Source organism: Oncorhynchus masou, unplaced genomic scaffold, assembly GCF_036934945.1.
Source record: "Oncorhynchus masou masou isolate Uvic2021 unplaced genomic scaffold, UVic_Omas_1.1 unplaced_scaffold_2195, whole genome shotgun sequence".
NCBI lineage: Eukaryota > Metazoa > Chordata > Actinopteri > Salmoniformes > Salmonidae > Oncorhynchus > Oncorhynchus masou.
Genome location: NW_027008671.1, coordinates 10437 through 72465, shown reverse-complemented (window position 1 = coordinate 72465; position 62029 = coordinate 10437). Strand labels below are relative to the sequence as shown.

Here is a 62029-nt window from a genome sequence, read left to right as displayed (position 1 = left end):
AGATGGACAAAACATATGCAATATGCGCAAGTAAAAAAATTAAAAAATTATGATAATAAAATTGGACAAAAGTATTTTCATACAGTTCTTATACATGTGTAATTGTCAAAAAAAGCGAAAGAATTTCGAAAAACGGTCCAGAAAGCACTTTTTTAAGGGGTGATACGTTTTTTTCAAAAAATTCATTTTTTCAAAATTTGGCTTTTGGATGTTGACTTGGAGTCCAATATCAATATGAAAAACCATGGTGGAGTGCAATCGCCACCTGTTGGATTTTTGAAGTGTTACAACTGGCAATACCCATATGGCAATAGAAGTAAACTTTGCATGAATCAACGCCGCTTTGGGTGGTATTGGCCAATGTGTACATGGTTTGTCCTATGCCAATAATTTGCCATTCATTTTTGTCCACTACGGGGGTGAATTCCCTTACTGCCTCATAGGTCTAAAGACCAGGGTGATCTCCTACTGTAAAATAGGTACATAGACCAGGGTGAACTCCTACTGTATCATAGGCCTATAGACCAGAGTGATCTCCTACTGTATCATAGGTCTATAGACCAGGGTGATCTCCTACTGTATCATAGGTCTATAGACCAGGTTGATCTCCTACTGTATCATAGGTCTATGGACCAGGGTGATCTCCTACTGCATCATAGGTCTTTGGAGCAGGGTGATCTCCTACTGTATCATAGGTCTATAGACCAGGGTGATCTCCAACTGTATCATAGGTCTACAGATCAGGGTGATCTCCTACTGTATCATAGGTCTATGGACCAGGGTGATCTCCTACTGTATCATAGGTCTATAGACAAGGGTGATCTCCTACTGTATCATAGGTCTATTGACCAGGGTGATCTCCTACTGTATCATAGGTCTATAGACCAGGGTGATCTCCTACTTTATCATAGGTCTATAGACCAGGTTGATCTCCTACTGTATCATAGGTCTATGGACCAGGGTGATCTCCTACTGGATCATAGGTCTTTGGAGCAGGGTGATCTCCTACTGTATCATATTTCTATAGACCAGGGTGATCTCCAACTGTATCATAGGTCTACAGATCAGAGTGATCTCCTACTGTATCAAAGGTCTATGGACCAGGGTGATCTCCTACTGTATCATAGGTCTATAGACCAGGGTGATCTCCTACTGTATCATAGGTCTATTGACCAGGGTGATCTCCTACTGTATCATAGGTCTATAGACCAGGGTGATCTCCTACTGTATCATAGGTCTATAGACCAGGGTGATCTCCTACTGTATCATAGGTCTAGGTCTATAGACCAGGGTGATCTCCTACTGTATCATAGGTCTATAGACCAGGGTGATCTCCTACTGTATCATAGGTCTATAGACCAGGGTGATCTCCTACTGTATCATAGGTCTATAGAACAGGGTGATCTGCTAGTGTAGCATATGTCTATAGACCAGGGTGATCTCCTACTGTATCACAGGTCTATAGACCAGGGTGATCTCCTACAGTATCATAGGTCTATAGAACAGGGTGATCTCCTACTGTATCACAGGTCTATAGACCAGGGTGATCTCCTACTGTATCACAGGTCTATAGAACAGGGTGATCTCCTACTGTATCATAGGTCTATAGACCAGGGTGATCTCCTACTGCATCATAGGTCTATAGACCAGGGTGATCTCCTACTATATCATAGGCCTATAGACCAGTGTGATCTTCTATTGTATCATAGGTCTATAGACCAGGGTGATCGCCTACTGTATCATAGGCCTATAGACCAGAGTGATCTCCTACTGTATCATATGTCTATAGACCAGGGTGATCTCCTACTGTATCATAGGTCTATGGACCAGGGTGATCTCCTACTGTATCATGGGTTTATGGACCAGGCTGATCTGCTAGTGTAGCATATGTCTATAGCCCAGGGTGATCTCCTACTGTATCGCAAGTCTATAGACCAGGGTGATCTCCTACAGTATCATAGGTCTATAGACCAGGGTGATCTCCTACTGTATCATATGTCTATAGACCAGGGTGATCTCCTACTGTATCACAGGTCTATAGACCAGGGTGATCTCCTACTGTATCATAGGTCTATGGACCAGGGTGATCTCCTACTGTATCATAGGTCTATGGACCAGGGTGATCTCCTACTGTATCATAGGTCTATGGACCAGGGTGATCTCCTCATGCATCATAGGTCTATGGACCAGGGTGATCTCCTACTGTATCATAGGTCTATAGACCAGGGTGATCTCCTACTGTATCATAGGCCTATGGACAAGGGTGATCTCCTACTGTATCATAGGTCTATGGACCAGGGTGATCTCCTACTGTATCATAGGTTTATGGACCAGGGTGATCTCCTACTGTATCTAGGTCTATAGACCAGGGTGATCTCTACTGTATCTAGGTCTATGTATCACTGTATCATAGGTCTATGACCAGGGTGATCTCCTACTGTATCATAGGTCTATGGACCAGGGTGATCTCCTACTGTATCATAGGTCTATGGACAAGGGTGATCTCCTACTGTATCATAGGTCTATGGACCAGGGTGATCTCCTACTGTATCATAGGTCTATAGACCAGGGTGATCTCCTACTGTATCATAGGTCTATAGACCAGAGTTATCTCCTACTGTATCATAGGTCTATGGACCAGGGTGATCTCCTCATGCATCATAAGTCTTTGGAGCAGGGTGATCTCTTACATACCTTATGACCCTCCTCCTCTCCCCTACCTTCCCTATGCCCCCATCCTCTCCCCTACCTTCCCTATGCCCCCCTCCTCTCCCCTACCTTCCCTATGCCCCCCTCCTCTCCCCTACCTTCCCTATGACCCGCCCTCCTCTCTCCTACCTTCCCTATTCCCCCCTCCTCTCCCCTACCTTCCCTATGCCCCTCCTCTCCCCTACCTTCCCTATGCCCCCCTCCTCTCCCCTACCTTCCCTATGTCCCCCTCCTCTCCCCTACCTTCGCTATGCCCCCCCTTCCTCTCCCCTACCTTCCCTATGCCCCCTCCTCTCCCCTTACATTCCCTATGACCCCCTCCTCTACCCTACCTTCCCTTTGCCCCCTCCTCTCCATTACATACCCTATGTAAAGGGTCAGAACCAGTAAACGAAATATTAAGTATACCTTCCTAATAGTGAGTGATGCCTGGTCAGTTTGTCATGGAAAGAAATGTGTCCTTAATGTTTTGTGGAAATTATACAATAACCGGATGTTTGGGGACTGAGGGTTATGAGGCTGCAGGGTAGCCTAGTGGTTAGAGCGTTGGACTAGTAACCGAAAGGTTGCAAGTTCAAATCCCTGAGCTGACAAGGTACAAATCTGTCATTCTGCCCCTGAACAGGCAGTTAACCCACTGTTCCTAGGTCATCATTGAAAATAAGAATTTGTTCTTTACTGACTTGCCTAGTAAAATAAAGGGGGAAAAAATGAGTGAACCCCCACATCACTTGCTTCTCTTCATTCAACCTGCCACCTACCCACCTGGTGACTGAGGGTTATGAGGGAACCCTCACAACACTAGCTTCTCTTTTTCAACCTGCCATCTACCCACCTGGGGACTGAGGGTTATGAGAGAACCCCCACATCACTAGCTTCTCTTTATTCAACCTGCCATCTACCCACCTGGGGACTGAAGGTTATGTGAGAAACCCCACATCACTAACTTGTATGTTCTACAGCCTTGTAAAGATAAGGAGGGGATGACTGGGAGGCAGGTTGGCATTTACTGTCATGAATCTTGCCCTGGAGGCAGTTCAGCAAAGTGTTCACTAGCTGACACAGGCACAAAGTAATACAATCTGATTTTAATCCTACAGCCAATGTTTACTTTGCAGCTGGGGCTCGGGGGCACAAGGAGTTCCCTAAAGGGAACACCCCTCCCATTCAGCTGAAAAAATATTCTTTAGAAATATATAACTTTCACACAATAGCAATCCAATACAGCAAATGAAAGATAAACATCTTGTTAATCTACCCATCGTGTCCGATTTTTACAGCGAAAACACAACATATATGTATGTCAGATGACCACCAAATTCAAAAACACACACAGCGATTTGTCACAGTCACAAAAGCATACGTATAGATAAAATGAATCACTAACCTTTGATTATCTCCATCAGATGATACTCATAGGACATCATGTTATACATGTATTGTGTGTTTTATTTGATAACGTGCATGTATATCTATATAAAAATTGCAGCATACATTGGCGCGTTACGTGCAGTAATGTTTTGATTCCAAAACATCCGGTGATTTTGCAGAAATACTCACAATAAACATTGATAAAAGATGCAAGTGTTATTCACAGAATTAAATATAAATGTATCCTCTATGCAACAGCTGTGTCAGATTTAAAACAAACTGTATGGAAAAATAATAATCTGAGAACGGCGCTCAGAACCCAAAGAAATAGCCGCCATTTTGGCGTCAACAGAAGCTACAAAAAACACTATAAATATTCACTTACCTTTGAATATCTTCATCAGAAGGCAGTCCCAGGAATCCCAGTTCGACAATAAATTACTGATTTGTTCCATAAAGTTCCAAAAAGCCCATAATTTAGCCACTTGTTGCTAGCTTGTTCAGCCCAGCATTCAATCTTCAAAAAGCACGAGTAATTCCTCCAGACAAAAACTCAAAAAGTTACGATACAGGTTGTAGAAACAAGTCAAATGATGTATGCAATCCATATTTAGGATGTTTTAAACATTAATCAGCAATAAGGTTCCAACCGGAGAATGTCATTGTCTGAAGAAAAGCATAGGAACGGGAGGACACTCTCTCGTGACCGCGCGCAATGAGACCGAGGCTTTCTGCCAGACCACCCACTCAAAGAGCTATTATGAGCCCCACCTTTATAGTAGAATCATACAACCAGAATCTAAAGACGGTGACATCTTGTGGAAGCCCTAGGAAGTGCATGCTCATCCATATCTAAGGTGGACATCCAATGGCACTGTTTTCTAAATTGAGTTCTCACTTCCTGTTTGGATTTCTTCTCAGGTTTTTGTCTGCCATATGAGTTATGTTATACTCACAGACATAATTCAAACAGTTTTAGAAACTTCAGAGTGTTTTCTATCCACCAGTAATAATATTATGCATATATTCTCATCTGGGACTGAGTAGGAGGCAGTTCACTCTGGGCACGCCTTTCATCCAAAAGTGAAAATGCTGCCCCCTAGCATCAACAGGTTCTTAATATCTTGTGGAAATCACGCAGTTCTGCCTCCAGGTCAAGATTCATGACAAACATCAACCTGCGACTGTTTGTTTTCACAATTAACATGCCTTTTCTTGTTTCAATTATGTTTTATTATGAAAAATACAATATCTTTTTGTATACTTGTACAACTAAATGAACTAAAATCACATTTTATTTGTCACATACACATGGTTAGCAGATGTTAATGCGAGTTTAGTGAAATGCTTGTGCTTCTAGTTCCGACAATGCAGTAATAACCAACGAGTAATCTAACCTAACAATTTCACAATTACCTTATATACACAAGTGTAAAGGGATAAAGAATATGTACATAAACATACATGAATGAGTGATGGTACAGAGCGGCATAGGCAAGATGCAGTAGATGGTATAGATTACAGTATATACATATGAGATGAGTAATGTACGGTATGTAAACATTATATTAATTGGCATTGTAAAGTGGCTAGTGATGCATTTTTTTCCATAATTTTCCATCAATTCCCATTATTAAAGTGGCTGGAGTTGAGTCAGTGTGTTGGCAGCAGCCACTCAATGTTAGTGGTGGCTGATAAACAGTCTGATGGCCTTGAGATAGAAGCTGTTTTTCAGTCTCTCGGTCCCAGCTTTGATGCACCTGTACTGACCTCTCCTTCTGGATGATAGCGGGGTGAACAGGCAGTGGATCGGGTGGTGATGATGCACCTGTACTGACTTCGCCTTCTGGATGATAGCGGGGTGAACAGGCAGTGTCTCGGGTGGTGATGATGCACCTGTACTGACCTCTCCTTCTGGATGATAGCAGGGTGAACAGGCAGTGGATCAGGTGGATGTTGTCCTTGATGATCTTTATGGCCTTTCTGCGACATCAGCAGTGTATGTGGAGCGTAGGTCCATATATAATTGTACTATTTGTTATTCAACATAAAAGACGTACAACAAATGATCACATTGGTATTTTAACGGTGTTATTATTTAAATTGTTTACATTTAAGAGTTTAATTGTTTAAACAGAGGATACATCTAAAACAGTATAAAACAAGTGCAGTATGTTCTGAGAATGTTACTTTAACGTCAACTCATAACGTCACACTATAACTTCATGGGAGTCTTGTGGAAAGACTGCATGTTGTTTTGGGGGGATTGAGTGACGTCTTCATCAACATTTGCAGAATATTCCTGTAATATTTTCACCTCTTGTCAGACGCCAACAGTCTAGTCGGCTGCAGACATTCATAAGGAGTTCTAGTAGTTTATTTGCCATTTGCAGGTATTAAAAGTAATACATACATTGTAATTCCTTGTTGGATCTCTCTCACATATAAGACAGTACATACCAGAGGAGGCTGGTGAGGGGAGGATGGCTCATAATAATGTCTGGAACAGAGTGAATGTAATGGAACGCATGGAAACCACGTGTTTGATACCATTCCACTTATTCCCCTCCAGCCATTACAAGCCTGTCCTCCCCAATTAAGGTCCCACCAACCTCCTTTGGTACAAACACAAACAGTAAAATATATCATAAAAAATGCAAAGTGGTGAAAGATCAGAAAAGGAACCAAAAGGTTCAGTCATGTTCTAATAGTCTGATGAAAACAGTTTAGGTTGATGATTTAACAGGCAGATAGAACTGGGATAGAAGCTGTTCTAGAACCTGTGATCCAGAAACTGCTCGGCAACCACTGGTCCTCACGAGACTGGTGCCCTGCATGGCTATTTCTCCATTGGATTTTTTCAGGTGAAGTGATATCTGTGTTTGTAGGACCGCTTAGTGATGGAATAATGTGTCTGTTTGTCCAGAAATGATGGTCCTCATTTGAAGGTCCTGTGTCAAGGTCCTCACAATTATAGGAAGACGTGTGTGTGTGTGTGTCCAGTGTGTGTGTGTGTGTCCAGTGTGTGTGTGTGTGTGTGTGTCCAGTGTGTGTGTGTGTGTCCAGTGTGTGTGTGTGTGTGTGTCCAGTGTGTTTGTGTCCAGTGCTTGTATCCAGTGTGTTTGTGTGTCCAGTGTGTGTGTGTTTGTGTGTACAGTATGTGTGTGTGTGTGTATGAGTCCAGTGTGTGTTTGTGTGTGTGTGTCCAGTGTGTGTGTGTGTGTGTCTGTGTCCAGTGTGTGTTTGTGTGTGTGTGTCCAGTGTGTGTGTGCCTGTGCGTGCGTGTGTGTGTGTGTGTGTGTCTGTGTCCAGTGTGTGTGTGTGTGTGTGTGTCTCGTGTGTCTCTGTGTGTGTGTGTCCAATGTGTGTGTGTGTCCAGTGTGTGTGTGTGTGTGTGTGTGTGTGTGTGTGTCCAGTGTGTGGGTGTGTGTCCAGTGTGTGTGTGTGTGTGTGTGTTTCCTGTGTGTGTGTCAGTATGTGTGTGTGTGTTTGTGTCATGTTATTATTTACAGGGACACTGAGGAGTCATAATCAAACCCAAACCCTGGATAAAGGGGCTCAGTGAATGTGGAGGTGAATGTGATCAGGTGGGTCAGTGTGTCAGAGGAGGCTCTATAGAAGGACAGAGTGCCGGCTGGCCAGTCCAGATACACTCCTACTCTGTGGGAGCTGGAGGAGGGGACGTCTATGAGAGTCCGATTATTATTGTGCCAGGCAGAGTAACTGTTGTCAGAGCAAGTCAGACACCAGGACTTGTCATTGTATCCAAGCCAACAGTCGATACCCCTTCCTCTCCTGTTGATTCCTTTATATGTTACTCCTATATCTGCCCTCCCACTCCACTCTACCTCCCAATAACAGCTCCCAGTCAGACCCTCTCTACACAGCACCTGTCTACAGTCCTCAAATCTCTCTGGGTGATCAGGAAATGGCTGCTCCTCTCTCCTACATGTCACCTTTCTGTTCTCCTCAGACAGAGAGAGGAGTCTGTTTACTGTGTTTAGGTCCAGTGTGAGATCACAGACATCTGATGGATGAAACCAGACACAATATTAGAAATCATCATCATTCACATTAAAATGTTAACTCACTTTTCACCAATTCATTTAATGTAGATGTTTCTAGGTATCAAAAGGAGAAGTTAAGGTAACTTTAGACTTGTTGAATGATCATATGTTATACTGTATGGTAATATAAAACACACTTCTTCCCATTAATTGCACACACACTCACACACAAACACACACACACACACACACACACACACACACACACACACACACACACACACACACACACACACACACACACACACACACATTGTCATATCAACTCTTTGTAAACTTTGGTGTCCCTGATTTCTGCTTCTGTATAACTACAGCTGATATTTAATATGACCAAGTCAGTAATGATGTTGGTCTTTGACTTTGACTTAACTTGAATTAAGACTTATTCTTAGTCATATTCTTCACAGCAGTCAACACTCACATTTTCTAAGTCCAGGTTTCATTGTGTACTCTCCACCATGTTCCACACTGTAGCAGTAAGCAGAAGAACAGACAGTCATTGAGGGATACACCTGAATGCACACACACACACACACACACACACACACACACACACACACACACACACACACACACACACACACACACACACACACACACACACACACACACACACACACACGCACACACACTCGGATATATAGCTTGTAACTTCAAGAAAATGTTTGTCTGTGTGTGAGTGTGTGTCCAGTGTGTGTGTGTGTGTGGAGACTCACACACTGGAGACACACACACACATACTGGAGACACACACACACACACACACACAAACACACTGGAGACAAGTTAGTTAGCTGTATAGTAGTAGGCTAGTCTAGTTTAGGGGTGTTTTTGGTTAGTTAGTTAGCTGTATAGTAGTAGACTAGTCTAGTTTAGTGGTGTTGTGGGATATTTGTTTCTTTCCCAGCTCAGCCCCTTTACCGTGTGTTTAAAATAAACCCTGAGTGTTTGACGGTAATTTAGTTGTCTGTGGTTTTTTGTTCTCATTGTTACTTTTTCACTATTACGATATGCATACGTTATGTTACACACTAACAGGACACACACACAGGACACTGGCCACACACACACAGTCAGCATATAACTTTGTCCAAGTGGTGGTAAGAATGTTTGTCTTAACTAGCCTAATAACTCCAACATGTCTGATATGAACATTGACATAAACCCTCTACATACTTGAGTTTCTCCAGTCTGCAGTGTGGATCCTCCAGTCCAGCAGAGAGCAGTCTGACTCCTGAGTCTCCTGGGTGATTGTAGCTCAGGTCCAGCTCTCTCAGGTGTGAGGGGTTTGACCTCAGAGCTGAGACCAGAGAAGCACAGCCTTCCTTTGTGACTAGACAGCGTGACAGCCTGCAAAGAGTCAAATCATATTAAAAGCACACTGCTAGGAAAGGAATAGAAAGACCAGAGAGAGATGGTACTCCATTTCCGGTCACAACTTGCAGACTTGTTTACGTGTTGCTGTGCGTTTTGTTGCCAACCTACTTTGCTACCTAACAACTTTACGGTTTTTACTGTTTAATTACGTTTATATTTTAGTTTTTTTTCCCCCAACTTTTTGATTCCGGATGCTTTATCTGGACATGGTTCGTCAGGACCTCCAACAACCGGAGCTAAGTAGTTACATGATGCCTTCTAATTGCAGTCACTGTACTCATAATATACAGGAGAACGATCGCCTTACGGCGAGGATAGCTGTGCTATAAGCCCAGCTTCAGATGCAATCGTTAGGCAGGGTAATTTCAGTGTAGGAAAGGATGAAACAATGTCTGTGCCACCAGTAAGTATAGATAGTAGTATGAATCCCCTGGCACAGTCCCTGCAGCCGGACAACTTTCTCACGGTTTCTGGAAGGAAATGCTGTAGGAACGCTCAACCGGTGTCGCTCATTCAGCCGACAGAAACTTTCAACCGGTTTTCCCCATTAAGCAGCGAGTCGGAGTCAGAGACCGACTTCTCTGGTCTCTACTACTCCCGTTACGGGGTCTGAGACGCCGAAGCTTCCCACCATTAGCTCTGACAAATTGAAAACTATAGTTTTTGGCGACTTCTTTACCCGTGGTTTTAGACTGAAAACGAATCATCCAGCGATCATACACTGTTTACCAGGGGGCAGGGCTACCGACAGGTTAAGGCTCATCTGGAGATGGTGCTGGCTAAAGCTAAAACTGCCGAGTGTAGAGAGTATAGAGATATTGTTATCCACGTCGGCACCAACGATGTTAGGATGAAACAGTCAGAGATCACCAAGCGCAACATATCTTCTGCATGTAAATCAGCTAGAAAGATGTGTCGGCATCGAGTAATTGTCTCTGGCCCCCTCCCAGTTAGGGGAGTGATGAGCTCTACAGCAGTCTCACAACTCAATCGCTGGTTGAAAACTGTTTTCTGCCCCTCCCAAAAGATAGAATTTGTAGATAATTGGTCCTCTTTCTGGGACTCACCCAGAAACAGGACCAAGCCTGACCTGCTGAGGAGTGACAGACTCCATCCTAGCTGGAGGGGTGCTCTCATCTTATCTACCAACATAGACATGGCTCTAACTCCTCTAGCTCCACAATGGGTGCAGGCCAGGCAGCAGCCTGTAAGCCAGCCTGCCAGCATAGTGGAGTCTGCCACTAGCACAGTCAGTGTAGTCTCCTCAGCTATCACCATTGAGACCGTGTCTGTGCCTCGACCTAGGTTGGGCAAAACTAAACATGGCGGTGTTTGCCTTAGCAATCTCAGTGAAATAAAGACCTCCTCCATTCCTGTCATTATTGAAAGAGATCATGATACCTCACATCTCAAAATAGGGCTACTTAATGTTAGATCCCTTACATCAAAGGCAATTATAGTCAATGAACTAATCACTGATCATAATCTTGATGTGATTGGCCTGACTGAAACATGGCTTAAGCCTGATGAATTTACTGTGTTAAATGAGGCCTCACCTCCTGGCTACACTAGTGACCATATCCCCCGTGCATCCCGCAAAGGCGGAGGTGTTGCTAACATTTACGATAGCAAATTTCAATTTACAAAACAAAAAACGCCATTTTCGTCTTTTGAGATTCTAGTCATGAAATATATGCAGCCTACTCAATCACTTTTTATAGCTACTGTTTACAGGCCTCCTGGGCCATATACAGCGTTCCTTATTGAGTTCCCTGAATTCCTATTGGACCTTGTAGTCATAGCAGATAATATTCTAATCTTTGGTGACTTTAACAACACTGTCATCTCAGATTTTCAAAATATGCTTTTGAACCATAGAAATTGACTAATTTGTGTAAGAGTATGCAAAGCTAGCATAGCATTTTGAGTAGCATTTAGCACGCAACATTTTCACAAAAACCAGATAACCAAATAAATAAAATCATTTACCTTTGAATAGCTTCTGATGTTTTTAATGAGGAGACTCTCAGTTACATACCAAATGCGCAGTTTTTCCTGAAAGCGTCTGTGTGTAGGAGAAATCGTTCCGTTTTCTACATTGCGTCTGGCTACCGAAACGAACCGAAAATTCAGTCACCTACAACGTAAAACTTTTTCCGGATTAACTACATAATATCGACCGAAACATGGCAAACGTTGTTTGGAATCAATCCTCAAGGTGTTTTTTCACATATCTCTTCATTGATATGCAGTTCGTGGAAGCTTGCTTTCCTCTCTGTATCCCATGGAAAAATACTGGCAGCTGTCTTTTGCGCACCAATTTCGGCGCAGGACACCGGGCGGACACCTGGTAAATGTGGTCTCTTATGGTCAATCTTCCAATGATCTGCCTACAAATACGTCACAATGCTGCAGACACCTTGGGGAAACGACAGAAAGGGCAGGCTCATTCCTCTCGCATTCACAGCCATATAAGGAGACAATGGAAAACAGAGCCTCAAAAATCCTGCTCATTTCCTGGATGCCGTCTCATCTTGGTTTTGCCTGAAGCTCACGTTCTAGGGCACGCACAGAAAATATCTTGGTATTTCTGGACACGTCAGAGTGTTTTCTTTCGAATGCTATCAATTATATGCATAGTCGAGCATCTTTTTGTGACAAAATATCTTGTTTAAAACGGGAACGTTTTTCATCCAAAAATGAAATAGCGCCCCCAGAGCATCAACAGGTTAATATTCACATGGAAACGTCCACAGACCCACTCCAAAAGGCTTTCGGAGCCATCATCGGGGTTTTGTCCATCATGTCTCTGGACCCACTCACTGTCACAGTCATACTCTGGACCTAGTTTTGTCCCATGGAATAAATGGATCTTAATGTTTTTCCTCCTAATCCTGGACTATCAGACCACCATTTTATTACATTTGCAATTGCAACAAATAATCTGCTCAGACCCCAACCAAGGAACATCAAAAGTCGTGCTATAAATTCACAGACAACACAAAGATCCCTTGATGTCCTTCCAGATTCCCTCTGTCTACCCAAGGATGCCAGAGAACAAAAATCAGTTAACCACCTAACTGAGGAACTCAATTTAACCTTGCGCAATACCCTAGATGCAGTTGCACCCCTAAAATCTAAAAACATTTCTCATAAGAAACTAGCTCCCTGGTACACAGAAAATACCCGAGCTATGAAGCAAGCTTCCAGAAAATTGGAACGCAAATGGCGCCACACCAAACTGGAAGTCTTCCGACTAGCTTGGAAGGACAGTACCGTGCAGTACCGAAGAGCCCTTACTGCTGCTCGATCATCCTATTTTTCTAACTTAATTGAGGAAAATAAGAACAACCCGAAATTCCTTTTTGATACTGTCGCAAAGCTAACTAAAAAGCAGCATTCCCCAAGAGAGGATGGCTTTCTCTTCAGCAATGATAAATTCATGAACTTCATTGAGGAAAATATCATGATTATTAGAAAGCAAATTATGGACTCCTCTTTAAATCTGCATATTCCTTCAAAGCTCAGTTGTCCTGAGTCTGCACAACTCTGCCAGGACCGAGGATCAAGAGAGATGCTCAAGTGTTTTAGGACTACATCACTTGACACAATGATGAAAATAATCATGGCCTCTAAACCATCAAGCTGCATACTGGACCCTATTTCAACAAAACTACTGAAAGAGCTGCTTCCTGTGCTTGGCCCTCCTATGTTGAACATAATAAATGGCTCTCTATCCACCGGATGTGTACCAAACTCACTAAAAGTTGCAGTAATAAAGCCTCTCTTAAAAAAGCCAAACCTTGGCCCAGAAATATAAAAAAAAATCGGCCTATATCGAATCTTCCATTCCTCTCAAAAATGTTAGAAAAGACTGTTGCTCAGCAACTCACTGCCTTCCTGAAGACAAACAATGTATACGAAATGCTTCAGTCGGGTTTTAGACCCCATCATAGCACTGAGACTGCACTTGTGAAGGTGGTAAATGACCTTTTAATGGCATCAGACCGAGGCTCTGCATCTGTCCTTGTGCTCCTAGACCTTAGTGCTGCTTTTGATACCATCGATCACCACATTCTTTTGGAGAGATTGGAAACCCAAATTGGTCTACATGGACAAGTTCTGGCCTGGTTTAGATCTTATATGTCGGAAAGATATCAATTTGTCTCTGTGAATGGTTTGTCCTCTGACAAATCAACTGTAAATTTCGGTGTTCCTCAAGGTTCTGTTTTAGGACCACTATTGTTTTCACTATATATTTTACTTCTTGGAGATGTCGTTCGAAAACATAATGTTAACTTTCACTGCTATGCAGATGACACACAGCTGTACATTTAAATGAAACATTGGGGAGGCAGTGTAGCCTAGTGGTAAGAGCATTGGACTAGTAACCGAAAGGTCCCCAAGCTGAAAAGGTACAAAATCTGTCATTCTGCCCCTGAACAGGCAGTTAACCCACTGATCCTAGGCTGTCATTGAAAATAAGAATTTGTTCTTAACTGACTTGCCTAGTAAAATGAAGGTAAAAAGCAACAACAAAAAACATGGTGAAGCCCCAAAATTGCCCACGCTAGAAGCATGTGTTTCAGACATAAGGAACTGGATGGCTGCAAACTTTTTACTTTTAAACTCGGACAAAACAGAGATGCTTGTTCTCGGTCCCAAGAAACAAAGAGATCTTCTGTTGAATCTGAAAATTAATCTTAATGGTTGTACAGTCGTCTCAAATAAAACTGTGAAGGACCTTTGCGTTACTCTGGACCCTGATCTCTCTTTTGAAGAACATATCAAGACAATTTTCAAGGGCAGCTTTTTTCCATCTTCGTAACATTGCAAAAATCTGAAACTTTCTGTCCAAAAATTATGCAGAAAAATTCATCCATGCTTTTGTCACTTCTAGGTTAGACTACTGCAATTCTCTACTTTCCGGCTACCCGGATAAAGCACTAAATAAACTTCAGTTAGTGCTAAATACGGATGCTAGAATCCTGACTAGAACCAAAATATTTGATCATATTACTCCAGTGCTAGCCTTCCTACACTGGCTTCCTGTCAAGGCAAGGGCTGATTTCAAGGTTTTACTGCTAACCTACAAAGCATTACATGGGCTTGCTCCTACCTATCTCTCTGATTTGGTCCTGCCGTACATACCTGCACGTACGCTACGGTCACAAGACGCAGGCCTCCTAATTGTCCCTAGAATTTCTAAGCAAACAGCTGGAGGCAGGGATTTCTTCTATAGATCTCAATTTTTACGGGATGGTCAGCCTACCCATGTAAGAGACGCAAACTCGGTCTCAACCTTTAAGTCTTTACTGAAGACTCATCTCTTCAGTGGGTCATATGATTGAGTGTAGTCTGGCCCAGGAGTGGGAAGGTGAACGGAAAGGCTTTGGAGCAACGAACCGCCCTTGCTGTCTCTGCCTGGCCGGTTCCCCTCTTTCCACTGGGAGTCTCTGCCTCTAACCCTATTACAGGGGCTGAGTCACTAGCTTACTGGGACTCTTTCATAACGTCCCAGGGAGGGGTGCGTCACTTGAGTGGGTTGAGTCACTGATGCGATCTTCCTGCCTGGGTTGCCCCCCCCCCCCCCCGACCCCTCCTGTCTCAGCCTCCATTATTTATGCTGCAGTAGTTTGTGTCGGGGGGCTAGGGTTAGTTCGTTATATCGGGAGTACTTCTCCTGTCCTATTCGGTGTCCTGTGTGAATTTAAGTGTGCTCTCTAATTATCTCTTTCTCTCTTTCTTTCTTTCTCTCTCTCGGAGGACCTGAGCCCTAGGACCATGTCTCAGGACAACCTGACTCTTTGCTGTCCCCAGTCCACCTGGCCGTGCTGCTGCTCCAGTTTCAACTGTTCTGCCTTATTATTATTGGACCATGCTGGTCATTTATGAACATTTGAAAATCTTGGCCATGTTCTGTTATAATCTCCACCCGGCACAGCCAGAAGAGGACTGGCCACCCCACATAGCCTGGTTCCTCTCTAGGTTTCTTCCTAGGTTTTGGCCTTTCTAGGGAGTTTTTCCTAGCCACCGTGCTTCTACATCTGCATTGCTTGCTGTTTGGGGTTTTAGGCTGGATTTCTGTACAGCACTTTGAGATATCAGCTGATGTACGAAGGGCTATATAAATACATTTTATTTGATTTGAAAATACATTTGATTTGATTTGGTATTCTTTGGTGGTGAAAATATCGGCAGTGTATTTTTTAAGCATTTTCAGATACATCAGTGTCCTGAAACCTGCCATATCTATTCATAACTTAATGTATCATTATTAGAAATGACAAATGGTCAAAGTATTGCCTGCAGATAGAAACATGTATAGTACAAATATTTGAGTAGACTGAACAGACCCGTTTAGAAAGCAGAATCAGGCAAAAGACAGACAGTGAGGTATCAGATTTAGATTGTATTGAGTATACATCAGATTTAGATTGTATTGAGTTTACAGTCCACAGCATATATATTTTGAAAGTGAAGTTAACATTTTAAATGTGACTCTACACTCCAACATTTTGGATTTGAGATCAAATGTTTCATATGAGGTGACAGTATATAATAACACCTTTTATTTGAGGGTATTTTCAAACATATCTGTTTCATGTTTTGACATTTTTGAAAACATATATATTTTACTTTTATTTTACTAGGCAAGTCAGTTAAGAACAAATTCTTACTTTCAATGATGGCCTACGAACAGTGGGTTAACTGCCTGTTCAGTGGCAGAACAACATGAAAAGTACTTTATGTATCTAATTGAAGACGTTCTAAGTATTCTGACCAGTTAATTTATATTATTAAAGTAGTCAAAAGATTAATAAAGAAGTTAACTTGTTGTATTTGCAGTTTTTTTTGTTTATGTTGTGTTTTGCCCAATAATAAAATAGGTGGATGTTGACTGGAGTCATTTTCTGTCTAAGTGAGAAGATAACATGTTTCTAAACACTACAAAAGCAATCCTGATGATCTCTTGATTAAGAAAAATCATGGATGAATCATGAAAAGGTGCAAGGTGACCGGAAACATGACCGAATACAAACAGTGTAACTATTCCCTCCGCAAGGCAAACAAACAAGCTAAGCGTCAGTATAGAGACAAAGTATAATCTCAATTCAACGGCTCAGACACAAGAGGTATGTGGCAGGGTCTACAGTCAATCACGGATTACAAAAAGAAAACCAGCCCAGTCATGGACCAGGATGTCTTGCTCCCAGGCAGACTAAATAACTGTTTTGCCCGCTTTGAGGATAGTACAGTGCCACTGACATGGCCCGCAACTAAAACATGCGGACTCTCCTTCACTGCAGCCGACGTGAGGAAAAGATTTAAACGCGTTAACCCTCGCAAGGCTGCAATCCCCAACCGCGCCCTCAGAGCATGCGCAGACCAGCTGGCTGGTGTGTTTACGGACATATTCAATCAATCCCTATCCCAGTCTGTTGTTCCCACATGCTTCAAGAGGGCCACCATTGTTCCTGTTCTCAAGAAAGCTAAGGTGACTGAGCTAAACAACTACCGCCCCATAGCACTCACTTCCGTCATCATGAAGTGCTTTGAGAGACTAGTCAAGGACCATATCACCTCCACCCTACCTGACACCCTAGACCCACTCCAATTTGCTTACCGCCCAAATAGGTCCACAGACGATGCAATCTCAACCACACTGCACACTGCCCTAACCCATCTGGACAAGAGGAATACCTATGTGAGAATGCTGTTCATCGACTACAGCTCGGCATTTAACACCATAGTGCCCTCTAAGCTCGTCATCAAGCTCGAGACCCTGGGTCGCGACCCCGCCTTGTGCAACTGCGTACTGGACTTCCTGACAGGCTGCCCCCAGGTGTTGAGGGTAGGCAACAACATCTCCACCCCGCTGAGCCTCAACACTGGGGTCCCACAAGGATGCGTTCTGAGCCCTCTCCTGTACTCCCTGTTCAACCACGACTGCGTGGCCATGCACGTCTCCAACTCAATCATCAAGTTTGCGGACGACACAACAGTGGTAGGCTTGATTACCAACAACGACGAGACGGCCTACAGGGAGGAGGTGAGGGCCCTCGGAGTGTGGTGTCAGGAAAATAACCTCACACTCAACGTCAACAAAACTAAGGAGACGATTGTGGACTTCAGGAAACAGCAGAGGGAACACCCCCCTATCCACATCGGTGGAACAGTAGTGGAGAGGGTAGTACGTTTTAAGTTCCTCGGCGTACACATCACAGACAAACTAAATTGGTCCACCCACACAGACAGCATAGTGAAGAAGGCGCAGCAGCGCCTATTCAACCTCAGGAGGCTGAAGAAATTTGGCCTGTCACCAAAAGCACTCACAAACTTCTACAGATGCACAATCAAGAGCATCCTGTTGGGCTGTATCACCGCCTGGTACGGCAACTGTTCCGCCCACAACCGTAAGGCTCTCCAGAGGGTAGTGAGGTCTGCACAACGCATCACCGTGGGCAAACTACCTGCCATCCAGGACACCTACACCACCCGATGTCACAGGAAGGCCATAAAGATCATCAAGGACAACAACCACCCAAGCCACTGCCTGTTCACCCCGCTATCATCCAAAAGGCGAGGTCAGTACAGGTGCATCAAAGCTGGGACCGAGAGACTGAAAAACAGCTTCTATCTCAAGGCCATCAGACTGTTAAACAGCCACCACTAACATTGAGTGGCTGCTGCCAACACACTGACTCAACTCCAGCCACTTTAATAATGGGAATTGATGGGAAATGATGTAAAATATATCACTAGCCACTTTAAACAATGCTACCTAATATAATGTTTACATACCCTACATTATTCATCTCATATGTATACATATATACTGTACTCTATATCATCTACTGCATCTTTATGTAATACATGTAACACTAGCCACTTTAACTATGCCACTTTGTTTGTATATACTTTGTATATACTGCACTCAATACCATCTACTGTATCTTGCCTATGCTGCTCTGTACCATCACTCATTCATATATCTGTATGTACATATTCTTTATCCCCTTACGCTTGTGTCTATAAGGTAGTAGTTTTGGAATTGTTAGCTAGATTACTTGTTGGTTATTACTGCATTGTCGGAACTAGAAGCACAAGCATTTCGCTACACTCGCATTAACATCTGCTAACCATGTGTATGTGACAAATACAATTTGATTTGATTTGATTTGAAAATTGATTAGTGAGAAAGTTACAGAGGCCACATCAAAACATGCTAACCTCTCACCATTAACAATAACAGAGGCTACATCAAAACATGCTAACCTCTCACATTTACATTACATTTAAGTCATTTAGCAGACGCTCTTATCCAGAGCGACTCACCATTAACAATAACAGAGGCTACATCAAAACATGCTAACCTCTCACCATTAACAATAACAGAGGCTACATCAAAACATGCTAACCTCTCACCATTAACAATAACAGAGGCAACATCAAAACATGCTAACCTCTCACCATTACCAATAACAGAGACTACAACAAAACATGCTAACCTCTCCCCATTACCAATAACAGAGGCTACAACAAAACATGCTAACCTCTCACCATCACCAATACCAGATGCTAAAAAAAACATGCTAACCTCTCACCATTACCAATAACAGAGGCTACATCAAAACATGCTAACCTCTCACCATTACCAATTACAGAAACTACAACAAAACATGCTAACCTCTCACCATTACTAATAGCAGAGGCTACAACAAAACATGCTAACCACTCACCATTACCAATAACAGATGCTGCAACAAAACATGCTAACCTCTCACCATTACCAATAACAGAGGCTACAACAAAACATGCTAACCTCTCACCATTACCAATAACAGAGGCTAAATCAAAACAAACTAACCTCTCACCATTAACAATAACAGAAGCTACAACAAAACATGCTAAACTCTCACCATCACCAATAACAGAGACTACAACAAAACATGCTAACCTCTCACCATTACCAATAACAGGGGAGGTTAGCATTTATTCTGATCTTTGTGCCTCTCAAGACTCATTCCTGATTATTCATAACCATGGTAGCATCCACATGAATGTTGAAGTGTTCAGAAACATATTCTATTCTTACTGACAATACAAGTGAAGTGACTCCAAAATGACAGGACATTATTCAGCTTTCAATTTCTATTAGGAAAAACAACATCCAAATCACAACCAAGAAAAACTGCAAATTCATTCAACAAGATGTAGAATCACAAGATTGATGTAATCACTGCAGGCATATAATATGGGACCCAATACTAAACTTATGACTACTTTAATGCACTATAAGTGAATATGTTTTCAAGTGGGAGAACTAGATACATAAAGTGCTTTCCTTTCTTAACAGTAACACAGCTATGTATGAAAATAGCCTAAAAAAAAAAAGTTGACATTCTGTACTGTTGCCTAATACGAAACATTATATCTCAAATCCAAAATGCTAGAGCATAGCACCAAATGTAAAACTGTAAGATTCACTGTCCAAACACATATGGTGTGGACTATGTGTGTCTGGTAAACACATGTGGATCTGGTGAACAGTTATCACTTGTTGACCAACTACAGGAATACTGACCTCAGAGTCTCCAGTTTACAGTGGGGATTCCCCAGTCCAGCAGAGAGCAGCTTAAGTCCTGAATCCTTCAGGTCATTGTTACTCAGGACCAGCTCTCTCAAGTGTGAGGGGTTTGACTCCAGAGCTGATACCAGAGAAGCACAGCCTTCCTCTGTGACTCCACAGCCTGACAGCCTGCAAAGAGTCAAATCATATTAAAATAACACTGCTATTCTTTGGAGGTGAAAATAGTGGCAGTATATTTAATCAACGTATTCAGATATACCGTGGGGCAAAAAAGTATTTAGTCAGCCACCAATTGTGCAATTTCTCCCACTTAAAAAGATGAGAGAGGCCTGTAATTTTCACCATAGGTACACTTCAACTATGACAGACAAAATGAGAAAAAAATCCAGAAAATCACATTTTAGGATTTTTAATGAATTTATTTGCAAATTATGGTGGAAAATAAGTATTTGGTCAATAACAAAAGTTTATCTCAATACTTTGTTCTGTACCCTTTGTTGGCAGTGACAGAGGTCAAACGTTTTCTGTAAGTCTTCACAAGGTTTTCACACACTGTTGCTGGTATTTTGGCCCATTCCTCCATGCAGATCTCCTCTAGAGTAGTGATGTTTTTGGGCTGTTGCTGGGCAACACGGACTTTCAACTCCCTCCAAAGATTTTCTATGGGGTTGAGATCTGGAGACTGGCTAGGCCACTCCAGGACCTTGAAATGCTTCTTACGAAGCCACTCCTTCGTTGCCCGGGCGGTGTGTGTCATTGTCATGCTGAAAGACCCAGCCACGTTTCATCTTCAATGCCCTTGCTGATGGAAGGAGGTTTTCACTCAAAATCTCACGATACATGGCCCCATTCATTCTTTCCTTTACACGGATCAGTCGTCCTGGTCCCTTTGCAGAAAAACAGCCCCAAAGCATGATGTTTCCACCCCCATGCTTCACAGTAGGTATGGTGTTCTTTGGATGCAACTCAGCATTCTTTGTCCTCCAAACATGATGAGTTGAGTTTTTACCAAAAATGTATATTTTGGTTTCATCTGACCATATGACATTCTCCCAATCTTCTTCTGGATCATCCTCATGCTCTCTAGCAAATTTCAGACGGGCCTGGACATGTACTGGCTTAAGCAGGGGGACACGTCTGGCACTGCAGGATTTGAGTCCCTGGCGGCGTAGTGTGTTACTGATGGTAGGCTTTGTTACTTTGGTCCAGCTCTCTGCAGGTCATTTACTAGGTCCCCCTGTGTGGTTCTGGGATTTTTGCTCAATGTCCTTGTGATCATTTTGACCCCGCGGGGTGAGATCTTGCGTGGAGCCCCAGATCAAGGGAGATTATCAGTGGTCTTGTATGTCTTCCATTTCCTATTAATTGCTCTCACAGTTGATTTCTTCAAACCAAGCTGCTTACCTATTGCAGATTCAGTCTTCCCAGCCTGGTGCAGGTCTACAATTTTGTTTCTGGTGTCCTTTGACAGCTCTTTGGTCTTGGCCATAGTGGAGTTTGGAGTGTGACTGTTTGAGGTTGTGGACAGGTGTCTTTTATACTGATAACAAGTTCGAACAGGTGCCATTAATACGGGTAATGAGTGGAGGACAGAGGAGCCTCTTAAAGAAGATTTTACAGGTCTGTGAGAGCAAGAAATCTTGCTTGTTTGTAGGTGACCAAATACTTATTTTCCACCATAATTTGCAAATAAATTCATAAAAAATCCTACAATGTGATTTTCTGGATTTTTTTCTCATTTGTTTCTGTCATAGTTGAAGTGTACCTATGAGGAAACTTACAGGCCTCTCTCATATTTCTAAGTGGGAGAACTTGCACAATTGGTGGCTGACTAAATACTTTTTTGCCCCACTGTATCAGTGTATCACTGAAACCTTCCATATCTATTCGTAAATTAATGTATCATCATTAAAAATGACAAATTATCAAAGTATTGCCTGCAGATAGAAACATGTACAGTACAAATATTTGAGTAGACTGACCAGACCAGTTTAAAAAGCATCATCAGTCAGAAGACAGACAGTGAGGTATCAGATTTAGATTGCATTGAGTATACAGTCCACACCATATTTTATTTTGACAGTGAAGCTAACATTTTAAATGTGGCTCTATATGCCAACATTTTGGATTTGAAATCAAATGTTTCATATGAGGTGACAGTATCTAATGTCACCTTTTATTTGAGGATATTTTAATATATATCTGTTTCACCATTTAGAAAAATAAAAGCAATTTATGTATCTAGTCCCCCCATTTGAAGAAGTCATAAGTATTCTGACCACTTCACTTATAGTGCATTAAAGTAGTCAAAACTTTAGTATTTGGTTGTAAACTCATTGGTTGCATTTGTAGTTTGTTTTGGTTGTGTTTTGGGTTGTGTTTTGCCCAGAGAGTAGATAACATGTTTCTGAACAATAATAAATGAATCCCGACGATGCAATTATTAAGAAAAATCATGAACGAGTCATGCATAATAATTAGTGAGAAAGTTACAGAAGCTACAACAAAATATGCTAACCTCTCACCATTACCAATAACAGAGGCTACAACAAAACATGCTAACCTCTCACCATTACCAAGAACAGAGGCTACAACAAAACATGCTAACCTCTCACCATTACCAATAACAGAGACTACAACAAAACATGCTAACCTCTCACCATTACCAATAACAGAGGCTACAACAAAACATGTTAACATCTCACCATTACCAATAACAGAGACTACAACACAAAATGCTAACCTCTCCCTATTACCAATAACAGAGGGGGTATGATCTTTGTACCTCTGTAACTTTCTCATTCATCATTATTCACGATTCATCATGATTATTCATAATCGTGGTAGCATCCACATGAATGTAGAAGTGTTCAGAAACATATTCTATTCTTACAGACAATACAAGTGAAGTGACTCCAAAATGACAGGACATAATTCACAATTCAGTTTCTATTAGGAAAAACATGATCCAAAACACAACTAAAACTAACTGCAAATTCATTCAACAAGTTTGTAGAATCACAAGATTGATGTAATCACTGCAGGCATAGAATATGGGACCCAATACTAATCTTATGACTACTTTAGTGCACTATAGGTGAATATGTTTTCAAGTGGGAGAACTAGATACATAAAGTGCTTTCCTTTCTTAACAGTAACACAGCTATGTATGAAAATAGCCTCAAATTAAATTAAAGGTGACTTTACTAATATGAAACATTATATCTCAAATCCAAAATGCTGGAGCAGCAAATGTAAAACTGTAAGCTTCACTGTCCAAACACATATGATGTGGACTATGTGTGCTGGTAAACACATGTGGATCTGGTGAACAGTTGTCACTTGTTGACCAACTACAGGAATACTGACCTCAGAGTCTCCAGTTTACAGTGGGGATTCCCCAGTCCAGCAGAGAGCAGCTTCAGTCCTGAATCCTTCAGGTCATTGTTACTCAGGACCAGCTCTCTCAAGTGTGAGGGGTTTGACTCCAGAGCTGATACCAGAGAAGCACAGCCTTCCTCTGTGAATCCACAGCCTGACAGCCTGCAAAGAGTCAAATCATATTAAAATCACACTGATATTCTTTGGTGGTGAAAATAGTGGCAGTATATTTTTTCAACATATTTAGATATATCAGTGTCCTGAAACCTTCATATCTATTTGTAAATTAATGTATCATCCTTAAAAATGACAAATTATCAAAGTTTTGATTGGAGATAGAAACATGTATAGTACAAATATTTGAGTAGACTGTCCAGACCAGTAAAAAGCAATATCAGTCAGAAGACAGACAAAGAGGAATCAGATTTAGATTGTATTGAGTATACAGTCCACACTATATCTATTTTGACAGTGAAGTATCAGATTTAGATTGTATTGAGTATACAGTCCACACTATATCTATTTTGACAGTGAATTATCAGATTTAGATTGTATTGAGTATACAGTCCACACCATATCTATTCTGACAGTGAAGCTAACATTTTAAAAAGGCTTCAGAATAATAGTAGAGAGAATGATTTATTTCAGCACATTTCCAGAGTGTCAAAAGTTTACATACACTCAATTAGTGTTTGATAGCATTGCCTTTAAATTGTTTAACTTGGGTCAAATGTTTTGGGTAGCCTTACACAAGCTTCCCACAATAAGACGGGTGAATTTTGGCCCATTCCTCCTGACAGAGCTGGAGTAACTGAGTCAGGTTAGTAGGCCACCTTGCTCACACACACTTTTTCAGTTCTGTCCACAAATGTTCTATAGGATTGTGGTCAGGGCTTTGTGATGGCCACTCCAAAACCTTGACTTTGTTGTCCTTAAGCCATTTTACCACAACTTTGGAAGTAATATTCAGGTCATTATCCATTTGGACGACCCATTTGTGACCAATCTTTAACTTCCTGACTGATGTCTTGAGATGTTGCTTGAATATATCCACATAATTTTCCCTCCTCATGATGCCAACTATTTTGTGAAGTGCACCAGTCCCTCCTGCAGCAAAGCACCCCCACAACATGATGCTGCCACCCCAGGGCTTCACGGTTGGGATGGTGTTATTCGGCTTGCAAGCCTCACCCTCTCACCATTACCAATAACAGAGGCCAGAACAAAACATACTAACCACTCACCATTACCAATAACAGAGGCCAGAACAAAACATACTAACCTCTCACCATTACCAATAACAGAGGCTACAACAAAACATGCTAACCTCTCACCATTACCAATAACAGAGACTACAACAAAACATGCTAACCTCTCACCATTACCAATAACAGAGGCTACAACAAAAAATGCTAACCTCTCACCATTACCAATAACAGAGACTACAACAAAACATGCTAACCTCTCACCATCACCAATAACAGAGGCGACAACATAACATGCTAACCTCTCACCATTACCAATAACAGAGGCTACAACAAAAAATGCTAACCTCTCACCATTACCAATAACAGAGACTACAACAAAACATGCTAACCTCTCACCATCACCAATAACAGAGGCTACAACAAAACATACTAACCTCTCACCATTACCAATAACAGAGGCTACAACAAAACATGCTAACCTCTCACCATTACCAATAACAGAGACTACAACAAAACATGATAACCTCTCACCATTACCAATAACAGAGGCTACAACAAAACATGCTAACCTCTCACCATTACCAATAACAGAGACTACAACAAAACATGATAACCTCTCACCATTACCAATAACAGAGACTACAACAAAACATGCTAACCTCTCAACCTTTACCAATAACAGAGGCTACAACAAAACATGCTAACCTCTCACCATTACCAATAACAGAGACTACAACAAAACATGATAACCTCTCACCATTACCAATAACAGAGGCTACAACAAAACATGCTAACCTCTCACCATTACCAATAACAGAGACTACAACAAAACATGCTAACCTCTCACCATTACCAATAACAGAGACTACAACAAAACATGATAACCTCTCACCATTACCAATAACAGAGGCTACAACAAAACATACTAACCTCTCACCATTACCAATAACAGAGGCTACAACAAAACATGCTAACCTCTCACCATTACCAATAACAGAGACTACAACAAAACATGATAACCTCTCACCATTACCAATAACAGAGGGGGTCTGATCTTTTTGCCTCTGCAACTTTCTCATTTGTCATAATTTACGATTCATTCATGATTATTCATGATAATGGTAACATCTACATGGATGTAGAAGTGTTCAGAAACATCTTCTATTCTTACTGACAATACAAGTGAAGTGACTCCAAAATGACAGGACACTATTCACCATTCAGTTTCTATTTGGAAAAACATCATCTAAAATACAACCAAGACAAACTGCAAATGCATTCAACAAGTTAGTAGAATTACAAGCTTGATGTAATCACTGCAGGCAAGGAATATAGGACCAAATACAAAACTTATGAATACGTTAATACAATATGAGTGAATATGTCAGAGTAATTATGACTTTTCAAATGGGAGAACTACATACATAAAGTGCTTTCATATCTGATAATACTGACCTCAGAGTCTCCAGTTTACAGTGGGGATTCTCCAGTCCAGCATAGAGCAGTTTCACTCCTGAATCCTTCAGGTCATTGTTACTCAGGTCCAGCTCTCTCAGGTGTGAGGGGTTTGACTCCAGAGCTGAGACCAGAGAAGCACAGCCTTCCTCTGTGACTCCACAGCCTGACAGCCTGACAAAGAGATCATCATGACTTCACAAACACACTGTTAATTTAACACCAGTAGTGTAGAAGGACAATGACATATGCATTTGGTTTATTGTCCCAAACAGCATATCGTTTAATCTTTCATCTCCTAGAATTGTATGGTCATATTACTAAACTAACCTGAAAATCAATGCATTTATTCAATATGTTTTTCAATGTAATATTATACACATATTATAATACATATTTTCTCTTAACTGACTATTTCTTCCTGATGATTAGTTCTTATATGTCATTTTATTTACTCACAGAACAGCTCTGGAGGCTTTGACCACTGGCAGCAGCCTCAGAAGACCTTCCTCTGATCTGGAGTATTTCTTCAGGTCAAACACATCCAGCTCCTTTTCTGAAGTCAGCAACACAAAGACCAGAGCTGACCACTGTGCAGGTGACAGGTTGTCTCTAGAGAGACTTCCTGATCTCAGGTAGCTTTGGATCTCCTCCACTAGAGAATGGTCATTCAGTTCATTCAGACAGTGGAACAGATTGATGCTCCTCTCTGGAGAGGGATTCTCCCTGATCTTCTCCTTGATGTACTTGACTGTTTCTTCATGGGTCTTTGAGCTGCTTCTTGTCTTTGTCAATAGACCTCGTAAGTGCTTCTGATTGGACTCCAGTGAGAGGCCCAGTAGGAAGCGGAGGAAAAGGTCCAGGTTTCCCGTCTCACTTTGGAAGGCTTTATTCACAGCACTCTTGTAGAAATTAATTGAAGACTCATCTTTTGTTTGCAGTTTGTCCATTAGATTCTCATTGTTGTTGATGAATGAGAGGAACACATATACAGCAGCCAGAAACTCCTGAATGCTCAGATGAACAAAGCAGTACACCTTGTCCTGGTACAGCCCACATTCCTCTTTAAAGAGCTGTGTGCACAATCCTGAGTACACTGAGGATTCATTGACATCAATGCCAGCCTCTTTCAGGTCTTCTTCATAGAAAATCAAATTGCATTTCACAAGCTGCTGAAAAGCCAGTTTTCCCAGTGACAGAATGCTCTCTTTATTCCAGTGTGGATCTGTCTCTTCTTCCCCAAGATACTTTTCATTCTTCTGTTTGGTATGAAACACCACAAGGTGTGTGTACATCTCAGTCAGAGTCTTGGGCATCTCTTCTCTCTTATGTTTCAGCATGTGTTCAAGGACTGTTGCAGAAATCCAACAGAAGACTGGAATGTGGCACATGATGTGGAGGCTCCTTGATGTCTTTATGTGTGAGATGATTCTGCTGGCCAGGTCCTCATCAATGAATCTCTTCCTGAAGTACTCCTCCTTCTGTGGGTCATTGAACCCTCGTACCTCTGTCACCTGGTCAACACACCCTGAAGGGATCTTATGGGCTGCCGAAGGTTGGGTAGTTATCCAGAGGAGAGCAGAGGGAAGCAGATTTCCCTTGATGAGATTTGTCAGCAGAACATCCACTGAGGTTGACTCTGTGACATTACAACAGATCTTGTTCTTCTGGAAGTCTAGGGGCAGTCGGCACTCATCCAGACCATCAAAGATGAACAGAACTTTGTACTTGTTGTAGTTGGAGATTCTTGATTCTTTGGTTTCCATTGAGAAGTGTTTGAGAAGTTCAATGAACGTGTGTTTATCATCTTTCATCAAATTCAGCTCCCGAAAAGGGAATGAAAATACAAATTGGACATCCTGATTTGCTTTTCCTTCAGCCCAGTCCAGAATGAACTTCTGCACAGAGACTGTTTTTCCAATGCCAGCGACTCCCTTTGTCAGCACAGTTCTGATACGTTTGTCTTGTCCAGTTAAGGGTTTGAAGATGTCGTTACATTTGATTGCAGTCTCTGGTCTTGCTTGTTTCCTGGTTGTTGTCTCAATCTGTCTCAGCTCATGTTCATTATTGACCTCTCCTGTTCCACCCTCTGTGATGTAGGGCTCTGTGTAGATCTTATTGAGAAGTGTTGGGTTTCCTTGTTTAGCGATCCCCTCAAATACACATTGAAACTTCTTCTTTAGATTAGATTTGAGTTCACGTTGGCAAATCACAGCAGGATCATCTGAATCTAGAAATAACACAGAGGATATTAATATTACGTCTGTTTTAATGTCTACAGTATTGTAGGACTGTTATAAAGTTTAAATTATAATCATTTATTATCTTAATTGACTGTATACATCTGTACATGTTTTCATAATGCATGACAGACTGGTTTGACTGATTATATTATTATTGGTATCATTGATGGTATTATTAATGTTCTCTCTCTCTCTCTAAATGAATCAACACAACACATCCCTGCTTCTTGATGAGGTAAAAAGCTGTTGTGTTGTTGGACTTTAAGAATTTGAAATATACTTATTCATGTCACTGAGGGAATTTAGAGGGTCTACAACAGAAGGTAATGGGTATCTATAGTAGGAAGGTATATAGTGGTTGGTCTACACCAGAAGGTAATGGGTATGTGTACGAGGAAGGTATATAGTAGAGGGTCTACACCAGAAGTTAACGTTATAGGAGGAAGGTATATAGTGGAGGGTCTACACCAGAAGGTAATGGTTAACTATACTAGGAAGGTATATAGTAGAGGGTCTACACCAGAAGGTAATGGGTATCTGTAGGAGGAATGTATATTGTTGAGGGTCTACACCACAAGGTAATGGTTTTAGGAGGAAGGTATATAGTGGAGGGTCTACACCAGATGGTAATGGGTATAGGAGGAGGGTATATAGTGGAGGGTCTACACCAGCAGGTAATGGGTATAGTAGGAGGGTATGTAGTGGAGGGTCTACACCAGAAGGTAATAGGTATCTGTATGAGGAAGGTATATAGTGGAGGGTCTACACCAGAAGGTAATGGTTATAGGAGGAAGGTATATAGTGGAGGGTCTACACCAGAAGGTAATGGTTATAGGAGGAAGGTATATAGTGGAGGGTCTACACCAGAAGGTAATGTGTATCTGTAGGAGGAAGGTATATAGTGGAGGGTCTACACCAGAAAGTAATGGTTATCTGTAGGAGGAAGGTAGATAGTGGAGGGTCTACACCAGAAGTTAATGGTTATAGGAGGAAGGTATATAGTGGAGGGTCTACACCAGAAGGTAATGGTTATCTGTAGGAGGAAGGTATATAGTAGAGGGTCTACACCAGAAGGTAATGGGTATCTGTAGGAGGAAGGTATATAGTGGAAGGTCTACACCATGAGTTAATGGTTATAGGAGGAAGGTATATAGTGGAGGGTCTATACTAGAAGGTAATGGTTGTAGGAGGAAGGTATATAGTAGAGGGTCTACACTAGAAGGTAATGGTTGTAGGAGGAAGGTATATAGTAGAGGGTCTACACCAGAAGGTAATGAGTATCTGTAGGAGGAAGGTATATAGTAGAGGGTCTACACCAGAAGTTAATGGGTATCTGTAGGAGGAAGGTATATAGTGGAGGGTCTACACCAGAAGGTAATGGGTATCTGTAGGAGGAAGGTATATAGTGGAGGGTCTACACCAGAAGGTAATGGTTATAGGAGGAAGGTATATAGTGGAGGGTCTACACCAGAAGGTAATGGGTATCTGTATGACGAAGGTATATAGTGGAGGGTCTACACCAGAAGGTAATGGGTATCTGTAGGAGGAAGGTATATAGTAGAGGGTCCACACCAGAAGTTAATGGGTATCTGTAGGAGGAAGGTATATAGTGGAGGGTCTACATTAGAAGTTAATGGGTATCTGTAGGAGGAAGGTATATAGTAGAGGGATGTTTTCATAATGCATTATAGACTGGTGTGACTGACTATATTATTATTGATGATATTATTAATGTTCTCTCTCTCTCTCTCTCTCTCTCTCTCTCTCTCTAAATTAATCAGCACAACACATCACTGCTGCTACTTGATGAGGTCACTAGGGTGTTGTGTTCAGGCTGCTACAATATCATTGAGTTACACAGCTACTTTAGCTGTACTTTAGCTACAGCTTTTAAATGTTATAAAACAGCATTCAACATGAGGCAGACAGATCTTACATTTCTCCAGTATGTCAGCAAGCTCCTTCTGGTTCATTTTCCTCAGGATGTGAAGTGTGATCTTCAGAGCCCCCTCTCTGGCACTGCTCTCCTGCTTCTCATCTTCAGCATCCACCACTTCCTTATCCTGCTTCTGACTCTCAAAGCCTTCTGGGAGTTCTGGACTAAGAATCCTCTTGAACATCTTCAGCTCGTTCTTCACAAATGTCATAATATTCTCTTCAAGCAACTGAAATAAATAAAGTAAATAAGTTAAGCAAGAGAATAAATGCTTTCTCATCAACACATTAATGAATGTTTGACAGATCAACTTTACTTGAGATAAACGAAAACAAATGTACAGAACAGGACCACATACACTCAATATGGAGGCCAGGTCTGTTTGATGACTCTGGGAAGACTGATCGCTGAGAATATCTGACTCTGATCTCTCCTGTTGGTTTCTGTGGACAAAACATGAGATTACATCTCCTCATCCAGGAGTACACACACATCCAGGGAGTACACACACACACACACACACACACACACACACACACACACACACACACACACACACACACACACACACACACACACACACACACACACACACACACACACACATGGAGGGAATGTTGTGTTTGTTTAATATTGTTTTAGGACTATGAAAATGGACAAAAGGATGAGCCTATGGATTATGAAAACAACAACAATAAATGGGAAAATGGGAGAGGAGAAATGACTAGAGACAGTGTTGTTTAACTCACTGACCAGGACCCATGAGTTCTTCTTACCTTTGTTCAGTAGAAAAGTCTCCCTCTCTAAACAGTATAGGTTGTTCCATAGACCAGTCACTCTTCATGGACACACAGCTGGGAACAGGGGAGGCTGGTCTCTCCTGCTTGATTGGGCTTCAACACAACAGAGACAAACATTACATCTCTCATCTACTCTGAGCTCAGATTCCAAAACACTTTTCAGAAATGTTTGTAAATAAGCTTTTATTGTTTATAGAAATTATGAACGAGATGTTTTTTTTCACTATCTAATCATGGCATGGGGTCGTTCAATGACAGACATGTATTTGTTCAATGTCTTTCACTTGATTTTTCATTTCAGAGAAAAAAAAATCATGTTTATTTTGCTAAATGCTATATATCTGCCTCACTCTCAGAGAAATCAGTAGTACTGCTAAGTTTTACACAGTAATAATATATATATCTGCCTCACTCTCAGAGAAATCAGTAGTACTGCTAGGTTTTATACAGTAATAATATATATCTGTCTCACTCTCAGAGAAATCAGAAGTACTGCTAGGTTTTATACAGTAATAATATATATCTGTCTCACTCAGAGGAATCAGTAGTACTGCTAGGTTTTATACAGTCAAATGTTACCGACCGGCTCAATTCATGTAAGTAACATTTGAAATTATGTTTTTACATTGGATAAAATTAGAGACTCCGAGCTAGAAAATTTTATTTTATTTTTTTATTTTATAATTTCACCTTTATTCAACCAGGTTTGCCAGTTGAGAACAAGTTCTCATTTACAACTGCGACCTGGCCAAGATAAAGCAAAGCAGTGCGACACAAACAACAACACAGACTTACACATGGATAAAACAGACGTACAGTCAATAACACAATAGAAAAGTCTATATACGGTGTGGAAATGGCATGAGGAGGTAAGTTAATAAATTGGCCATAGTAGCAAAGTTATTACAATTTAGCAAATTAAAACTGGAGTGATAGATGTGCAGATGATGATGTGCAAGTAGAAAGACTGGTGTGCTAAAGAGCAGAAAAGTAAATAAAAACAATATGGGGATGAGGTAGGTTGATTGGGTGGGCTATTTACAGATGGGCTGTGTACAGCTGCAGCGATCGGTAAGCTGCTCAGATAGCTGAAGCTTAAAGTTAGTGAGGGAGATATAAGACTCCAACTTCAGTGATTTTTACAATTTGTTCCAGTCATTGGCAGCAGGGAACTGGAAGGAAAAGTAGCCAAAGGAGATGTTGGCTTTGGGGATGACCAGTGAAATATACCTGCTGGAGCGCGTGTTGTTATGGTGACCAGTGAGCTGAGATAAGGCAGAGCTTTACATAGCAAAGCCTTATAGATGACCTGGAGTCAGTGGGTCTGGCGACGAATATGTAGCGAGCCGTTTAGAGCATACAGTTCGCAGTGGTATAAGGGGCTGTGGTGACAAAAAGGATTGCACTGTGATAGACTGCATCCACATTGCTGAGTAGAGTGTTGGAGGCTATTTTGTAAATGACATGGCAGAAGTCAAGGATTGGTAGGATAGTCAGTTTTACGAGGTTATGTTTGGAAGCGTGAGTGAAGGAGGCTTTGTTGCGAAATAGGATGCCGAATCTAGATGTAATGTTTGATTGGAGATGCTTAATATGAGTCTAGAAGGAGAGTTTACAGTCTAGTCAGACACCTATTTGTAGTTGTCCACATATTCTAAGTCAAAAACCATCCAGAGTAGTGATGCTAGGCGTGCGGGTCCAGAGTAGTGATGCTAGGCGGGCGGGCGGGTGCAGGCAGCAATCGGTTGTAAAGCATTTAGTTTTACTGGCGTTTAAGAGCATCCGGTGGCCACAGAAGGAGGTTGTATTGAAGCTCCTCTGGAGGTTAATTAACAGTGTGCAGAGAAGGGCCAGATGGATACAGAATGGTCTCGTCTTCGTAGAGGTGAATCATGGAATTGCCCGCAGCAAGAGCGACATCGTTGATATATACAGAGAAAAGAGTCAGCCCAAGAATTGAACTCTGTGGTACCCCCATAGAGACAGCCAGAAGGTCCGGACAACAGGCTCTCAGATTTGATGGACTGTATTCTGGTGGTGGATGAAGACGGCTGCACAGTACTGTGTTTAATCGATGGTGGTTATGATATCGTTTAGTACCATGAGCATGGCTGAGGTGCACCTCTGAAACCGGATTGCGCAGGTACGGTGGTGTATATCATACACTACTGTTGAGGAGCAATGGGAAAGTAATTCTGCTCTGAACGTTGATTAACTTGTAACCTCACGTTTGAGAAAATGGCCATTGATTGTTTTGGTACCTACTGGAGAGCTCTTCTTTGTCTACAGGGCAGATACTGTTTAAGTCAGATTCATGGTTTGTTTTGCTATAAATTGTTATTTTATGGTTGTAAGTATGAAATGAACTAGAAAATGTTAGATTTTGCAATTCTAAGTAATTAGTACTTTAGTAAGGAATTACACATTATTCAGTACTACTGCAGTTGCTACATAATTCCAATAGATGGCAGCATAAGACCACTAATGACATTTCAGAAGATTAGTTTAGTTTCCTCCCTGGATACACCACCACTCCCCCTCACAGGAAAACTCCTGTGTGCTTCTTCCTGTCCCTTTCCACACTGCTAACACAAGAGGAAGCACTGAAAAAGCATTTAACAGATTACTGTGAAGTAATATAATGATGATTCATGTTTATTATTACCTGGTTTTATGCTCATGTTTTGAAATTATACTTCATTAATATAACGGTTATCAATAAGCCTGAACATTAACTCAGACATCTCTGGTTGAGAAAATCATACTTTCATAGTACATTCACTGTAAAATTCATGAACCAGCATCGAGCCACTCTGCCTTCTCTCGCTAGTAGTCAACTCAGCCCCGCAAAAAAGCTGGTGTCGTCACTCTGCCTTCTCTCTCTAGTAGTCAACTCAGCCCCGCTAAAAAGCTGGTGTCGTCACTCTGCCTTCTCTCGCTAGTAGTCAACTCAGTCCCGCTAAAAAGCTGGTGTGGTCACTCTGCCTTCTCTCGCTAGTAGTCAACTCAGTCCCGCTAAAATGCTGGTGTCGTCACTCTGCCTTCTCTCGCTAGTAGACAACTCAGTCCCGCTAAAAAGCTGGTGTGGTCACTCTGCCTTCTCTCGCTATTAGACAACTCAGTCCCGCTAAAAAGCTGGTGTCGTCACTCTGCCTTCTCTCGCTAGTAGTCAACTCAGTCCCGCTAAAAAGCTGGTGTCGTCACTCTGCCTTCTCTCGCAAATAGTCAACTCAGCCCCGCTAAAAAGCTGGTGTCGTTACTCTGCCTTCTCTCGCTAGTAGTCAACTCAGCCCCGCTAAAAAGCTGGTGTCGTCACTCTGCCTTCTCTCGCTAGTAGTCAACTCAGTCCCGCTAAAAAGCTGGTGTCGTCACTCTGCCTTCTCCAGGGGAAGGTTGAGGTTAATTTACTAACCGGGAGGGTTGAATGATGTAATTTATTGGTGGGCTGGAAGACGCACTGTTGTCTTTTCTATTCAGAGGTTGTTTACTCACAATATCAGATATTAAGATTATATTTTACAATGAATGAATACTAAGGTTGAGGCTCTGACTAGTGATTATTTACCTGGTATTCAATACCTGCTATAATCACTACTATCAGCTCTAATATGAGATAAATAGCTAACTAGTAATGATTGACCGTTGTAGAAAATCATGGTACATATAGTCTGTGATTGCTGCTATTTTATGTTCATCATATTGCTTCTTGTAGCCTAAAGCTGATGCTTCATGGTCCATCATATTGCTGCTTGTTGACTATAACTGATGCTTCATGGTCCATCATATTGCTGCTTGTAGCCTATAACTGATGCTTCATGGTCCATCATATTGCTGCTTGTAGACTATAACTGATGCTTCATGGTCCATCACATTGCTGCTTGTAGACTATAACTGATGCTTCATGGTCCATCATATTGCTGCTTGTAGCCTATAACTGATGCTTCATGGTCCATCATATTGCTGCTTGAAGCCTATAACTGATGCTTCATGGTCTTATACTGCTGTCTATTGGAAATATTTAGCAATTAAAAGGTAATAATTTCATGAACAGACATTGGTGAGGCAGCTGCGAAATAAAGTGTATTTTTCTTGTTAATTCCTTAGATCAGTCTCAAACCTGTCTCACCCCACCCATCTCACGGCAATTGCTAGACTTTCACATTGAAGTTACTAGGTCACACAGTTCAAACCGCATTTGAAAAATAAAACTAATGTGTCTTGTTTATCAAGTGTTGTATTTACATAATACATAATATTATTACTCAAATAGTTTCTAAAAGTGTCCTCCTACCTGTGGCCTGTGTGGGTACTACATATCTCTTTCACGACACCTAGGCTCATAATCTGAAGCAGCACCTGCGTCAGATCTACAAATCAGTGAGCTAGACCTTTCCATTTGGTTTGCAACTCAGTGAACCTGCACAGCATTCACTCAATTTGATGCCTTCAAATGAAGATTTCGATACATATCAAATTACCCAGCAGCCATTTAGAAAAAACGACAAGAAGTCAAAAAAGTATTATGTTATTTCGTAATAAAAAATGTCTTCTGGCTTTTTAAATCGGCCGCATCTTGAAAAAGAGGACAGGGATATGTATATTGTTTAGGTTGTATACCTTTTCTGAAAATAAATATGGTTAACCATGACCAAAAAAATCTTAAAGTTTAGCACTGTGGGTCACCACAACGTGTACTTCAGCATACAGGGTTGGCGCTCATAAAATAGCAGTAATCAGCTTAGTAATAAACCCAAGGTAAACGTAGGTGTGATTGACACAATAGTGAAGCTGCCATTGTGAAACAGAACAATGAGCTGGGAATAGAACGTTCAGAAGGTGAGATGATTCCACGCTGCTCAATAGAACTAATAGGAGCTGGCAGGGTGAAAAATGACCTAAAATAAGGCCTGTTTTTTCACGATGACTTCATGACTAGGGGAATAAGGTCATGTTATGAAACTTGACTCTATGGTAGATTCAATGAACTAGTTTCTATCAGAAAGAAATGTTAAAAATGGAATTTGTCCAGCCTACTTGAGGCCCTCCCGAAAATAATATAAAAAAGTTTGGTCCATGGACACAGAGGGGTTAAACACGGAAGTTACAGTCCATCTAGTGAAGAGAGGAGAACCGGACAGAGGTTGCCAGCATCAATCAACGAGAGAGGGAGGATAGGATAACTAGTATGCTGCTTATAACATTATTGGCACGGGACTTGATGCCAACGAAGCCAAAGATATTTAGAGTTGTTAAACAGGTGTGAAGAGTGTGTTGATATAACGGTAATAATGTCCAAATTATGTTTGTATCATCAATCACAATTGGTTAAAAAAATATGCATTACATTATATTCGGCAAAAATTAAGAGTAGGCAAAGTGGTATTGTCATGTTAAAATTCTATCAAATGTCTTACATTGCATCGAGTACAGTCAGGGTGCCGCGGAACCCCTGCAGTACCTCCACAGACCCCGGATTGAGAACCCCTGCAGTACCTCCACAGACCCCGGATTGAGAACCCCTGCAGTACCTCCACAGACCCCGGATTGAGAACCCCTGCAGTACCTCCGCAGACCCCGGATTGAGAACCCCTGATTTAGCAGATGCTCTTATCCAAGCTCATAATACAGTCAAATATACAAGATAGGAGCATTATATTCCAGCTAAACAATGGATTTATAGCGTTTTGCAAAAAATAAATATATATATATATATATATATACATATAAAATCTAAAATCTATTAATAAAAAATCTGAGAACAGTAATATTGAAGCAACCATTTCTGATTTAAAAAAAACAAATGTGAACATTTTGGAAACTCACAATAATGATATCAAAAATTGTCATCTCACCTCTTAGCTTTGGTGTCATGTTCCCCAGAGAGACTCATTTTAGAGGCAGGGCCCCCCTCCCCTCTCTCCCCAGAGAGACTCATTTTAGAGGCAGGGTCCCCCTCCTCTCTCTCCCCAGAGAGACTCATTTTTGAGCACTGGCCCCTAAACAGAGATCCAACATGTTTGTTGTGGTTAACACAGTAATTATTGAATGTCAATTGTTTTCATTTATTAATTATCTCTTATAAAACATTTACTAACAGACATAGAAACAGTCAGGTGATTTAATGCATCACATGAACATGTAGTTGTGACATTTCATCTCCATGGTAACAGTCTGTAATAATAATAAGTCACTGTTTGTTAAGGTAGTTATAGACAGTACAGTAACAACAATAATAACAATAATAATAAGTCACTGTTTGTTAAGGTAGATATAGACAGTACAGTAACAATAATAATAAGTCACTGTTTGTTAAGGTAGTTATAGACAGTACAGCAACAATAATAACAATAATAATAAGTCACTGTTTGTTAAGGTAGTTATAGACAGTACAGCAACAACAATAATAATAATAATAATAATAATAATAAGTCACTGTTTGTTAAGGTAGTTCTAGACAGTACAGCAACAATAATAATAATAATAATAATAATAATAATAAGTCACTGTTTGTTAAGGTAGTTATAGACAGTACAGCAACAACAATAATAATAATAATAAGTCACTGTTTGTTAAGGTAGTTCTAGACAGTACAGCAACAATAATAATAATAATAAGTCACTGTTTGTTAAGGTAGTTCTAGACAGTACAGCAACAATAATAATAATAATAAGTCACTGTTTGTTAAGGTAGTTATAGACAGTACAGCAACAATAATAATAATAATAAGTCACTGTTTGTTAAGGTAGTTATAGACAGTACAACAACAACAACAACAACAACAACAATAATAATAATAGTAATAATAATAACAATAATAAGTCACTGTTTGTTAAGGTAATTATAGAGAGTACAGCAACAATAATAACAATAATAATAATAATAATAATAAGTCACTGTTTGTTAAGGTAATTATAGACATTACAGCAACAATAACAATAATAATAATAAGTCACTGTTTATTAAGGTAGTTATAGACAGTACAGCAACACAAGGCCATGTCTCACAATTATTTTAATTCATTAAAAGTAGGCTATTTATTGTCTTTCAATCTGTTATTTTCTAAATGTATCTGAGAATATAGACAGAAGGGCTAAAACTGGAGTGATTGATCTGAGGGAAAATTATTGATCCATTCAGAAATGTTTCATATGTAAAGTAGACTAGGTTATAATGTATAGTAGTGGGTTGTTATTGATATGTAGATGTTATATTATGTAAAGTAGACTAGGTTATAATGTATAGTAGTGGTTTGTCAGTGACATGTTATATTGTGTAAAGTAGACTAGGTTATAATGTATAGTAGTGGGTTGTTAGTGATATGTATATGTTATATTATGTAAAGTAGGCTAGGTTATAATGTATAGTAGTGGGTTGTTAGTGATATGTAGATGTTATATTATGTAAAGTAGACTAGGTTATAATGTATAGTAGTGTGTTGTTAGTGATATGTAGTTGTTATATTATGTAAAGTAGACTAGGTTATAATGTATGGTAGTGGGTTGTTAGTGATATGTTATATTATGTAAAGTAGACTAGGTTATAATGTATACTAGTGGGTTGTTAGTTATATGTAGATGTTATATTATGTAAAGTAGACTAGGATATAATGTATAGTAGTGGCTTGTTAGTGATATGTTATATTATGTAAAGTAGACTAGGTTATAATGTATACTAGTGGGTTGTTAGTTATATGTAGATGTTATATTATGTAAAGTAGACTAGGTTATAATGTATAGTAGTGGGTTGTTAGTGATACGTAGATGTTATATTATGTAATGTAGACTAGGTTATAATGTATAATAGCAGTTTTTTAGTGATATGCAGATCAAGGTCTATACCTCGGCTACAGCCTACATATCATAGATGACCAGTCTAAACCTGTTCAGATCAGTTCACATAATGTTATAGTCCTACCAGTAGCAGGACAGAGAATGTACTGTATATAACCTACATATCATAGATGACCAGCCTAAACCTGTTCAGATCAGTTCACATAATGTTATAGTCCTACCAGTAGCAGGACAGAGAATATACTGTATATAACCTACATATTATAGATGACCAGCCTAAACCTGTTCAGATCAGTTCACATAATGTTATAGTCCTACCAGTAGCAGGACAGAGAATGTACTGTATATAACCTACATATCATAGATGACCAGTCTAAACCTGTTCAAATCAGTTCACAGAGACCATCAGGTTTGTCAGCATGATAAGTGATCATAACTCCAACCTACTCTGACTATTGAATGTCTGACATCGACTAACCTTATAATAGTGTGTAGAAAGCCAAGACCAACGAGAGTTTGCTCATCTTTCCTACGTCTCAACGTGACAGGTTAAAGGAAATATTCATAGCCTGTTATACATTAAAAAGTATTAGTAAGTTCATAGTATGTGAGGATCGTAAAACATCTCAGGTTAAAAAGATGCATTCAGTATTAGTTGATAGAGATTGATAACATTCATATAATTGTGTTAAAGTTCAAATCTGTCAAAGGGTACAAATTGTGAGAGTAATGTGTAAACGTTATATTGATTACTTTATTTTGTAGTGCCTAACAGTGTTAACCTGTGATCTACGAAATGCTCTTAATCTATGAGCCGGAGATCGATTGCTCTGGTCTCCCCCCATATTCCTGGGGAAATCGCGGTCTTTTCTCATTACACTAAACGTTGAATTGAGAATACAACACCGTATCACTCTCGTGATTATTTCTCCCCTGTTTTCAGGTACTTTATTGATGATAAAAATAGGAATTTAAATGTTATAACTCACTAACATGTCAAGAGAGTTTAAGGTGTGTTTTAGTCACGTCTTGAGGAAGTTAGAGTTAAGTTTGAAGAGAGTAACATTAGCCCTGCTCAGTTGAAGTGAAGAATAGCATCGTACTGAGAGTTGCTGCCATTTTATGTTGATTGTGAATGAACATGTACGTTGTTAATAAGATATTTTGCTGTGTTAATTGTATAATGGGTTTTCTGTTGTTTTTGTAATGTGTTACTTTTGTAAAGATTGAACTTAAAGTTGAATTGAGAATACAACACCGTATCACTCTCGTGATTATTTCTCCCCTGTTTTCAGGGGCGTAACATCAACACATTTATCTGACTTCTACTGTAATGAGAAATATGTGCCACAGTTTCAACAGCCATTTTATAACTGCGTAGGCTACAAACATACTTCTAATTTCACATGAGGAAATCACATAACTTACAGTCACTGGTGCAGACGCCTGTTTTCTTACAGATGAAGTAGCTTTCACAGGCAACTCATTCAACCAGCCTAAACAACAGTCAATACAAGATGTCAAATGGTCAAAGGAGAATCCTGATAGAGTCATAGAGAGAGGTATATATATCCTGATAGAGTCATAGAGAGAGGTATATATATCCTGATAGAGTCATATACATTAGAGAGAGGTATATATATCCTGATAGAGCCATATACATTAGAGAGAGGTATATATATCCTGATAGAGTCATAGAGAGAGGTATATATATCCTGATAGAGTCATAGAGAGAGGTATATATATCCTGATAGAGTCATAGAGAGAGGTATATATATCCTGATAGAGTCATAGAGAGAGGTATATATATCCTGATAGAGTCATATACATTAGAGAGAGGTATATATATCCTGATAGAGTCATATACATTAGAGAGAGGTATATATATCCTGATAGAGCCATATACATTAGAGAGAGGTATATATATCCTGATAGAGCCATATACATTAGAGAGAGGTATATATATCCTGATAGAGTCATATACATTAGAGAGGTATATATATATATATCCTGATAGAGTCATAGAGAGAGGTATATATATCCTGATAGAGCCATATACATTAGAGAGAGGTATATATATCCTGATAGAGTCATATACATTAGAGAGAGGTATATATATCCTGATAGAGCCATATACATTAGAGAGAGGTATATATATCCTGATAGAGCCATATACATTAGAGAGAGGTATATATATATCCTGATAGAGCCATATACATTAGAGAGGTATGTATATATATCCTGATAGAGTCATATACATTAGAGAGAGGTATATATATCCTGATAGAGTCATATACATTAGAGAGAGGTATATATATCCTGATAGAGCCATATACATTAGAGAGAGGTATATATATTCTGATAGAGCCGTATACATTAGAGAGAGGTATATATATCCTGATAGAGTCATATACATTAGAGAGAGGTATATATATCCTGATAGAGCCATATACATTAGAGAGAGGTATATATATCCTGATAGAGCCATATACATTAGAGAGGTATATATATCCTGATAGAGCCATATACATTAGAGAGAGGTATATATATTCTGATAGAGTCATATACATTAGAGAGGTATATATATATATATATCCTGATAGAGTCATATACATTAGAGAGAGGTATATATATAGAGTCATATACATTAGAGAGCCATATATATCCTGATAGAGATATACATTAGAGAGATATATATATCCTGATAGAGTCATATACATTAGAGAGGTATATATATCCTGATAGAGTCATATACATTAGAGAAATATATATATCCTGATAGAGTCATAGAGAGAGGTATATATATCCTGATAGAGTCATATACATTAGAGAGGTATATATATCCTGATAGAGCCATAGATAGAGGTATATATATATATATCCTGATAGAGTCATATACATTAGAGAGGTATATATATCCTGATAGAGTCATATACATTAGAGAGGTATATATATCCTGATAGAGCCATAAACATTAGAGAGAGGTATATATATCCTGATAGAGTCATATACATTAGAGAGAGGTATATATATATATATCCTGATAGAGCCATATACATTAGAGAGAGGTATATATATGTCCTGATAGAGTCATATACATTAGAGAGAGGTATATATATGTCCTGATAGAGTCATATACATTAGAGAGAGGTATATATATCCTGATAGAGCCATATACATTAGAGAGGTATATATATGTCCTGATAGAGTCATATACATTAGAGAGAGGTATATATATCCTGATAGAGCCATATACATTAGAGAGGTATATATATCCTGATAGAGCCATATACATTAGAGAGAGGTATATATATCCTGATAGAGCCATATACATTAGAGAGAGGTATATATATCCTGATAGAGTCATATACATTAGAGAGAGGTATATATATCCTGATAGAGTCATATACATTAGAGAGAGGTATATATATCCTGATAGAGTCATATACATTAGAGAGGTATATATATCCTGATAGAGTCATATACATTAGAGAGGTATATATATCCTGATAGAGTCATATACATTAGAGAGGTATATATATCCTGATAGAGTCATATACATTAGAGAGAGGTATATATATCCTGATAGAGTCATATACATTAGAGAGAGGTATATATATCCTGATAGAGTCATATACATTAGAGAGAGGTATATATATCCTGATAGAGCCATATACATTAGAGAGGTATATATATCCTGATAGAGCCATATACATTAGAGAGAGGTATATATATCCTGATAGAGTCATATACATTAGAGAGGTATATATATATCCTGATAGAGTCATATACATTAGAGAGGTATATATATATCCTGATAGAGTCATATACATTAGAGAGGTATATATATCCTGATAGAGTCATATACATTAGAGAGAGGTATATATATATCCTGATAGAGTCATATACATTAGAGAGGTATATATATATCCTGATAGAGTCATATACATTAGAGAGGTATATATATCCTGATAGAGCCATATACATTAGAGAGGTATATATATCCTGATAGAGTCATATACATTAGAGAGGTATATATATCCTGATAGAGTCATATACATTAGAGAGGTATGTATATATATCCTGATAGAGCCATATACATTAGAGAGGTATATATATCCTGATAGAGTTATATACATTAGAGAGGTATATATATCCTGATAGAGTCATATACATTAGAGAGAGGTATATATATCCTGATAGAGTCATATACATTAGAGAGAGGTATATATATCCTGATAGAGTCATATACATTAGAGAGGTATATATATCCTGATAGAGTCATATACATTAGAGAGAGGTATATATATCCTGATAGAGTCATATACATTAGAGAGGTATATATATCCTGATAGAGTCATATACATTAGAGAGGTATATATATCCTGATAGAGTCATATACATTAGAGAGAGGTATATATATCCTGATAGAGTCATATACATTAGAGAGAGGTATATATATCCTGATAGAGCCATATACATTAGAGAGAGGTATATATATCCTGATAGAGTTTTATACATTAGAGAGAGTATATATATTGATAGAGCCATACATCATTAGAGAGATATATATATATCCTGATAGAGTTTATACATTAGAATGAGGTATATATATTCTGATAGAGCCAGATACATTACAGAGATTATGTATTTATCCTGATAAAGCCAATTTGAGTTATTAGAAGAAGTAACTGTCATCCTGAAACCTCTGTGATTGGATGTTATAGACCCCAATCTGAACAGTTTCTTCCCCGTGGTTATAGCCTTTAGCTCTATGCTCAGTCTACCTAGTTCAATATATTGTTGTTCGTAAACTTTGTGCAAACTCCACCGCCTGTATTCTGTCTCTTAATCACACCATACATTTAATGTATCTACTGTTAGGAGTGTTTTACTGTCATTCACTATACTAACATTACACCAGACATTTAATTTATCTACTGTTAGGAGTGTTCCACTTCACTATACTAACATTACAGAGATATTTAACCTATCATATACATTAGGAGTGTTATATTCCTGATAGAGTAATATACATTACACCATACATTTAATCCTGATAGAGCCATATATACATTACACTATACATTTAATTGTTAGTTAGAGTGTTTTACTTCCATTCACTATATATATCCTTACATTTAATTTATCTACACACTTTACAATAATCCCTGGCAGGATTCTCACCTTGTAGCCTGAATTCACAACCAGAACATGTCAAGACATTGAGATATGTTCTGTTCTGCATATTCTGATGGATGATGACTAAGCTGGAATGTGAAGCTAACTGAAGTTGGATATTTTTAGAAAACCAGTACATCGAGCCTGTATCATAGTTTACCCATCAGGCTACAATCAGGTTTCAGCATCAGGCAGGTATCAACATGCCGAGTCGTAGGCTACAACCTGGGTTGTATTCATTAGTTTACTCCACAGCCAACAGTTTTAAATGGCACTAATGAATACACACAACCTGTTTTGAGAAATTGTAAGTTGTTGTTAGTATCTCCACAATATTTATTTGTCTCTCTTTCACACAAAATACCTCCCTGAGTAAAAAGCGGTATATATATATCCTGGTCTATAGACCTATTACATAAACAGGTTCTCTTTCAGAGAGGTATAAATATCCTGATAGAGCCATATACATTAGAGAGGATATACCCTGGTCTATAGACCTATACATTAGAGGAGTATCATACATATATATCCTTATAGATATATACATTAGGAGATCACCCTGGTCTATAGACCTATGATAGAGTAGGAGATCACCCTGGTCTATAGACCTATGATACTGATACACTCTTAGACTAAAGGGTTCCAAACAGGTCCTCTGGCTGTCCCCATAGGAGAACGCTTTTGGGTTCCAGGTAGAATTCTCCTGGCTTCTATGCAGAACCCTCTGTGGAAATGGTTCTTCATGGAACCCAAAAGGGTTCTACCTAGTACCAAAAAGGGTTCTACAAAGGGTTCTCCTATTGGGACAGCCAAAGAACCCTTTTAGATTCTAGATAGTGTAGGAGTGATCACCCTGACACAGATGTGCATATAACAAATTAGATCTAATTAATGTCAAAAACATTTTAAGGAGAGTAGGACTATTATATCACTGTCCACCAAACATTAGAGAACATATATATCCTGATAGAGTCATATACATTAAGAATATCATCAACTATATGAATACACTGATAACAATATAATCAACTATATGAATACACATAACAATATCATCAACTATATGAATACATTTAACAATATATCAACTATATGAATACACATAACAATATCATCAACTATATGAATACATAACAATATCATCAACTATATGAATACACATAACAATATCATCAACTATATGAATACACATAACAATATCATCAACTATATTAATACACATAACAATATCATCAACTATATGAAAACACATAACAATATCATCAACTATATGAATACACATAACAATATCATAAACTATCCTGAATACACATAACAATATCATCAACTATATGAATACACATAACAATATACATTAGAGAGAGGTATATATCATAACTATACATTAGAGAGAGGTATATATATATCCTGATATCATTACAATCATATATCAATAGAAACAGAGTCTGGATGATCATCAGGTAAATTAGTTTCATTTGCTCTGCTCATTTACATATCAGGTATATATTCTCTGATCCCTCATATACATTAGAGAGGTTACAATGTGTCTTGGCATACATTCATACAACTGTCTGGAAATCTATTCTGTCTCTCCATTACTTTAGTGTCGTCTGTTGCTGTCTCTGTGTCATTGTCTGTGTCTCTCTCCATCATATCCTATACATGTTGCTGTCTCTGTGTCTTGTCTGTGTCTCACTACATCATATCGGCCTGCTACATATATCAACATTCACAACATGAAAACACAACTACATGAACACCATTAAATACAGTTGGAATGTATTATAACTCAAACTGATTCCATCAAACATTAGAAGGTATAATATCTGATAGAGTCAATACATTAGAGAGGTATGCTATATATATCTGATAGAGCCAAATACATTAGAGAGGTATATATATCCAGATAGAGTCATACACATTAGATTTATAGATCCTGACTTTGCTGTTTACATTAGAGACAGCTGTTTAAGGTCATACCAAGGCAGAGTGTAGTATCAGTACTTAGGGGTCATTAGGTCAGAACAAGGCAGAGTGCAGTATCAGTACTTAGGGGTCATAGGTCATACCAAGGCAGAGTGTAGTATCAGTACTTAGGGGTCATAGGTCAGATCAGTGGTCATGGCTGATATGCATGGACAAGAAAACAAATTTTAAAGTCATATACATTTTCTCAGATTCACTGTTTGTGTAGATGCTGTTTGTCTTTGTAGGACAGTAGTTCAGGTGGCTGTTTGTGTAGATGCTGTTTGTCTTTGTAGGACAGTAGTTCAGGTGGTTGTTTGTGCAGATGCTGATTGAGCCTTTACAGGAGTAGTTCAGGTGGCTGTTTGTCTCTGATAGGACAGTAGTTCATTAGAGAGCTGTATATATATCCTGTTTGTCTTTGTATACGTTCAGGTGGCTGTTTGTGTAGATGCTGTTTGTATTTGTAGGACAGTAGTTCAAGTGGCTGTTTGTCTTTGTAGGACAGTAGTTCAGGTGGCTGTTTGTCTTTGTAGGACAATAGTTCAGGTGGCTGTTTGGGTAGATGCTGTTTGTCTTTGTAGGACAGTAGTTCAGGTGGCTGTTTGTGTAGATGCTGTTTGTCTTTGCAGGACAGTAGTTCGGGTGGCTGTTTGTGTAGATGCTGTTTGTCTCTGTAGGACAGTAGTTCAGGTTGCTGTTTGTGTAGATGCTGTTTGTCTCTGTAGGACATTAGTTCAGGTGGCTGTTTGTCTCTGTAGGATAGTAGTTCAGGTGGCTGTTTGTGTAGATGCTGTTTGTCTCTGTCGTACAGTAGTTCAGGTGGCTGTTTGTGTAGATGCTGTTTGTCTTTGTAGGACAGTAGTTCAGGTGGCTGTTTGTCTCTGTAGGACAGTAGTTCGGGTGGCTGTTTGTGTAGATGCTGTTTGTCTTTGTAGGACAGTAGTTCAGGTGGCTGTTTGTGTAGATGCTCTTTGTAGATGTAGGACAGTAGTCCAGGTGGCTGTTTGTGTAGATGCTCTTTGTAGTTGTAGGACAGTAGTCCAGGTGGCTGTTTGTGTAGATGCTGTTTGTCTTTGTAGGACAGTAGTTAAGGTGGCTGTTTGTGTAGATGCTGTTTGTCTTTGTAGGACAGTAGTTCAGGTGGCTGTTTGTGTAGATGCTGTTTGTCTTTGTAGGACAGTAGTTCAGGTGCCTGTTTGTGTCGATGGTGTTTGTCCTTGTAAGACAGTAGTTCAGGTGGCTGTTTGTGTAGACAGCTGTTTTGTCTTGTAGGTTTGTTCAGATGGCTGTTTGTCTCTGTAGGACAGTAGTTCATTTGTCTGTTTGTGTCACACAAAATACCTCTGTTTGTCTTTGTAGGACAGTAGTTCAGGTGGCTGTTTGTGTAGATATGTTTGTCTTTGTAGGACAGTAGTTCAGGTGGCTGTTTGTGTAGATGCTGTTTGTCTCTGTAGGACAGTAGTTCAGGTTGCTGTTTGTGTAGATGCTGTTTGTCTTTGTAGGATAGTTGTTCAGGTGGCTCTTTGTCTTTGTAGGACAGTAGTTCAGGTGGCTGTTTGTGTAGATGCTGTTTGTCTCTGTAGGACAGTAGTTCAGGTGGCTGTTTGTAGTTGTAGGACAGTAGTTCAGGAGGCTGTTTGTGTTGATGCTGTTTGTCTTTGTAGGACAGTAGTTCAGGTGGCTGTTTGTGTAGATGCTGTTTGTCTCTGTAGGACAGTAGTTCAGGTGGCTGTTTGTAGTTGTAGGACAGTAGTTCAGGTGGCTGTTTGTGTAGAAGCTGTTTGTCTTTGTAGGACAGTAAATCAGGTGGCTGTTTGTGTAGATGCTGTTTGTCTCTGTAGGACAGTAGTTCAGGAGGCTGTTTGTGTAGATGCTGTTTGTCTCTGTAGGACAGTAGTTCAGGTTGCTGTTTGTGTAGATGCTGTTTGTCTTTGTAGGATAGTTGTTCAGGTGGCTCTTTGTCTTTGTAGGACAGTAGTTCAGGTGGCTGTTTGTGTAGATGCTGTTTGTCTCTGTAGGACAGTAGTTCAGGTGGCTGTTTGTCTTTTTAGGACAGTAGTTCAGGTGGCTGTTTGTATTTGTAGGACAGTAGTTCAGGTGGCTGTTTGTCTTTGTAGGACAGTAGTTCAGGTGGTTGTTTGTCTCTGTAGGACAGTAGTTCAGGTGGCTGTTTGTCTCTGTAGGACAGTAGTTCAGGTTGCTGTTTGTGTAGATGCTGTTTGTCTCTGTAGGAAGTAGTTCAATGTAGGACAGTAGTGGGTCTGTTTGTAGTTGTAGGACAGTAGTTCAGGAGGCTGTTTGTGTAGATGCTGTTTGTGTTTGTAGGACAGTAGTTCAGGTGGCTGTTTGTATTTGTAGGACAGTAGTTCAGGTGGCTGTTTGTCTTTGTAGGACAGTAGTTCAGGTGGTTGTTTGTCTCTGTAGGACAGTAGTTCAGGTGGCTGTTTGTCTCTGTAGGACAGTAGTTCAGGTGGCTGTTTGTGTAGATGCTGTTTGTCTTTGTAGGACAGTAGTTCAGGTGGCTGTTTGTGTAGGTGATGTTTGTCTTTGTAGGACAGTAGTTCAGGTGGCTGTTTGTGTAGATGCTGTTTGTCTCTGTAGGACAGTAGTTCAGTTGGCTCTTTGTGTAGATGCTATTTGTCTCTGTAGGACAGTAGTTCAGGTGGCTGTTTGTCTTTGTAGGACAGTAGTTCAGGTGTCTGTTTGTGTAGATAACAATGTTCAACTATATTGTCTTTGTAGGACAGTAGTCAGGTGGCTGTTTACCTTTTATCTCACAGTTGTTCAATGGCTGTTTGTCTTTGTAGAACAGTAGTTCAGGTGGCTGTTTGTCTTTGTAAAGGTGGCTTTTGTGTAGATTTTTGTCTTTGTAGGGCAGTCGTTCAGGTGGCTGATTGTGTAGATGCTGTTTGTCTTTGTAGGACAGTAATTCAGGTGGCTGTTTGTGTAGATGCTGTTTGTCTCTGTAGGACAGTAGTTCAGGTTGCTGTTTGTGTAGATGCTGTTTGTCTTTGTAGGACAGTTGTTCAGGTGGCTCTTTGTCTTTGTAGGACAGTAGTTCAGGTTGCTGTTTGTGTAGATGCTGTTTGCGTTTGTAGGACAGTAGTTCAGGTGGCTGTTTGTCTCTGTAGGACAGTAGTTCAGGTGGCTGTTTGTATTTGTAGGACAGTAGTTCAGGTGGCTGTTTGTTTAGATGCTATTTGTCTCTGTAGGACAACATTCAGGTGGCATGTTTGTCAACTGTAACACCAGTAGTTCAGGTGGCTGTTTGTCTTTGTAAACAGAAAAGACAGTAGTTCAGGTGGCTGTTTGTTTGCTGTTTGTCTCTTAGGACAGTACAGCTGTGTTAAGGTAGGCTGTTTGTCTTTGTAGGACAGTAGTTCAGGTGGCTGTTTGTCTTTGTAGGACAGTAGTTCAGGTGGCTGTACTTATGGGTCATAGGTCTGTTTGTCTTTGTAGGACAGTAGTTCAGGTGGCTGTTTGTGTAGAAGCTGTTTGTCTTTGTAGGACAGTAGTTCAGGTGGCTGTTTGTGTAGATGCTGTTTGTAGTTGTATGACAGTAGTTCAGGAGGCTGTTTGTGTAGATGCTGTTTGTCTTTGTAGGACAGTAGTTCCGGTGGCTGATTGTGTAGATGCTGTTTGTCTTTGTAGGGCAGTCGTTCCGGTGGCTGATTGTGTAGATGCTGTTTGTCTTTGTAGGACAGTAGTTCAGGTGGCTGTTTGTGTAGATGCTGTTTGTCTCTGTAGGACAGTAGTTCAGGTGGCTGTTTGTGTAGATGCTGTTTGTCTTTGTAGGACAGTAGTTCAGGTGGCTGTTTGTGTAGATGTTGTTTGTCTTTGTAGGACAGTAGTTCAGGTGTCTGTTTGTCTTTTTAGGACAGTAGTTCAGGTGGCTCTTTGTCTTTGTAGGACAGTAGTTCAGGTGGCTGTTTGTCTTTGTAGGACAGTAGTTCAGGTGGCTGTTTGTCTTTGTAGGACAGTAGTTCAGGTGGCTGTTTGTGTAGATGCTGTTTGTCTTTTTAGGACAGTAGTTCAGGTGGCTGATTGTCTTTGTAGGACAGTAGTTCAGGTGGCTGTTTGTGTAGATGCTCTTTGTCTTTGTAGGACAGTAGTTCAGGTGGCAGTTTGCCTTTGTAGGACAGTTGTGCAGGTGGCTGTTTGTGTAGATGATATTTGTCTTTGTAGGACAGTAGTTCAGGTGGCTGTTAGTCTCTGTAGGACAGTAGTTCAGGTGGCAGTTTGCCTTTGTAGGACAGTTGTTCAGGTGGCTGTTTGTGTAGATGATATTTGTCTTTGTAGGACAGTAGTTCAGGTGGCTGTTTGTCTTTGTAGGACAGTAGTTCAGGTGGCTGTTTGTGTAGATGCTGTTTGTCTTTGTAGGACAGTTGTTCAGGTGGCTGTTTGTCTTTGTAGGACAGTAGTTCAGGTGGCTGTTTGTCTTTGTAGGACAGTAGTTCAGGTGGCTGTTTGTGTAGATGCTGTTTGTCTTTGTATGACAGTAGTTAAGGTGGCTGTTTGTGTAGATGCTCTTTGTCTTTGTAGGACAGTAGTTAAGGTGGCTGTTTGTGTAGATGCTGTTTGTCTTTGTAGGACAGTAGTTCAGGTGGCTGTTTGTATTTGTAGGACAGTAGTTCAGGTGGCTGTTTGTCTTTGTAGGACAGTAGTTCAGGTGGCTGCCCTTGCACTTAGTTTGCCTCCTGTCCTTCCCATCGGCATGGTTACACCTTCCTGAAAACAATGACTCCATTCTTTGCTGAAACCTGTTCTGCCAGTTCATGTCCTTCAAGACTAGAATGTTCCAATGTGGTTAGCCAAAGAGATGACAAGATAGTTCACACATGCATCGTTCAGGGTAACTGTCAACCAGACATGTCACATTTCTGGTTGGTCCAGAACTAGTTTCCTGCTTGTAGCAGGCTGTGTTCACAGGAATCCTCTCCTCTAACTAGAAGTCATGTGATTTCATGAGGATGTTGTTCTGCAGTGAGAGTGGAATGCAAGTCAAGGTGTCCTGGGATGAATGTCAACTAGATTTATAAACAGCACTGTCAAATTAACTTTTGTAATAAAAACATTAATGCTGTCATTTTCTTTATGTTGGTTAGCTTTTAAAGTGTTTGATTGTCACAGACATCAGATTGGTTGTGTGAAATGTGTTGTTTTACAGGGTCTGTCATAGTAGTATGGTAGGTGTTGCTTTACAGGGTCAGTCATAGTAAATCAAAATCAAATCAAATCAAATCAAATGTATTTATATAGCCCTTCGTACATCAGCTGATATCTCAAAGTGCTGTACAGAAACCCAGCCTAAAACCCCAAACAGCAAGCAATGCAGGTGTAGAAGCATGGCTAGTAGAAAAGCCAAAACCTATGATAGGTGTTGTTTTTACAGAACATGGTCAAATGTCATAAATGACCAGCATAGTATGTATAGGTGTTGTTTTGTTGTACAGGGTCAGTCAGAGTCATAGCCTAAAACCCCAAACAGTAGTATGATAGGTGTTGTTGTACAGGGTCAGGTCTGTCCCTAGTAGTATGATAGGTGTTGTTTTACAGGGTCAGTCATAGTAGTATGATAGGTGTTGTTGTACAGGGTCAGTCATAGTAGTATGATAGGTGTTGTTTTACAGGGTCAGTCATAGTAGTATGATAGGTGTTGTTGTACATAGGTAGTATGATAGGTGTTGTTACAGGGTCAGTCATAGTAGTATGATAGGTGTTTGTTCATAGTAGTATGAGGTGTCAGTCATAGTAGTATGATAGGTGTTGTTGTACAGGGTCAGTCATAGTAGTATGATAGGTGTTGTTGTACAGGGTCAGTCATAGTAGTATGATAGGTGTTGTTGTACAGGGTCAGTCATAGTAGTATGATAGGTGTTGTTTTACAGTATATATATATATATATATATATATATATATATATATATATATATATATATATATATATATATATATATATATATATATCGATATATATATATATATATATATTATATATATAGTATATATATATATATATATATATATATATTTTATATATATATTACAGGGTCAGTCATAGTAGTATGATAGGTGTTGTTTTACAGGGTCAGTCATAGTAGTATGATAGGTGTTGTTTTACAGGGTCGTAGTAGTATGGTAGGTGTTGTTCTACAGGGTCAGTCATAGTAGTATGATAGGTGTTGTTCTACAGGGTCGTAGTAGTATGGTGACCGTGGAGCAAATTAGATGTAGGTGTCTTGCTTCAGGGCACATCGACAGATTTTCACCTTGACATGTCAGGTTTTGAAGGTGAAAACCAGCGATAGCAGTTACTCTGACCACTCGTCTATCTGACCATACCAGTTACTGACCCACCACTCTAACCACTCGTCTATCTGACCACCACCACTCTAACCACTCGTCTATCTGACCACCACCACTCTAACCACTCGTCTATCTGACCACCACCACTCTAACCACTCATCTATCTGACAATACCAGTTACTGACCTACCACTCTAACCACTCGTCTATCTGACCACCACCACTCTAAACACTAGTCTATCTGACCACCACCACTCTAACCACTCGTCTATCTGACCACCACCACTATAACCACTCGTCTATCTGACCACCACCACTCTAACCACTAGTCTATCTGACCATACCAGTTACTGACCCACCACTCTAACCACTAGTCTATCTGACCACCACCACTCTAACCACTCGTCTATCTGACCACCACCACTCTAAAAACTAGTCTATCTGACCATACCAGTTACTGACACACCACTCTAACCACTAGTCTATCTGACCACCACCCCTCTAACCACTAGTCTATCTGACCACCACCACTCTAACCACTAGTCTATCTGACCACCACCACTCTAACCACTCGTCTATCTGACCACCACCACTCTAACAACTAGTCTATCTGACCATACCAGTTACTGACCCACCACTCTAACCACTAGTCTATCTGACCACCACCACTCTAACCACTCGTCTATCTGACCACCACCACTCTAACCACTGGTCTATCTGACCACCACCACTCTAACCACTCGTCTATCTGACCACCACCACTCTAACAACTAGTCTATCTGACCATACCAGTTACTGACCCACCACTCTAACCACTAGTCTATCTGACCACCACCACTCTAACCACTCGTCTATCTGACCACCACCACTCTAACCACTCGTCTATCTGACCACCACCACTCTAACCACTCGTCTATCTGACCAACACCACTCTAACCACTCGTCTATCTGACCATACCAGTTACTGACCCACCACTCTAACCGCTAGTCTATCTGACCATACCAGTTACTGACCCAACACTCTAACCGCTCGTCTATCTGACCATACCAGTTACTGACCCACCACTCTAACCACTAGTCTACCTGACCATACCAGTTACTGACCAAACACCACTCTAACCACTCGTCTATCTGACCATACCAGTTACTGACCCAACACTCTAAACACTAGTCTATCTGACCATACCAGTTACTGACCCACCACTCTAACCACTAGTCTACCTGACCATACCAGTTACTGACCCACCACTCTAACCACTAGTCTATCTGACCATACCATACCAGTTACTGACCCAACACTCTAACCACTAGTCTATCTGACCATACCAGTTACTGACCCACCACTCTAACCACTCGTCTATCTGACCATACCAGTTACTGACCCAACACTCTAACCACTAGTCTATCTGACCATACCAGTTACTGACCACCACCACTCTAACCACTAGTCTACCTGACCATACCAGTTACTGACCCACCACTCTAACCACTAGTCTATCTGACCATACCATACCAGTTACTGACCCAACACTCTAACCACTAGTCTATCTGACCATACCAGTTACTGACCCACCACTCTAACCACTAGTCTATCTGACCATACCAGTTACTGACCCACAATTCTAACCACTAGTCTATCTGACCATACCAGTTACTGACCCACCACTCCAACCACTAGTCTATCTGACCATACCAGTTACTGACCCACCACTCTAACCACTAGTCTATCTGACCATACCAGTTACTGACCCACGACTCTAACCACTAGTCTATCTGACCATACCAGTTACTGACCCAACACTCTAACCACTAGTCTATCTGACCATACCAGTTACTGACCCACCACTCTAACCACTAGTCTATCTGACCATACCAGTTACTGACCCACCACTCTAACCACTAGTCTACCTGACCATACCAGTTACTGACCCACCACCACTCTAACCACTAGTCTCCCTGACCATACCAGTTACTGACCCACCACTCTAACCACTAGTCTATCTGACCATACCAGTTACTGACCCACCACTCTAAACACTAGTCTACCTGACCATACCCGTTACTGACCCACCACTCTAACTACTAGTCTATCTGACCATACCAGTTACTGACCCACCACTCTAACTACTAGTCTATCTGACCATACCAGTTACTGACCCACCACTCTAACCACTAGTCTATCTGACCATACCAGTTACTGACCCACCACTCTAACCACTAGTCTATCTGACCATACCAGTTACTGACCACCACTCTAACAACTAGTCTACCTGACCATACCAGTTACTGACCCACCACTCTAACCACTAGTCTACCTGACCATACCATACCAGTTACTGACCCAACACTCTAACCACTAGTCTATCTGACCATACCAGTTACTGACCCACCACTCTAACCACTCGTCTATCTGACCATACCAGTTACTGACCCACCACTCTAACCACTAGTCTACCTGACCATACCAGTTACTGACCCAACACTCTAAACACTAGTCTATCTGACCATACCAGTTACTTACCCAACACTCTAACCACTAGTCTATCTGACCATACCAGTTACTGACCACCACCACTCTAACCACTAGTCTACCTGACCATACCAGTTACTGACCCACCACTCTAACCACAAGTCTATCTGACCATACCATACCAGTTGCTGACCCAACACTCTAACCACTAGTCTATCTGACCATACCAGTTACTGACCCACCACTCTAACCACTAGTCTATCTGACCATACCAGTTACTGACCCACAATTCTAACCACTAGTCTATCTGACCATACCAGTTACTGACCCACCACTCTAACCACTAGTCTATCTGACCATACCAGTTACTGACCCACGACTCTAACCACTAGTCTATCTGACCATACCAGTTACTGACCCAACACTCTAACCACTAGTCTATCTGACCATAACCAGTTACTGACCCACCACTCTAACCACTAGTCTATCTGACCATAACAGTTACTGACCCACCACTCTAACCACTAGTCTACCTGACCATACCAGTTACTGACCCACCACCACTCTAACCACTAGTCTCCCTGACCATACCAGTTACTGACCCACCACTCTAACCACTAGTCTATCTGACCATACCAGTTACTGACCCACCACTCTAAACACTAGTCTACCTGACCATACCCGTTACTGACCCACCACTCTAACTACTAGTCTATCTGACCATACCAGTTACTGACCCACCACTCTAACTACTAGTCTATCTGACCATACCAGTTACTGACCCACCACTCTAACCACTAGTCTATCTGACCATACCAGTTACTGACCACCACTCTAACAACTAGTCTACCTGACCATACCAGTTACTGACCCACCACTCTAACCACTAGTCTATCTGACCATACCAGTTACTGACCACCACTCTAACAACTAGTCTACCTGACCATACCAGTTACTGACCCACCACTCTAACCACTCGTCTATCTGACCATACCAGTTACTGACCCACCACTCTAACCACTAGTCTACCTGACCATACCAGTTACTGACCCAACACTCTAAACACTAGTCTATCTGACCATACCAGTTACTGACCCAACACTCTAACCACTAGTCTATCTGACCATACCAGTTACTGACCACCACCACTCTAACCACTAGTCTACCTGACCATACCAGTTACTGACCCACCACTCTAACCACTAGTCTACCTGACCATACCATACCAGTTACTGACCCAACACTCTAACCACTAGTCTATCTGACCATACCAGTTACTGACCCACCACTCTAACCACTCGTCTATCTGACCATACCAGTTACTGACCCACCACTCTAACCACTAGTCTACCTGACCATACCAGTTACTGACCCAACACTCTAAACACTAGTCTATCTGACCATACCAGTTACTGACCCAACACTCTAACCACTAGTCTATCTGACCATACCAGTTACTGACCACCACCACTCTAACCACTAGTCTACCTGACCATACCAGTTACTGACCCAATACTCTAACCACTAGTCTATCTGACCATACCAGTTACTGACCCACCACTCTAACCACTAGTCTATCTGAAAATACCAGTTACTGACCCACCACTCTAACCACTAGTCTATCTGACCATACCAGTTACTGACCCACCACTCTAACCACTAGTCTATCTGACCATACCAGTTACTGACCCAACACTCTAACCACTAGTCTATCTGACCATACCAGTTACTGACCCACCACTCTAACCACTAGTCTATCTGACCATACCAGTTACTGACCCACCACTCTAACCACTAGTCTACCTGACCATACCAGTTACTGACCCACCACCACTCTAACCACTAGTCTCCCTGACCATACCAGTTACTGACCCACCACTCTAACCACTAGTCTATCTGACCATACCAGTTACTGACCCACCACTCTAACCACTAGTCTACCTGACCATACCCGTTACTGACCCACCACTCTAACTACTAGTCTATCTGACCATACCAGTTACTGACCCACCACTCTAACTACTAGTCTATCTGACCATACCAGTTACTGACCCACCACTCTAACCACTAGTCTACCTGACCATACCAGTTACTGACCCACCACTCTAACTACTAGTCTATCTGACCATACCAGTTACTGACCCACCACTCTAACCACTAGTCTATCTGACCATACCAGTTACTGACCCACCACTCTAACCACTAGTCTATCTGACCATACCAGTTACTGACCCACCACTCTAACCACTAGTCTATCTGACCATACCAGTTACTGACCACCACTCTAACAACTAGTCTACCTGACCATACCAGTTACTGACCCACCACTCTAACCACTAGTCTATCTGACCATACCAGTTACTGACCCACCACTCTAACCACTAGTCTATCTGACCATACCAGTTACTGACCCACCACTCTAACCACTAGTCTATCTGACCATACCAGTTACTGACCACCACTCTAACAACTAGTCTACCTGACCATACCAGTTACTGACCCACCACTCTAACCACTAGTCTACCTGACCATACCAGTTACTGACCCAACACCACTCTAACCACTCGTCTATCTGACCATACCAGTTACTGACCCACCACTCTAACTACTAGTCTATCTGACCATACCAGTTACTGACCCACCACTCTAACCACTAGTCTACCTGACCATACCAGTTACTGACCCACCACTCTAACTACTAGTCTATCTGACCATACCAGTTACTGACCCACCACTCTAACCACTAGTCTATCTGACCATACCAGTTACTGACCCACCACTCTAACCACTAGTCTATCTGACCATACCAGTTACTGACCCACCACTCTAACCACTAGACAATCTGACCATACCAGTTACTGACCACCACTCTAACAACTAGTCTACCTGACCATACCAGTTACTGACCCACCACTCTAACCACTAGTCTATCTGACCATACCAGTTACTGACCCACCACTCTAACCACTAGTCTACCTGACCATACCAGTTACTGACCCACCACCACTCTAACCACTAGTCTCCTGACCATACCAGTTACTGACCCACCACTCTAACCACTAGTCTATCTGACCATACCAGTTACTGACCCACCACTCTAACCACTAGTCTACCTGACCATACCCGTTACTGACCCACCACTCTAACTACTAGTCTATCTGACCATACCAGTTACTGACCCACCACTCTAACTACTAGTCTATCTGACCATACCAGTTAATGACCCACCACTCTAACCACTAGTCTACCTGACCATACCAGTTACTGACCCACCACTCTAACTACTAGTCTATCTGACCATACCAGTTACTGACCCACCACTCTAACCACTAGTCTATCTGACCATACCAGTTACTGACCCACCACTCTAACCACTAGTCTATCTGACCATACCAGTTACTGACCCACCACTCTAACCACTAGTCTATCTGACCATACCAGTTACTGACCCACCACTCTAACTACTAGTCTACCTGACCATACCAGTTACTGACCCACCACTCTAACCACTAGTCTATCTGACCATACCAGATACTGACCCACCACTCTAACCACTAGTCTACCTGACCATACCAGTTACTGACCCACCACTCTAACCACTAGTCTACCTGACCATACCAGTTACTGACCCACCACTCTAACTACTAGTCTATCTGACCATACCAGTTACTGACCCACCACTCTAACCACTAGTCTCCCTGACCATACCAGTTACTGACCCACCACTCTAACCACTAGTCTATCTGACCATACCAGTTACTGACCCACCACTCTAACCACTAGTCTACCTGACCATACCCGTTACTGACCCACCACTCTAACTACTAGTCTATCTGACCATACCAGTTACTGACCCACCACTCTAACTACTAGTCTATCTGACCATACCAGTTACTGACCCACCACTCTAACCACTAGTCTACCTGACCATACCAGTTACTGACCCACCACCACTCTAACCACTAGTCTCCCTGACCATACCAGTTACTGACCCACCACTCCCAACCACTAGTCTATCTGACCATACCAGTTACTGACCCACCACTCTAACCACTAGTCTATCTGACCATACCCACCACTCTAACTGACCCACCATACCAGTTACTGACCCACCACTCTAACTACTAGTCTATCTGACCATACCAGTTAATGACCCACCACTCTAACCACTAGTCTACCTGACCATACCAGTTACTGACCCACCACTCTAACTACTAGTCTATCTGACCATACCAGTTACTGACCCACTACTCTAACCACTAGTCTATCTGACCATACCAGTTACTGACCCACTACTCTAACCACTAGTCTATCTGACCATACCAGTTACTGACCCACCACTCTAACCACTAGTCTATCTGACCATACCAGTTACTGACCCACTACTCTAACTACTAGTCTACCTGACCATACCAGTTACTGACCCAACACTCTAACCACTAGTCTACCTGACCATACCAGTTACTGACCCAACACTCTAACCACTAGTCTACCTGACCATACCAGTTACTGACCCACCACTCTAACCACTAGTCTACCTGACCATACCAGTTACTGACCCACCACTCTAACTACTAGTCTATCTGACCATACCAGTTACTGACCCACCACTCTAACCACTAGTCTCCCCTGACCATACCAGTTACTGACCCACCACTCTAACCACTAGTCTATCTGACCATACCAGTTACTGACCCACCACTCTAACCACTAGTCTACCTGACCATACCCGTTACTGACCCACCACTCTAACTACTAGTCTATCTGACCATACCAGTTACTGACCCACCACTCTAACTACTAGTCTATCTGACCATACCAGTTACTGACCCACCACTCTAACCACTAGTCTACCTGACCATACCAGTTACTGACCCACCACTCTAACTACTAATCTATCTGACCATACCAGTTACTGACCCACCACTCTAACCACTAGTCTATCTGACCATACCAGTTACTGACCCACCACTCTAACCACTAGTCTATCTGACCATACCAGTTACTGACCCACCACTCTAACCACTAGTCTATCTGACCATACCAGTTACTGACCACCACTCCTAACAACTAGTCTACCTGACCATACCAGTTACTGACCCACCACTCTAACCACTAGTCTACCTGACCATACCAGTTACTGACCCAACACCACTAACCACTCGTCTATCCTGACCATACCAGTTACTGACCCACCACTCTAACCACTAGTCTACCTGAACATACCAGTTACTGACCCACCACTCTAACTACTAGTCTATCTGACCATACCAGTTACTGACCCACCACTCTAACCACTAGTCTATCTGACCATACCAGTTACTGACCCACCACTCTAACCACTAGTCTATCTGACCATACCAGTTACTGACCCACCACTCTAACCACTAGACAATCTGACCATACCAGTTACTGACCACCACTCTAACAACTAGTCTACCTGACCATACCAGTTACTGACCCACCACTCTAACCACTAGTCTATCTGACCATACCAGTTACTGACCCACCACTCTAACCACTAGTCTACCTGACCATACCAGTTACTGACCCACCACCACTCTAACCACTAGTCTCCCTGACCATACCAGTTACTGACCCACCACTCTAACCACTAGTCTATCTGACCATACCAGTTACTGACCCACCACTCTAACCACTAGTCTACCTGACCATACCCGTTACTGACCCACCACTCTAACTACTAGTCTCCCTGACCATACCAGTTACTGACCCACCACTCTAACCACTAGTCTCCCTGACCATACCAGTTACTGACCCACCACTCTAACTACTAGTCTATCTGACCATACCAGTTACTGACCCACCACTCTAACTACTAGTCTATCTGACCATACCAGTTACTGACCCACCACTCTAACCACTAGTCTACCTGACCATACCAGTTACTGACCCACCACTCTAACTACTAGTCTATCTGACCATACCAGTTACGGACCCACCACTCTAACCACTAGTCTATCTGACCATACCAGTTACTGACCCACCACTCTAACCACTAGTCTATCTGACCATACCAGTTACTGACCCACCACTCTAACCACTAGTCTATCTGACCATACCAGTTACTGACCACCACTCTAACAACTAGTCTACCTGACCATACCAGTTACTGACCCACCACTCTAACCACTAGTCTACCTGACCATACCAGTTACTGACCCAACACCACTCTAACCACTCGTCTATCTGACCATACCAGTTACTGACCCAACACTCTAAACACTAGTCTATCTGACCATACCAGTTACGGACCCACCACTCTAACCACTAGTCTATCTGACCATACCAGTTACTGACCCACCACTCTAACCACTAGTCTATCTGACCATACCAGTTACTGACCCACCACTCTAACCACTAGTCTACCTGACCATACCAGTTACTGACCCACCACTCTAACCACTAGTCTACCTGACCATACCAGTTACTGACCCACCACTCTAACTACTAGTCTATCTGACCATACCAGTTACTGACCCACCACTCTAACCACTAGTCTATCTGACCATACCAGTTACTGACCCACCACTCTAACCACTAGTCTACCTGACCATACCAGTTACTGACCCACCACTCTAACCACTAGTCTACCTGACCATACCAGTTACTGACCCACCACTCTAACTACTAGTCTATCTGACCATACCAGTTACTGACCCACCACTCTAACCACTAGTCTATCTGACCATACCAGTTACTGACCCACCACTCTAACCACTAGTCTATCTGACCATACCAGTTACTGACCACCACTCTAACAACTAGTCTACCTGACCATACCAGTTACTGACCCACCACTCTAACCACTAGTCTACCTGACCATACCAGTTACTGACCCACCACTCTAACCACTATTCTACCTGACCATACCAGTTACTGACCCACCACTCTAACCACTAGTCTATCTGACCATACCAGTTACTGACCCACCACTCCAACCACTAGTCTATCTGAACATACCACTGACCATGTGGACTCCTCCTAGTGTTCTGGTTGTTTGGAGTGTTTATCAGACCATGTGGACACCTCCTAGTGGTGGGGTTTTTAGGAGTTTTAATCAGACCATGTGGACACCTCCTTGTGGTGGGGTTGTTAGGAGTGTTTATCAGACCATGTGGACACCACCTAGTGGTCGGGTTGTTAGGAGTGT

At 41.0% G+C, this 62029-nt stretch overlaps 1 protein-coding gene across 2 annotated transcripts; it reads right to left on the bottom strand.

Moving 5' to 3' along the window:
* Positions 1 to 5290: 5290 nt before the first annotated feature.
* LOC135533072 (NLR family CARD domain-containing protein 3-like) lies at positions 5291 to 40427 on the bottom strand. 2 transcript variants are annotated; one of them, XM_064960460.1, is made up of 12 exons: positions 40360 to 40427; positions 36994 to 37137; positions 31118 to 31234; positions 30700 to 30784; positions 30342 to 30570; positions 26622 to 28392; positions 26163 to 26336; positions 23488 to 23661; positions 20113 to 20286; positions 9324 to 9497; positions 8569 to 8615; positions 5291 to 8107 (listed from the first exon to the last, which is right to left on the bottom strand). In XM_064960460.1, exons 2-12 carry the CDS (start codon positions 37119 to 37121, stop codon positions 7587 to 7589), a joined length of 3594 nt encoding a protein of 1197 aa, XP_064816532.1. In that variant the 5' UTR covers positions 37122 to 37137; positions 40360 to 40427; the 3' UTR covers positions 5291 to 7586. The 2 variants fall into 2 exon arrangements, with proteins under 2 accessions (XP_064816532.1, XP_064816534.1); XM_064960462.1 differs by lacking the exons at positions 36994 to 37137; positions 40360 to 40427 and adding an exon at positions 36556 to 36639.
* Positions 40428 to 62029: the final 21602 nt, after the last annotated feature.

Excerpts from the sequence above, each read along its gene's own strand:
- LOC135533072 (XM_064960460.1), bottom strand. The coding sequence starts at position 37,121 with ATGAGTCTCTCTGGGGAGAGAGAGGAGGGGGACCCTGCCTCTAAAATG. Across the intron at positions 9,498-20,112 it reads TGTAAACTGGAGACTCTGAG|GCTGTCACGCTGTCTAGTCA; the intron begins GTCAGTATTCCT and ends GACTCTTTGCAG. Across the intron at positions 8,616-9,323 it reads TGCAGACTGGAGAAACTCAA|TGTGGAACATGGTGGAGAGT; the intron begins GTATGTAGAGGG and ends TTACTGCTACAG.